Source organism: Sorex araneus, chromosome X, assembly GCF_027595985.1.
Source record: "Sorex araneus isolate mSorAra2 chromosome X, mSorAra2.pri, whole genome shotgun sequence".
Taxonomy (NCBI): Eukaryota; Metazoa; Chordata; class Mammalia; order Eulipotyphla; family Soricidae; genus Sorex; species Sorex araneus.
This window is the reverse complement of record NC_073313.1, coordinates 9,704,308-9,776,396: the sequence shown is the minus strand read 5'-3', so window position 1 is coordinate 9,776,396 and position 72,089 is coordinate 9,704,308. Positions and strand designations below refer to the sequence as shown.

General features: G+C 48.3%; 1 protein-coding gene across 1 annotated transcript; it reads right to left on the bottom strand.

Moving 5' to 3' along the window:
- Positions 1-39,894: 39,894 nt before the first annotated feature.
- On the bottom strand, positions 39,895-55,397 carry LOC129400092 (claudin-34-like). Its single transcript, XM_055123079.1, has 2 exons — positions 55,288-55,397; positions 39,895-40,822 (listed from the first exon to the last, which is right to left on the bottom strand). Exons 1-2 carry the CDS (start codon positions 55,359-55,361, stop codon positions 40,210-40,212), a joined length of 687 nt encoding a protein of 228 aa, XP_054979054.1. The 5' UTR covers positions 55,362-55,397; the 3' UTR covers positions 39,895-40,209.
- Positions 55,398-72,089: the final 16,692 nt, after the last annotated feature.

The following is a 72,089-nucleotide window of genomic DNA, read 5'->3' as shown; positions in this document are numbered from 1 at the left end:
GCACTGTTGGTGCTGGGTGCAAATGTGCATCCTGGCCCAAGCTGTGCCTGTGCCTCTGCACAAGGGCCCAATCTCCCTGGCCCCCCTATCCTTACATATTCAGAGTGGGGTGAACGGAGCGATGGCTGTACTCAATCGTGCTCAGGGGTTACTCCTGGTTCTGGGCTACGGATCATTCCTGCCAGCTTGGGGGACATTATGGGGTGCTGGGAAATCAAACCTGAGTTGCAAAGTGAGTACTATCACACGGCACTGTCTCTAGCCCCTAGGGGAAACACTTGGGGTGGGGGCCTACATGCTTTGCTTCTCAGCACCTAGCTCAGAGGGACATGTCCCAACAATGCTCAGGGGGACCCTGAGGTTGTGTCGGGGCTGAAACGTGACTCCTCACAGAAAGCAAACTCTCCCACACCCCGCAAGATCTCTTCTGCGTGCCTGCTTTTAAAATCTGTCATGCTGGTGGCGGGGGCGGGGGTGGGAGGGCAGGACGTGCTTTGCGTGCAGGAAGTCCAATTGGAATTCAAGCACTGAATGCTCCCTCCCCCCAAAGCTCCACCAGGAGTGGCCTCGACACTGAGCGGGTGCATTGGCCCAGGGGTCCCCTAGCGATGATGCCAAACCACAAAACAAAATGTCAGCTTAGGGGCCAGAGCGACAGCACAGCAGGGAAGGCACGCAGGCTGTGCACACAGCCAGCCTGGGCTCAGTCCCTGGCAGCCCCCTCGAGTCCCCGCAGCCCATGAGGACTGATCCCGAGCACGGAGCTGTGAGCAAGCGCTGAGCACTGCCAGGCAGAGCCCCCATCCCAAACAAAATGTTGTCAGTCAGCGATGTGCCCCCTGTCCTCACCCTACACCCACTCAGCTTTTGTGTGTGGTGGTCATGGTAACCAGTCGCCCACACACAGGGAGCTGCGGGGACCGGCTCTCGGGGCACCGGGACATACCCTGCTCTGCAGATGTCACCAGCGGACGCTGGGATGCTCACGTATCTCCGGCTACACCGTGGCCCCCGCCCCAGGAGTGAGGGAGCAGGGACGGGGGAGCTCACGCACAGACGGGCAGAGCCAGGGCACAGAGATCCTGTGCACACTGGGAGTCTAGAAGCCACACAGCTGCCCACCCTGCCCCAGGCCTTTGTGGGGGTGGTGGGTGAATGCCCCACAGCTCAGGCTTCTCCCGGTTACCCTCTCTACTATCGCTTCAGTGCCACGATTTTTATTGAAAGAGATAGAGACAAATAACCAAGCCACACAGTCAACAACACCCAGAGACCCAAACTTCAACAACCCAACCTACAAAGGTGCTTATCAAGAGGGCAGGCGGGATGGGGTTGGGGGGCGCAGACATGGGCCTTGCACGGATTTGATCCCCAGCTTCTCACAGGGTCCCCTAATTACCGCCAGGAGTAATTCCTGAGTCCAGAGCCAGCAGTAACCCCTGAGCTTCACTGGGTATGAACAGCACACCCCCAAAACAAAACAAAACAAAAAACAGATACAAAACTAAAAAAAGAGAATCAAAACCAGGGAGAGAGGGAGCGCAGACGGGATTTCAGCATTTGCCTTACATGCAACCAATCCAAATCTATCCCTGGAGCCACAGAGGGTCCCTGATCACAGTCCCTGATCACCACTGGGTGTGGCCCCAAAGGCCCCGCTCCCCCACCACAAAAGACAAACAAAACTGAAATCATACACCAAAGACAAGCTTCGTTAACCCAAAACACTATTTATTTAGTTAAAAGTTCAAGCGGGATGAGAAGCTGAGGGCGAAGGTGGACGTGAGAGAATGCCCCTTCCATGCTGGGTGCAGGAGAAGGGCCCCGGGACTCATGGCAGACGGCCATCTCGCTGTCCGAGGCATTCCAGAGTTGAGTTACAGTCTGTGTGGACGGAGGGGTTGACGGGCGAATGGGGCGGGGGGAAGCCGTGAGCTGGACACACGCCCCCCCAGAACACCTCGCATGAATCATTAGCACCAGATTCCTCCCTAGGCAAGCACAGCGCTTCTACACAAAGGGACAGACACAGACTCACGGAATCTGTGGCCCGAGGGCCACACAGCGAGAAGGAAACAGCCCGACAGTGGGGTCAGGCGGGGAGCACAGACCATCCCAGAACACCGTGGGTGAAAGTTCTCGAGAGACAGGAGAGTGACAGGGATGGACACAGCTTCTAATCTTCACATTTCAGAGATTGGGGCCAGGCATGAGAAGTGTGCCACTGTCCCACAGGGCAGGATCATCACAGATCAACATGTTTCAGCAACGTCACAATCACAAACAAGACCTGCCCACGAGGTGGTGGCCGCCTTTTGCTGGGGGGAGGGGAGGGGGCCGGAGAAAGGGACCGGCCAGGGGCAGATGCGAGACTTGACCACGGGGCCCGTGCCCACGGCAGGTGGCAGTTGATGTGTTGTCCTGGGGGCAGGAGGGCGGCTCTGGGCTTCTTGAGTGTGACATGACTGGTCTCAGGAACCAGTCACAGCCTCCGGTCTTGGTTGGTGGTGGTGAGGGAGGGCTGCCGGGAAGGGTGCTTATTGCCTAGTGAGTCCACAGACTGCACCAATGGCCTTTAAGACACTAGTGTGTGGCCGGCCTTGGCCTGGGGTCCCTGCCAGAGAGGGGGCCAGTGCCGAGCTGTGTGGGTGAGGGCGAGGGAAGGTTCAGACTGACAGATCCTGCAATCAATCACGCCTCAACGCTTCCCTCGTGGCCTTGAGCCTAGAGGCCAGCGGCCACCACAGGGGCCTCTGCACCCAGAGGACACTGGCCCCTGGGGCTGTGCGGGAGCCCAGCGGCTGGACCCCCTTTTCGATGCCTTCTGCTACACAGAGGTGCCCAGGGACGAAGGGTGCAAGCGCTTTCCCCCCGCCGGGCAAGCAGACGGTCTTGCTGCATCGTGGGCGCAGCAGAACCCCTGCGGGTGACGCAGTGGTCTGCCTGCTGGAGAAACCCACGAGAACCATGTAAGTGGGGCCTTGGTGTCACAGGGCCATGCTGTACAGTGGGCATGTCTTCCCCGGCCCCTCTCGCCAACCACTGCCAAAGCCCCCTGCGGGGGACCCCGCAGTGACGTGCAGAGCAGAGGATTCTGACCAGCCCGTCCCACCGGCAGAGGGAGGGTCTGGGGGTGAAGGGAGGGAAAGGAAAAGGCACCCCAGGAAACGCCCGGCTGGGCTCCGGAAACAGGCGCTCAAGGACGGGGTTCCTGGGCGTCAGAGTCCGTGGGGGAGAGGCTGCTGGCCCCGTGGGCAGCTGGATTTGGGGCCTGCGACAGCCCGTGCCACCTTCTGTCCCCTCAGGGAGCACGAGGGGCACCGCGAGCCTTCGGGAGGAGGGGGACACAGAACAAACTCAGCCCCACACGCACAGGGACTTATTGCTCTTTGGTGGTTGTCTGCCTCCCAGCCACGCCGTCTCTGGGCGGGGCTCCCTCGGGGCTGAGGGGACGGGGACGGACTCAGGGGTGCAGAGGTCGGGGTTCGGGCGTGCATGGCAGGCAGGGGGCAGGCGCAGCTTCCTGCCCGTCACTTGCCTCGCTCGGGCGGCAGGCTGTCCAGCAGGCACTTGAGCTGCTCCTCGCCCAGGTGGATCTTGTCGTCCAGCTCCTGCTGTTCGATGAGCAGCGCCGACCGCATCTTCACAAAGTGCTCGTAGTCGGCCAGGCCGTCGGCGCCCAGGTAGCCGTCCAGGATGTGGAAGACGGTGCGCTCCCGGCGGTCCAGGTTCTCCTTCAGCTCCTTGGCGTCCCGGTGCTGCTGCGTGAGGACCCGCTGCTTCTCCCGCAGGGAGTGCTGTGTGAGCCCAAGGGAGGCCGCTGAGCGCCCAGGGCCTCGCGTGTGACCCGCTGCCACAGGCCAGGACCCGCGCGGAGGGGCGGGCGGGGGCTGATTCCCGGGTCTGCGTTGCCGCCTGTCCTCCATGGCCGGGGGCGCAAAGCGACACCTACCAAAGTCTAAACTTTTCTTTGGGGCCACGCCCGGCAGTGCTCAGGGCCGAGTCCTGGCTGGTGCTGGGGGATCACTGCTGGAGGGGCTCGGGGGACCACCAAGGACGCCGGGGATGGAACCCGGGTTGGGCTCATGTCAGGTAAGTGCCCCATCTGCTGTGCGATCACTCAGTCCCCAGTACCTACAGCTCTGAACAGAAACCCCAAGACCCGCTGCCCTCCTGGGGTAGGTGTGTTTGCAAGGTCCCGTCTGAGGAACGGGAACTCCCTAAATCATCAGTTACTCATACTGAAGCTTGGAAGATAAAGTTTTAATTCTTTTCTTTTAATTGTGGGTATTTGGGCCATACTTGGTGATGCTCAGGGGTTTCTCCTGGTGGGACTGGGGTATGTGTGTCGGGGGTGTGTCTGGAAGATGCCAAAGATCAAACCCAGGTGGCCGCATGCAAGCTAAGGACCCTACCTGCTGTGCTCTGGTCCCCAGGATGTCCAGTTTTGGATAGAAACCCAAGAGCTGCTGTTTCCTCCCCAGCCCCCTGCTCCCTGAGTCCCCCAAGGCCCCTCTGTGCAGGGAGGGGGCCGGGTGGGCGCAGAGCAGACATGCAGGGAGAAGACGGTGACCTCACCGAGATCAGCATCAGAAATTCAGGTCTCAACTGTGCGGCAGAAACCTGCGTTGGGCCGCAGAGTGAGCGCAGGGGCAGGGGCGCCTGCTGGCACACAGCTGCCCTGAATTTCGTGCCAGCACCGCTCAGGTGAGCCCCACCACGAGTGAGCCCTAGCACAGAGCCACGAGTAAGCCCTGAACACTGAGCCAGGAGCAGGCCCTGCGCACAGACCCAGGGGTCTGCTCTGAGCACAGAACCAGGAGTTAGCAGGAGTTAGCTCTGAGCACAGACCCAGGAGCAATCCCTGAATGTAGTCCCAGGAGGGATTTCAGAGCACAGAGCTTGAAGGATTCCTGCTTGTAGAGCCAGGAAGCTTTCCTGAGCACAAAGCCAGGAGTCAGCCCCGAGGACAGCATTAACAGGGACCCCAGAGCACAAAGTCTGAAATGAGACCTGAGCAGAGCCAAGAGGGACCCCTGAGCATAGACCAAACAGGGACTGCTGAGCCCAGATCTAGGAGTCAGCCTGAGCACAGAGCCAAGAATGAGCCCTGAGCACGGAAGGAACAAGGACCCCCTGAGCACTGCTGGTGTGATCCAATCCTTCCCCCTAACTCAAGTCTTGTTCCTGCTTATGTGAGTTTTCTAAGTGCTTTCAGAAAGACACATTTGTTACAGATGAGGGCCAGGAATGCCTGGTGTGTGTGTGTATGTGCCTGTGTGTGTGGGTGCTCACATATGTGTGTGCGTGAATGTGCATGCGTGTGAGTGCATTGTGTGCATGTATGTGTGTACATGTGTGTATGTATATGTGCATGCATCTTCATGTGTGAGTGTGTGCATGTGTGTATGCATGTGCGTGTCCGTGTACATGTATGCCTTGTGTACATGCGTGGGTGCGTGTGTGAGTGTGTGCGTGCATGTGTGCGCATGTGTGTCGTGTGTGTGCATTTGCTGTGGGACACCGAGAGCAGGAGGTTGACCACCTTGTCCAGGTCGCCGACGAACATGCAGAACTTGTCGAACTCGTTGGGCTTGCACACGTCCTTGGCCAGCGCCTCCACGGCCTCACCCAGCGCGGTGTTGGCCTGCATGTCCTCCAGCAGGCTCTCCCGCGCCTCCCGCAGCACCTGCAGCTTGCGGCCCAGGCTGTCGATCAGCTCCTGCTGTGGGCAGGCCGGGGACAGGGCCACATGGTCAGCGGTGATGCCCCACTGCGGCCCCGAGAGGCCAGGAGCGCTCCGGGTTCCATCCCCGACACAGCACAGGGGACCCCGAGCACTGTGCCAAAGCAGGGCCCACCCCCAAGGGCCAGAAAGCTCCTGAGGGGCAGCGTGCATAAGGCGCCGCTTCCGTGGGGGTGGGGCCTGGGGACTGGCATGGAAAGGGTTTGAAATGCACGGAGGCGATGAGATACAAGGAGTTATAAGTCTGCGGTTGGAAGCCCACCTCAAGGGCTGGGGGAGAGGGCAGCTGGGCTACACAAGGGACCACTATGACAATGATGGTTGGAAATGATCACTCTGGATGAGAACTGAGTGCTGAAAGGAGGGAGAGAGTCAAATATGATAACCCCTCAGTACCTGTATTGCAAACCGTAATGCCTACAAGAAGGGAGGGAGGGAGGGACAGGAAGAGAGGGAGAGAGGGAGGGAGGGAGAGAGGGGGGATGAAGAGGGGAGAGAGGGAGATCAAGAGAGGAAGGGAGAGAGGGAGAGAGAGCAGGAGGGAGGGAGAGGGAGAGAGGGAGAGCGAGAAAGGAGGGAGAGAGGGACAGAGAGCAGGAGGGAGGGAGAGAGGGAGGGAGAAAGAGAGGGAGAGAGAAGGAAGGAGGGGGGAGGGGTGGGGAAGAAAAGTGCGTGCCCTAGAGGCAGGCTGGTGGCAGCGGGGAAACTGGGGACACTGGTGGTGGAAAAATACACTGGCGGAGGGACGGGTGCTGGACATCAGTACCAGTCTGGTTACTGGGGTCACGGAGGCAGCAGCGAGCGCTCGTGAATAGGCTCTGTGTGGGGGAGCCCTGGTTCGAGCCCTGGGTTCAACCTCCGGTAGGCACAATCTCCAAAGCAATGGCCTGGTAACGCCGACTCTGGGGACTGGATAGGACAGTGGAGAAGGCGTTTGCCTTGCATGCAGCCGGCCAGGGTTCAAGTCGCGGCATCCCATATGGTCCCCAGAGCACCTCTAGGAGAGACTCCAGACTGTAGAGCCAGGAGGTAGCCCTGAGCATTGCCAGGTGTGGCGCAAAACCAAAACCAAAGGGAAAAAGGATACCCCAAAACCCAGAGTATTCCCAAGCCCCGCCAAAATTGGCCCCAAAACCAAATAAAATGAAACAAAATTTATAATTCTTTATGAGCAAATGTTTGACTTGGAGACGTATTTTATACACAGGGTTGCAGAAAAATTTCTCTGGTGACGAGACGTGAGTGAGAGTACGGCAGGTACAGCGCCTGCCTTGCCCATGGCTAAACAGGGTTCAAGCCCCAGCATCCCGTAGGGTCCCGGTGAGCGCTGCCAGGAGTGAGTCTAAGTGCAGGGCCAGGAGGAACCGCTGGGCACAGCTGGGTGCGCAGCCCTGCACTAAAGAATTTCTTCCATTCTGGGGAAAAGGAGTCAACAGTAGAAAAGAATCGAGAAGGTCCAGCTTCACGGGCCGGAGAGCTGGTGCTGGGGGTAGGGGGTTTTCCTTCCATGCAGCTGACCCGGGTTCTATTCCGGCAACCTCAAGTCCCGCCAGGTGAGATTCCTCAGCACAGAGCCAGGTGTGGTCCAAAACCAAATGCAAGATACGCAAAGAAGCTCTTGCTTGGAAAGAGCAAATACAGACACGGGCCATGAAGACACTGTTTGGTCTGGCCCCGCTGGGAAGCCAAGCGCCTCTGAATTCCAGAAAGAAAGACCCCACGGTGGGTTCCTGGCAACACATTTGGCCTTGGAGACAAACGCACCTTCAGGTCTACATGGACACTTTGATAAAAACCCATGGAGGGGACACAGTGAACGGAAAACCTTCACGTCTTCTGGTGTTTGGGAAATGCGACTCAAGACCTTGAAGCTGTCGGGATGACTCTTGTCCAAGAAAACCAAGAATCAGGGGAGATGATGGGGAGGAGGGGGAGGAGGAAGAGGAGAGGGGAGGATTAGGAGGAGGAAGAAGAGGAAAGAGGAGAAGAAGAGGAGAGGATAGCAGGTAGAGGGGGAGGAGTGGGGAAGAGGGAGAAGAGGAAAGTGGAGAGGAAGAGGAGGGGGGATCAGGTAGTGGGGGAAGAGGGGGAGGAGGGAGAAGAGGAGGAAAGGGAGAAGGAACCCAGGTTGGTGCAGCTGCTATAAAAAGGCCTTTGAGGGGCTGAAGCGATAGCACAGCGGTTAGGGCGTTTGCCTTGCACACGGCCGACCCGGGTTCGATTTTCAGCATCCCATAAGGTCCTCTGAGTACCCACAGGAGTAATTCCTGAGTGCATGAGCCAGAAGAAAGTCCTGTGCATTGCCGAGTGTGACCCAAAAAGCAAAAAAAAAAAAAAAAAAAAGTCTTTGAAACTTTTGTCTTTGGGCCTCACTCAGCAGTGCCCTGGGCTTCCTCCTGGCTCTGTGCTCAGGGTCACTCATGGCAGGGATCAAGGTAGGACATGGGGTGTGGGGTTTGTAGCTACGTCAGCCATGTGCCAGGCAAAGTGCCTGACCTGCTGTGCTATTGCTTCGCTGCACCCCCCCACATACAATTTTTTTCTCTTTCTTTTTAAAATTTATTTATTTATTTATTGCTTTTTGGGTCACACCCAGCGATGCTCAGGGGTCAGTCCTGGCTCTGCACTCAGGAATTACCCCTGGCGGTGCTCAGGAGACCATACGGGATGCTGGGAATGGAACCTGGGTCGGCCGCGTGCAAGGCAAACGCCCAACCCGCTGTGCTATCACTCCAGCCCCTCTTTTTCTTTTTTAAAAACCCACTTAATGATGAGTCTTTGTCGCTGAGCCACTCTGGTGAAAAACGAAGAGAAAATTCAGAGGAACAGGAAGAAGCGTGGAGGCCAATGAGCCACAAACGCACTGGGATCTTCAGCCACTCGGGCGGGTTGAAACTTTCACAGCACATTGAATTAAAAAACATTCACAGCACTAGGAAGTGGATTTTCACAAAGATGCTCGCCTTGCACGCGGTGGCACCCCCGCCTGGAGGGAACCCTGAGCGCAGTGCCAGGTGTCAGCCCTGAGCACCCCTAGGTGAAGTCTGATCCCTCATTTCACTGCACTAGGACTGGAGAGATGCGACAGTGAATGGGACAGAGAGATGGACGCTTGCTTTGCACACAGGTCCAGTCCAGCCCGACTGCCACCACCACATCAGGGCCCCCAGCATCGCCCAGAGAATGATGATGGGACCTTCTGGTGACTCTCGACTTTGTGTGTGTAGCGAACTACTTGCTTTTCTCTTGCCCCCTAACCTTTCCATACTTTACTCTAGAGCAGTGTTCTTTGCTTAAACACAGAATGACCGTTCATGCTGTGCTCCTAGTATTTGGCCGTCCATTGACTGAAATATATTGACTCCAAGGCATCCGTCATGATTACTTGATTCAGGCTTCAGCTGCTGTAGTTCCCAACACCTCACATAGGGGTGTCCCACCACAGGTTCTTGATGGACCCTGGGCAAGTGACAAACCTATCCCAGCATCGAAATTGGACAGTGTAGGAAGCATAAGAGCATGGTCTTGATGCAAGCTGTTATGACTTACGAGAGAGGACCTCATGGGGAAGGACAAGCTAAACCGGCCTTAAAGTCTGGGATTTACGGGAAATGCCTTGCTTGCCTTCTGAGCCCAGAGGACTAATTTTTAGGATGTATATTTCTGACTGTGTATTTTTTAAATAACAGCAAGTATTAAGGAGAAGAAAAGCAACATAATGCCTGTTGCTTGGCCCTAGATGAAATCTCACCACATAGCCCCTGGGAGAGAGAGCATCTCCTTGAGTTAATCCCCCCAGAGAACTGCCTCCATCGAAACGCTTTCCCTCTGTAAATGGCCAATCACACCTAAGGGCAGCCCTGTACCTCCAAGCCCCTCAGATGGTCAGTAAGTGTGCTAGCAGCTCTGCATGAAGTGGCCACTCCGTGAGGCCCTGTCTATGTGTTCTCTGCTGGGGAGGTGGCTCTAGGCCATGACATGCATCACTCACAGCCCAAAGTCATTCCTGGCGTCCCTGGGTTGGCACAAGCCCCCAACCATCAGGCACCTACAGGTAAGGGCTGTGTTTGATGGACCCCCCACTCTAGTAATTGAGCTGGAGAACAGTACTCGGGGTACTGGGGACTTAAGAATTCTAGTCGTACTCCTGCTCAGCAGAGAGTGAGATAGCAAATTTCCAGGTTTTGGGGGTTACTGGAGACTTAATAATCCCAGCCGTACCTCCCCACTAAGATGGGACAGAAACAGCCATCCTGGCCGCTTTAGGTGTATCTCAAGCCAGACCGAAGGTACCGAGCCATTTATGGTTTTTTTTAGTGGGGGGGTGTCACACCCAGCGATGCACAGGAGTACTCCTGGATCTGCACTCAGGAATTACCCCTGCCGGTGCTCTGGGTACCATGTGGGATGCTGGGAATCAAACCTGGGTTGGCGTCGCGCAAGGCAAACGCCCTACCCCTGTGCTATCGCTTCAGCCCCGCCATTTATGGGTTTGACTCAGCATCTCTCCTGCAGAACGGGAGACTGCATTTCCCGAGACCAACTCTGGGCCAGCTTGAAAGTTTTTTACCAAATAAACTAATGGTTTCTGGACCAAGGGACTCTAGAGAACGAGATTTGGAAAGAGGTTAAGGATAATTGTCTATAAGGCATGTGAGAAGGGGATCCAGACCCCCTTGGAATTCTGGGTTCCATGGGAGATTGCTTGTTCCATTCTCCAGTTTGGGGAAGGTACAGCAGAGGAGGAGGAGAGCACGAGGCATGAGATAGGAGATTTTTCTCAGGAGAAGGAGTTTAGCAAACAGACCTCTGAGAGGATTAAAGATGAGGCAAAGATGAGGCAAAGCCCCCTCTGCCCAGAGCCTCAGGGCAGGTAAGAGCTTTCCCAGTGACAATGTGCCTCATTAGATAGGATAGAGAAGGGATCACTGAGAAAATGATGCTGGAGGAACCAGTCGGGATAGGAGATGCGTGCCGAAAGTAGATAACGGACCAAACATGATGAACTCTCAGTGTCTGTGTTGCAAGCCATAATGCCCCAAAGTAGAGAGTATGGGGAATATTGTTTGCCTTAGAGGCAGAGGGAGGGTGAGAAAGGGGGGGGTATACCTGGGATATTGGTGGTGGGGAATGTGCACTGGTGGAGGGATGGGTGTTTGATCATTGTGAGATTGTAACCCAAACAGGAAAGCTTGTAACTATCTCACGGTAATTCAATAATTTTTTAAAAAGTGCCTCAGGACAGGGATTCTTCTGATGACGCGGCTCAACAGTCCCTCCTAAAGTCAGACCAGAGAGACCTCCAGCTCCGTAGGATTCAATTTGCAATACAACAAATGAAAGTGATGTAGATGCTGATCCAGCTGCTTCCTCCTCAGCCTCTTGAGTCCAAAAGCAAGAAAGCAGTTTCCAAGCTGCCCGGAAGAAGCTCTGGATCAAGGCTTACAGCTGAGCCTCGATTAGACCTTTATTAGACCTCAAGTGGTCAGTTCCACCCAGACCATATGAGGTCCATCTCACTTCCCCCGCCGGCCCCCTGCCTGTCCAGTGAGGGAAGCTCAGTCCCCATTTTTTTAAGGTTTAAGAATAGATTCACTCAGACATTTTAAAGAGGCCACTCTCTGCCTTGTCTGGGCTGACTGTACTGTAAAGAATATTTCATAGGCTGGACTAAAGGAGCTTTTGGAGTGCGAATTAATGCCCTAGATCACTCTGGGATATGGTCTATCGTGCTGAATCCCCTTCGGAACCTGGCTTGCTCGCATGGTTGTCCTTCGTCTAGTATTCTGCCTATTCTATTCAGGATGACACGAGTGAACATCTTGTAGATGACAGACAGCAGGCAGATTGGGTGATAGTTGCCGATGTCGGGGATGTCTCCCTTCTTGTACAACAGAACTGTCCTACTGGTTTTCCACTGGGACGGAACCTTGCATTCAGACAGGTAGCATGTGAAGAGTCGGGCCAGTGTATTGATGAATACTGGCGGCAGATTCTTCAGGTGTTCGGGTCTGACCTTGTCTGGACCAGGTGCTGTACGCGTCTTTACCAAAAAAATTTCAGAAGGGAGAACATTGGGAACAACATATCCATTCTGCAGAATTTGGTACGTGGGCAGCTGGACATGGCTGTCAAAGAGATCCAAGTAGAAGTCATGAATAATCCTCTCCATTGCCTTTCTGTAAGATGTCATAGATCCATCAAGACGTCGGAGGGCAGTCATCTTGGTCTTGTAGTTGGCAAAGGACAGGTGAGCATTGCGAATACTTTTCCCAGCTTCTGCTGCACTGGCCAACACTGCTGCTCTTCTCTCTTTGAGGTCTTCCTTTATCACATCTCTGCACAGCTTTGTGAGCTCGGACGTTAGCTTGTGGTTGCCTGAGGCTCGCGCCAAACCACGTTGACGAATGAGCCTGAGAGTTTCTGAAGACAGGCGTCTGTTTGTGGCTTTCTCACTCTCGGCATTCTTCGAACAGTCATGGAGGTGCTGAGCCAGTTGATCGTATTCCTCGTCGATGTTGTCAAGGAAGGCATCTTCCCACGTTGCTGCAATAGTGCCAAAGAGCTCCCAGTTGGTGGTCATTCTGGGAGTTGCCTTCTTAGACTTAAATTTTGCAGACTTTCCTCGCCGCTCTGTGAAGTAGAATTTTGCTCATCTTTCTTTTTTTTTAAATTTACTTATTTTATTGAATCACCATGTGGAAAGTTACACAGTTCTCAGGCTTATGTCTCAGTTTTACAATACTCTAACACCCATCCCTTCACCGGTGTCCATATTCCACCACCAAAGACCCCAGTATACCTCCCAACCCCCACCTCCCCACCCCCCCTACCCACCTTCGTAATTGATATATTTCACTTCATTTTCTATTTACCTTATTTACATTCCATATTTCAACACAAAATTCACTATTGTTGGAGTTTCCCCCCAAGAAAGACAGCCCTACTGCCAAGGAAGCATTTGATAATTAGTTTTCCATTGCTGAGAATGGAGAGATATGAAGTCCTGCTGTTTCAAGTACATAGAATTTTTTTCCTTCTTCCTGCACCACCAAGTTCATGCCTGCTTAATAAATAGTCCTCATACTATGGCTAATGCCACACCGCCCAATGAGAAAAAAAGGATATTTCCCATCCTTGGCCTGCATGGGGCTATGGCTTAGTTCACAGTCTAGAGACATGGCTGCAAGCAGTTTCTGGAACCAAAAGTAGTCTAGTTGGCCTCTGGATCCTGGTCGATCAGCAGCAACTCGGCCGCACAAAAGTGTGGCCATCCGTGTCGAATCTCGGTGGAGCATGCGCTGGTATCGGCCCGAGACTGCCCAAGCGTCCCTCTGCTCCAAGTACATAATTTTTCCCCCTCCCATTCCTGCTCCTCTAAGTTCGTGACTGCTTAATAGATCTCATAATATGGTGGACGCCACACCGCGTTTCTCCCAGAAAAGGGAAAAGAACAGAGAAATGATATTTCCTCTCCTAGGCCGGCATGGGGCTATGGCTTAGTTCATAGTCTTGAGAAATGGCTGCTACTTTGATTACCTTCAATATTTCAACAAAAAACTCAGTATTATTGTTTGGAGTTCCCCCCACGGTCAGACCTGCTAAAAAGGAACCATTTCACATTGCTGACAATTAAGAGATATTAGGTCGTACGTCTGCACAGGTTTGGATTTTTGTATGAAGTCCAGGGAAAATTCTGCCAGTAATTGCATCACTGCAAGCTTTTACTTCCCTTTTGTGGTGCTCATATGATGGAGAGGCCTGGAGAGAGAAACCCTGCCCCGCTGGCGCTACATGGGCCAGTGGCTCCGATCACAGTCTGGAGGCATTTCTGCGAGCTGCTTGTGTCCAAATTAGTTCAGTTTCCTCTGGGATCGTGCTTGTGCAGCAGCGGAAAAGACCGTACCTGCGTGGCACTGTGCTTAAATATAAGCAAAGGGCGGGTCCAGAACTCCCCCCCCCCCGGGATCTCTGGGGCGTCCCGCAGGTACCTGCATTCTGTGTTCTAAAAACCGGCAGTCGCCATGCTGTGCCCTATAAGAAAGGGTTGAGAGAGAAAGACCCTGCCCCGCTGGTGCCGCATGGGCCAGTGGCTCCGATCACAGTCTGGAGGCATTTTTACGAGCTACTCGTGTCCAAAGTAGTCCAGTTGCCTCCAGGATCGTGCTCGTGCAGCAGCAGAAAAGGACCTTGCTCATCTTTCTTAACGCTGCCATATTGGGGGCTCTTTCGGTGACAGATGAATGAGGCCAATTGTTGTACTGTTGTTGCCATATGGAATACACCACAGGTATCTTGCTAGGCTCTGCCGTGTGGACAAGATACTCTCGGTAGTTTGCCGGGCTCTCCGAGAGGGACAAAGGCTTTTAGGCCGGCCTCCAATCGCCCTTAAAGTTGTTACCATGGTTCACACCAAATTTAAACCTATCAAATATGGTGCGGGAATAATGGGTATTAAGTGTCTTATGGTGTGTCTGGAGAGCAGCCTGGAGCGTGGCGGTGGCTGGGTAGTGGATGACCAAACTCACTGAAGTTTCACGAGAGTTCTTCCTGCACTAACATATGCCTCCCAGACCTGGGCCCTATGCAAACAGGATGAGAACGCGATTAGGGTATCCCAAAGAGGAATCAAAAGAGCTATGCTAGGAGTATCATGTCTCACTCAAGTGAGAGAAGGAATACGGAGTTCTGACCTCCATCAACGGTCAAGAATCAGGGATGCTGTCTCGTTTGCCAAGGCATCAAAAATCAGATGTGCCGGTCATGTAATGCGATTCAGAGACGACCGACTGCTGGACTAGAGCTGTTACCGACTGGATTCCATGGGATGTCAGAAGACCTCGTGACCACCCACCAACTAGATGGTCAGATTTCTTCGTCAAATCCCTAAATGAACGATTTGAGGCTCTTTCTTTGCCTGGAGCAAGCAGATATCATTGGGGTGCACGTGACAGGGACAAATGGAGACATTACTGGTGCCCACTCGAGTAAATCGAAGATCAACGGGATGACAAGTGTCAAGTGATCACTCTGGGCAGAAATGTTCAGGAAGCAAATTAACTCGTAGATGTTAATAAGTGAAGGAAAGTGTCCAGGCCCCAATCAGGCAAGCTACCTCGCCCCGTCCTGTGTACTCACGTCTGTGACCTGGTGAGGTGGGCTTGGGAGAAGATCAGTATAGATACTCAATTTCAGTATTTTGTTGATTTGGTTTTGTGCCCATGTTGTGCTAAGTTTACTCAGCTTATGTTTTTCATTATATGGATGATATAATGAAATCATGTATGTTGCATATATGTTGCATATAACACGCTTGCATGTTCTAATGACAGAGAGCTTCAGAGATAGTATGAAAACCTCGAAACGCTCAAGGTTTCTTGAGCTAGGAGACATTAATAGGGTCTACCCTTCTCTCAGCACTGCCCAGTGAGATCTTAGTACCCTGTACCTCAGCCCTCAGGAGGTCTGGCCCTGCATGGCCCAAGGCAGGTAACACCTGAGGCTCACGAGTTTTATTTTTTTTCTAGACTGGCTCCAGAAATCCCATCTTTTCCCAAAATTCCCAAAAATCCCAAAACTTATGCTTTTGCTACAGTAACTGAAAAACAGAAAAGTGGGTATGCTCCCACTTGACTCCCTGTCTTTGACATTGTTTCCTTTAAATTTTAAAAACCAATCTCAAGGAGAGTGTTAGTGATTTTCACTGGGTCCGCGGTCCCTCCGCTCAGCCTCAGTGACCTAACCTGGACAGTGAATTCTAATCAAGTTGCTGCCTGGCAGATAAAACTTGCTAAATTGGTTTATTTATTCTTCCATGTTAGGCTCTTGCAACTTGGGAAATGAAAAGGCAGGAATATGCCCCCCCACCACCCCAACACATCAGGAAATAATTCTCCTATTTGGATTAAGATTGACAAGTAAGAGGAAAAGATTATGCCAATATCTTAAAAGGTCTACTAGGAAACTCTGGGTTGTGATATGCCTCATCTGGAGTGGTATTTATCTGCCGGGTTCAACCCCCAGACGCCCAGAGACTCTACAACCCTTCAAACTCTACAACCCTCCAAACTGTCCAACGGTACCGGTCCAGCCCAGTACCATTGCCAAACTGACCTTGGTTGGGAGTCACAAGGAAATCAGAGGAGGAGCCAGCGTCACAGGACCCCAGATAAAGGCCTCTAGTTCACTTGAACCTATTATGAGGACACAGTAGGAGTGTTCCTTATACACACGTTGTTTTTTTTTTTTGCTTTTTGGGTCACACCCAGCGATGTTCAGGGGTCACTCCTGGCTCTACACTCAGGAATTACCCCTGGCCGTGCTCAGGGGACCATATGGGATGCTGGGAATCGAACCCGGGTCGGCCGCCCGCGTGCAAGGCAAACGCCCTACCCGCTGTGCTATCGCTCCAGCCCCATTTTTTTGTATACCCACTTTTAATATTCGGTTCAGTATCTGCATTTGCAAACTACAGTGCCCAAAAGGTAGGCGGGGGAGGTAGGGAAGGAGGGAGGGATTGAAGAGAGGGAGGGAGGGAGGGAGGAAGGGAGGGAGGGAGGGAGGAGAGAGAGTCTGCCATAGAAGCAGGCTCGGGGGTGGGAGGGAAACTGGGGACACTGGTGATGGGAAATGTACACTGGCGGAAGGATGGGTATTGCAACACCGTAGGACTGAAACCGGATCATGAACAGCTTTGTAAGGGTCTATCTCACAGTGATTCCATAAAAATAAAACATTTAAAATTTTTTCCTAAAAACCCCATTCCTTATATCCCTCCCTTACAGATTGTTCGGATAACGCCAGATCCCCATGTTTGGACTAACAGTTCCTTTCTTTTACCCACTCCATTTGCCTGAGATCCGGAATGAGGAAGGAACACCTTTTCATTTCTCTCCGGATACTCCCTCGATCTTGTGGGTATAGGAGATTCCCACCACCCCCCACCGCCCCCGTCTCTCTCTCTGCCCCACGCATGCATTCGCACCAAGCCCCTATGTTCAAAGCATCTGATCACTTACAAAAAGTGTTTCTCTCACACAGAAGCTAGGACACGTATATGGCTGCCAGTGTATCCGACCAGACAATGGCTGCATTCTGTGGCTGAAGGACTCCTCACAGCACTCATAAGGCTCCTTCTCCAGTGCTCCCTGCAATTCGTTGGTCTCCCGGGACTCACTGCTGTGACCACTACCACTGCTGCTGCAGGCACAGCTCTGCAAACCCCAATCTAGATTCATGATTTCGCCAAAATGTGGCCAAATGACTCACCACAGTGGACAGTGCAGGACAGTTGGTCACTTTCCAACAAGCACTGTTCTGGGTGCTGAGGTGGGTTGAAGTTTTGGAACAAGAGAGACTATTTTGGATTGGAACTGTTTTCTTTCTATTTTATTTTATTTGCATTTTGCAAATAGAAAAGGGGGAGATGTTGGATGTTAATCCTAAATGCTTTAGGCTTCACTAGTGAATTGCCCATTTTCCTCCTCCCAGAGAAGTTCACAGTGCTCTTACGAGCACCCCTAACGCCTCTGAGTCTATCTTTAACCTTTCCTTTGTGCTTTGCCTCTCACTGTCACAATCTCAGGTCACAGTTGGTTATAAAGTGAAAACTTCTGGTGATTCTGGACGTGGTATCTGTGGTGAATTACTTGCTTTTCTATTTCCCCCATAGCCTTTTCATATTTTACTCTAGAGCAATGTTCTTTGCTTAAACACACAAAGACCATTAATGCTATGCTCCTAGTATTTGGCAGTTGATAGACTCTGAAATATATCTATTTCTGAGCATCAGTAATAATTACTTGACTGAGGCTTTGGCTGCTGTAGTTCCTAACACCCCACAAAGGGGGAGGGGCCCCCACTATGGGCCTTGGATGGACCCTGGGCAAGCAGCGAAGCTACCCCAGCATTGAAATGGGTTAGTTAGAAAGCACAAAAGCAGCATCTTGATGCAAGCTGTTATGACTTAAGAGAGAGGACCCCCCAGGGAAGGAAAAGCTAAACCGGCCTGAGGACTTAAAGTCTGGGATTTAGGGCAAATGCCTTGCTTGCCCTCAGAGTCCAGAGAACTTAGTTTTGAGATCTATATTTCTTCCTTTGTTTATCGAAATAACTGCAAGTATTAATAAGAAGTAAACTTGTTTAATGCGTACTAGTAGCAAGGGGAAGAGAAAAGCAATAGAATGCCTGTTGCTTGCCCTTGGACGAAATCTCTCCATATAGCCCCCGGGAGAAAGAGCGTCTCCTTGAGTTAATCCCCCCAAGAGAATTGCCTTCATCCAAACGCTTTACCTCAGTAAATGATCAATCACACCTAAGGACAGTCCTGTACCTCCAAGGCCCTCAGATGGTCAGGAAGTGTGCTAACAGCTCTGCATTAAGTGGGCATCTGTCCGAGAGTCCCCCTCTGTTCCTCTGCTGGGGAGGCCTGGGGAGGGCTCTCTTGACCATCCAACATGTAACAACTTGAGCTCACACCCAGGACCCCCCAAACCTGCAGAAAGTGATCGCTGTGTGCTGAGCCAGGAGTAAACCCTGAGCACTGCAGAGTGTGGCCCCAAAACAAAAATATAACAAAATGAAAAGATGAAAAGACACATTCTCGATTTTCCGGAGTGCCTCTACCCACTACCATCCTGCCAGCCTACTAGGAGCGCAGCAAATGAATGAGAAGTGGCCCACAAGTCAAGGAAGCTCAATTAAAAGCAGTGACACCGAGGCCCCACTAGCGAGGAACAGCGTATTAAACCCTCAGACAAGGCTTTACTGACCCCATGGTGAGACAGGACAACTATCACACATTTTCTCCCACTGAAGTAATTTTTGATCATCTCGTTAGCAATTTGGTGGTAACAAACAATAGAAATTAAATTCCCTAGGCCTGATGCGTGGGCTGGCGTGGGGGACGGCTGGGAAAACGGAGACAATGGTGGAGTGTGTCGCGCGCCGCTTCGTCCAGCGAAGAAACACGCAACTCGGAGATCCTTTTGGCTGCGATTTATTCAGGAACTTTCTCATGCGTTAGAGAAAAAATCAGGAACGGGGACGTGGAGTAAGGAGGAAAAGGGGACGCATGAGGGAGAACCCACTAGCTAGGTGACCTCCCCCCTTATATACCTCTCGCTGCCTGCTTATGCCCACGTGTCCGCATCTGATAGGTTAGTCACAGCTTATGGGCGTGGCAAGACATCCTGTTTCCTTATTAGGAGTTGTTTTCGAAGCACACAGGTGTTGATTACAAAGAGCGCTACAAAGCATGGTCCCATGGTGGCTCTCCACAGTTCCTCCTTTTTTGTTTTAGAACAGCAAGTCTGCGTAGCGACCTCGGCCCCCTTGGCCTTACCCGTCATTGGGAGCCCTCTCGCTTGTAGGTCCCTGTCTTAGGTTGGTCCAAGGGTCAGGTGGGTATAATGCACCCTTTCAAACTCCTCAACTACAGGAGGTCCCCTGCAGTTAAGGGCTCTCAGCTGCACAATACCTTTGCTACATCCAGCTAGACCTGATTGTTCTAAGCGAGATTATTGATTCAAAGTTGCAAGCCAAAGCTTGGGGGATTGCTGTGCCTCCAGGGCTGGGATATCTGCAAATATCACGCCCTTGTAAATAGTTGTACTTGCTGCATATTATATAGACACCAGGCAAAAACCCAAAGCAGCGAGAAGCAATAAGGATAGAAGTACTCCCACCTCCACCCACTCTTTGATAAAATAGAGGGGACTTCTACTCAGGTCTTATTAAGGTGGGAACGGAAGGGATTAGAGCAGGCCAAGTTGTAGCAATGGCCCAAAAAGCTGCTTCTTCAGCTCGTATCATCACAGAAACCAGGCTGAGCAGGAGCACCAGTTTCCACCTCTTGGTCTACTGGAGGTGCGGTCTTTCGTGTCAGGCGTTCAGGAATCCACACTGGTTCTGCCCTGTCCTGTGGAAAAACACAAACAGAACCCCTGGCCCAGGTTAACACGGGGTCTGGGCCGTGCCATTCACCAGAAAGGATATCTTTCCATTTAACATATCCTTGGCACACAGGAATCTTTGAAGAATGCCTGTCTGCAGAGGAGGTGCCCTTATCATCAATGATCAAAAAATTTAGAGTAAAAAGTGCAATAGAGATTCTTTCTCGAGGGGGCCGTCCCAGGCCAACTCCCCCTTTTTGTTTTATTAGGCATGCTTTAAGGGTGGAATGAGCACGCTCAACGATGCCCTGTCCTTGTGGGTTATATGGGAGGCCATGAGATAAAGAGACTCCCATCTGGGCACAAAATGCGGTGAATTTAGCAGAGGTGTATGCCGGACCATTATCTGTTTTCAGTTGGGCTGGAATGCCCCAGGCTGCCCATGCTTCAAGGCAATGAGAGATAACATTTGCGGACCGCTCCCCAGAAAGGGGAGTGGCATGAATGATACCGGAGCACGTGTCCACAGATACATGGAGATATTTGAGCCTGCCAAATTCCGAGAAATGTGTAACATCCATTTGCCAAATGCGTAAAGGCACAAGACCACGAGGGTTTATGCCCATGGAGGGGGCAGGAAGAAAAGGGACACAGTGTGGACAATGTAAAACAATTGCCCGAGCTTCGGCTCGAGGGATTTGAAATCTATGTTGAAGGGTCCAAGAAGAAACATGGAAACGGTCATGAAAATTTTTTGCTAATTGTAAAGGAGACTGAATAACAAAACAAGATGGTCTAGTGAGTGCATCACCATAAGCATTGCCTTCTGCTAAGGGACCCGGAAGGCCTGTATGAGAGCGGATATGTGTGACAAAAAATGGTTTTTCACAGGTCCAAAGAATTTGCTGTAAAGCAGATAACAAAGAGGCTATCGAGCTGGAGGCCTTTATTGGTCCTGCCACCTCAAGTGAGCAAAGAGCATTTACAACATATCGTGAATCAGAGATCAAATTGAAAGCAAAGGGGCAATGCTCAAACACTGTCAAGACAATGCGGAGTTCCACAACTTGAGGAGACGTAGTTGGAAATTGCATACGAATAGGATCTTGACCCTCTATCATATAAGCCCCCCAGCCTGTACTTGAACCATCAGTATAAATGTTTGGAACATCCCGAAGGGGTACATAAGAGGTGACTTTGGGGAAAATTACCAGATGGGTTTTAAAGAAGGTCATTAGTGGATGTTTGGGATAATGATTATCAATAACATTGGGAAAAGAAAATCGGAGAATCGCCCAATCATCATGTAAGTTACACAAAGAAACTATTTGAGTGGAATTATAGGGGGTAATAAGAGTATCTGGAAGTTTTCCAAAGTATTGCAAGCAGTCCTGAATACCAATCATAGCCAAACGGGCTACAGCTGCAGGGTATAATTCCACGGCTTTTGCCGGAGAGACCCTAGGATGAATCCACAGAAGGGGTCCCTCCTGCCATAGGACTGAAGTAGGTTGCCCATATGGTGGAAGCACACAAAGTAAAATAGGAAACTCAGGCTGCACGCGTGTATTGCCAGCAGCAGTAAGAGCTTGCTCAATTTTGCAAAGGGCTTCTCTAGCTTCGGGTGTGATAGTCCATGAGGAAGAAAGAGAAGGATCACCTTGAAGCATATTGAATAAAGGTTTTAATTCATAGTTAGGTAATTTGAGGTATCCCCTTATCCAATTAATGTCTCCCAACAAACGTTGGAAATCATTAAGTGTGTGTAAGTGGTCAAGCCGAAGCGTAATTTTTTGGGGATGTACTGCTTTGGGGGTTATCTTAGCGCCTAGATATTGGACAACTGTTCCTTTCTGAATTTTTTCAGGGGCAATAATTAAATTGGCACTTTGTAAGAGCGAGGTTAATTTGAGTAGGGCATTATTAAGAGCGTTTTCGGATTTTGCTGCCAGCAGGATATCATCCATATAATGCACACATTGTACTTTCGGGAAACACTTTCGCAAAGGAGCTATGATGGAACCTACGTATAGCTGGCAAAGAGTGGGACTATTTGTCATCCCTTGTGGGAGGACTACCCACTCATATCGCTTATCTGGTTGCTCATGGTTCTTAGAGGGTAATGTAAACGCAAAACGGGGAATATCCTGTGGATGTAACGGGATAGAGAAAAAGCAATCTTGTATGTCAATGGCAATTACATGCCAATCTTTTGGTAAAGTGGCTAATAAAGGCAGGCCACGTTGTACAGGCCCCATCACACGCATTTGAGCATTAACAGCTCGAAGATCATGCAACAAACGCCATTTACCGGATTTCTTTCTAACTACGAAAATAGGAGTATTCCAAGGGGATACAGAAGGACGTAAGTGTCCAGCTGACAATTGTTGATTAACTAAGGCTTCAGCTGCATCCAACTTTTCAGAGGACAAAGGCCACTGTGGAACCCACACCGGGTCCTCTGTTAACCATGTTAGGGGGATGATTTCCACAGCGGCCCCTATAATAAATTTTGGTCAGCAGAAACAGCAGTAGGGCGCGAAGAAGTGCAAAGCCTAACTCCCATCTTAGCCAGAACATCTCGTCCCCAAAGGGAAAAGGGCAAATTAAGTATAAAGGGCTGGAAGCCATCCTGGTGTCCCTCGTCATCCTTCCAGGTGAGGTGACGTGCGCTTACTTCTGGGGTACTGAGGTACCCCAGGCCCTGCAACTGCTGAGCAGAAGCCTGTGTGGGCCAGGCAGAAGGCCAATCCTTAGTGGCTATTATGCTACGGTCTGCTCCAGTGTCAAGGAGTCCCATGATCCTTTTTCCTTCTACTATTAATTGCATCATGGGTCTGGTATGCATACCTAATGCAAGAAAAGCTCCCTCAATTTGTTCCTGATTTAAAGCCCTTTTACCATTGCATGTCTGTCCACCCACGGCGGGAAGGAGAATAATTTGGGCAACAGGGTCCCCTGGGCTGATAGCAGTAATCCCACGGGGGGACTCAATCAGGGCTCTAACACTTTCAGAATGGTTGGGATCAATTATACCAGGATATACACACAAGCCTTTCAAAACTGCTTCAGGGGAGCCTATTAGCAATCCTATAACTTCATTCGGTAAAGGGGCTAGTTTCCCTAACTCTAAAATCTGTACTCCCATTCTCGGAGTGAGGACCATGGGATTGACGGCTTGTAGGGTCACAGCGGGGGAGGCCTTAGAGGCTCCCCCGAGTCCCTGGGATGTTGCAGAGATGGCCATTCCTCGGAAACTTGCGCCGCCCCATATATTTGAGGGCCCTGGGGACGTGGGCCCCGTAAGCCGTTTTTTGAATCCCTTCTTATATTGCTTTGAGATATCCTATGGCCGTGGACATCTCTCACTGACCTACACTCACTTGCCCAATGTCTTCCCTTTTTACACTTAGGGCAAAGTCTGGGTCTAGATCCTACAACTTGGTTATTGACAGGACACTGTCTCCTCAGGTGCCCTGTCCTTCCACACGTATAGCAGGTTATAGCGAGTCCCGTAACTTTCTTGGTAATATCCATGACAGCCGCAGCTAAGCCTGTGGCGGTTAGGGGACCCCCTATTTCTCGGCATATTTTCATCCAATACTCCAGTCCCAGACTCTTACAGGGGGCGATAGCCTTGCGACACTCAGCAGTGCATTGTTCAAATACCAACTGCTTTATGAGAGGCATCGCAGTGTCCGAATCTCCAAAGATTTTTCCGGCAGCCTCGACTACACGGGCAACAAAGTCGGAAAACGGTTCCAGGGGCCCTTGAACTATTTTAGTAAGGTTGCCTCGGACTTCCCCTCTGTTGGGTAGAGCTTTCCACGCTTTCAATCCTATTTGGTTCACCTGCGTATAAACTTCTGGGGGGTACCCGGTCTGCTGATTGGCGAATCTGCCAAGTCCTAATAACATGTCCCTATCCCAGACTGCTCGTGCCCCTCCTTGGGCTAGATTGGTTGCTGCTTGCTCATTTGCAAATTCCATTAAGAAGGTGCGCCAGTCCAAGTATTGTCCAGGCGTCAACACCGCTCTAGCCACCTGTTGCCAATCATTTGGGGTCATACAGTATCTGAATAAGCCTTCTATTTGAGTTATAGTAAATGCAGCGTTGGCTCCATAAGTCTTTACTGATTCTGCCAAGGTCTTAATTATTTTAAAATCTAGGGGCTCATGATATCGCTGTTGATTATTATCTTCAAAAACTGGGTAAGTTAACTGTAGCTCTCGCCTAACTTCTGCCCAGAGCCCGGGTTTTGCAAAAGAAAGTCCGCCTCCCGTTTTGTTAAAGTAAGGGGGCGGATCATCCTTAGAGCCCTTTAGCGGTAAGTATCGGTCACTATCATATGTCGCAGCTTCCTCTTCAATAGGGGGGTCAGAATCCCTGTTAGCCCGTCCCTGCTGAAATTGACGTAGCGAGGGATAAAGAGACGGACGGGTCATGGATGGTTCTTGGGGCCTTCCTTTCTTTTTTGGGGCGCGTCCCTCCATCAGCGGGGTTCCCCTAGAGGCCTCGCTTTCCACGTCCGAACCCTCCTCTGGCTCAGAGGCTACAATGCCATGACGGCTGCCTCTGTCCTTCTTTGTGTCTTCTAACACTACTTGTCCTGATCGTACGGCCTTATCGCAGTTCTGATCCTTAAAGTAATCATAGAAAGCAAAAATGAAAAGACAAAGGGAAAGACAAACAAACATCCAACCAACAAACGAAACATACACATCCATGGATACCATTGTCCTGACTCACCACAGGAACTTGATCGTCATGACTTCTTGTGAACCTTAGTCCTGACTTACCACAGGAACCTCATCGTCGCGACTTCTCGTCCTGACTTACCACAGGAACCGGATCGTCACGATTTCTCGTGAACCTTAGTCCTGAATAAATCGCAGCAAGTTCTGAATCCACCGGGGGGGTACTGGAGGTCGGGTTCCCCGTACGGGCCACCAGCTGTCGCGCGCCGCTTCGTCCAGCGAAGAAACACGCAACTCGGAGATCCTTTTGGCTGCGATTTATTCAGGAACTTTCTCATGCGTTAGAGAAAAAATCAGGAACGGGGACGTGGAGTAAGGAGGAAAAGGGGACGCATGAGGGAGAACCCACTAGCTAGGTGACCTCCCCCCTTATATACCTCTCGCTGCCTGCTTATGCCCACGTGTCCGCATCTGATAGGTTAGTCACAGCTTATGGGCGTGGCAAGACATCCTGTTTCCTTATTAGGAGTTGTTTTCGAAGCACACAGGTGTTGATTACAAAGAGCGCTACAAAGCATGGTCCCATGGTGGCTCTCCACAGAGTGGAGGACAGGTTAGGGTTGGGATACTGAATGCCCGTAGCAAGTCATAATGGGCGAGTTTTAAACGATGGCATCTGTGTAAACTGCAAAACAGATGCCTTTAATTAAAAAAAAACACACAACAACACTTTAAAGAAGTTTTAAAAATATACGTTGTCCAGTCACTGGCTCCCGTGCTGGCCGCTTCCTCTGACCCGCGGAAGCATTTGTGTCCGCGTGAGTCTGGGCGAGCTCGCATCTGCGGCGGGGGGTCTTGAGGCATGTCAGGCCTCTGGGGAGGGCGCCCGTCCCTGCAGTGTTGCACTACTTGTTCCACGGCTCAAACACGTGGGGCAGGCCTGAGAGATCAACAGAGCCACGAGTCCCCGCGTCATGGACATGTGTGCATGAAGGACAGAAAAGCATTTGGGGACCCCCTCCAGCGGTTCTCACTAGGGTAGAGGGCCCTGGTGGGCCATTCTCGACATCTGAGCAGGCAGAGCTGGGGGCGGGAAACAGGGCCTTGCACAGAAGGGCTAGTGGCAGGTGTGGGTCCCCAATCCTGGCCCACGCCACTGCACATTGCCACTCGAACGGCGAAGGAGCTGCAGGCACTTTGTTCATCCAAAGCAGAGAGGAAGAGAAGAGTGGCTCCTCTAGCAGCCCGGGAGACGCATGTTGCTGGCTTGTCTCTGTCTCTTTGCTGTCTTTCTTTCTCTCTCTCCCCCATCTCTCTCGGTTGCACTCTCCTTTTGATTCATTTTCAAAGAGTGCTTCGCTCTGCAAGGCCGTGGTCTTCCTTGAGCACGTTCTTTTTTATTTATTTTTAATTTTTAATTATTTAAAATTTAATTTATGGAATCACCATGTGGAAAGTTACAAAGTTCTCAGGCTTATGTCTCCGTTATACAATACTCAAACTCCCATCCCTTCACCAGTGCCCATATTCCACCACCAAAGACCCCAGTATACCTCCTGACCCCCACCCCCCTTCCCCATCCCTGCCTGCTTAATTTATAAATTTCACTTCATTTTCTCTTTACTTTGATTACATTCCATATTTCAACACAAAATTCACTATTGTTGGAGTTTTCCCCCCAGAAAGACAGCCCTTCTGCCAAGGAAGCATTTGATAATTAGTTTTCCATTGCTGAGAATGGAGAGATATGAAGTCCCGCTGTTCCAAGTACATAGAATTTTTTTCCCTCCTTCCCGCACCACCAAGTTCATGCCTGCTTGATAGTCCTCATATTATGGCTGACACCACGCAGCCCAATGAGAAAATAGGATATTTCCCGTCCTTTGCAGGCGTGGGGCTATGGCTTAGTTCACAGTCTAGAGACATGGCTGCAAGCAGTTTCTGGAACCAAAAGTAGTCTAGTTGGCCTCCGGATTATGGTTGATCAGCAGCAACGCGGCCGCAAAATAGAGTGGTCACCCGGGTTGAATCTCAGTGGAGCATGCGCTAGTATCGGCCCAAGATTGTCCAAGCGTCCAGATATTCCAAGTACATAATGTTTTCCCCTCCCATTTCCGCACCTCTAAGTTCGTGACTGCTTAATAGACCTCATAATATGGTGGACGCCACACCACGTTTCTCCAGAAAAGGGAAAAGAACCGAGAAAGGAGGATATTTCCTCTCCTTGGGCGACGTGAGGCTATGGCTTAGTTCACAGTCTAGAGAAATGGTTGCTACCTTGATTACCTTCAGTATTTCAAAAAAAACTCAGTATTATTGTTTGGAGTTTCCCCCCACAGTCAGACCTGCTAAAAAGGAACCATTTCACATTGCTGACAATTCAGAGATATTAGGTCGTGCGGCCGCGCAGGTTTGGATTTTTGTATGAAGTCCAGGGAAAATTCTGCCAGTAATTGCATCACTGCAAGCTTTTACTTCCCTTTTGTGGTGCTCATATGATGGAGAAGCCTGGAGAGAAAAACCCTGCCCCACTGGAGGCGCATGGGCCAGTGGCTCCGAGCACAGTCTGGAGGCATTTTTGGGGAGCTGTTCGTTTCCAAAGTAGTTCAGTTGCCTCAGGGGTCGAGCTTGTGGAGCCACAGAAAGGACCGTACCTGCGTGGCACTGTGCTTAAATATCGGCAAAGGGCGGGTCCGGAACTCCCGTCCCCTGGGATATCCAGGGCGTCCCGCGGGTACCTGCATTCTATGTTCTAAAAACCGGTTATCGCCTCGCTGCGCTCAATAAGGAAGAGTTGAGAGAGAATAAACCCTGCCCCGCCGGCGGCGCATGGGCCAGTGGCTCCCATCACCGTCTGGGGGCATTTTGGGGGAGCTGTTCGTGTCCAAAGTAGCTCAGTTGCCTCCAGGGTCGAGCTCATGGAGACGCAGAATAGGCGAACACGTTCTTTTTTGAGCCACAGCTAACTATGCTCACAGTTGACTCTTGGCTCTGCGCACAAGAATTACTCCTGGTGGGGGCTGGGGGAGCCTAGGGGATGCTGAGGATGGAACCCAGGCTGCTGCGTGCAAGGTGTTCATCACCCACTGCATTCTCTCCTCAGCACACTTCTCCTCTGTGAACCCTCTCACACCCCAGTAACTCAATAAAAATCAGCTTGCTTCACACACACACAATCACACACACACAAGTTAACAGTTCTTAACCACTTCAACTAAACAAAGGGTAGGGCACTGGAGCCATAGTCCAGTGGGTAAGGCTTTTGCTCTGCATGCAGCCAACCTGGGTTTGATCTGTGGCATCCCATATGGTTCCCCGCTCCCCCCATCTCCCACCCCAGGCACTGCCAGGAGTGAATCCTGGGCTCAAAGCCAGGAGCAACCCCTGAGCATTGTCAGGTGGCCCCTCACAAAACAAAGAAACAAACCAAATACAGTAAACTAAGGGTTCGAGGAATTTAAAAAAGAAGTTCTATCATCCCAAAGGCTCTGAACTCAAATTGCTTTAGCCATCCATCTGGATGCTTACAGAATAGCAAAGAAGCATTTGAAAAGTCTCAATGTTACCTGGAAAACAAAGATATGCACAAAACATGTCTCAAGAAAAGTCAGCTGCATACTCTTCACAATAGCCAGAATCTGAAAACAACCTCAGCACCAAAGAACGGAGGAGTGGATAAAGAAACTATGTATGTTGCATCTACACTGTGGAATACTATGCAGTGAGGAAAAATAGCCATAAAAATTTGCTTATAGATAGATGAACATGGAGAATCACATGCTGAGTCAAATGAGGAGAAAGACATACTATGTTTGCACTCATGGATATAAAAAATACATAATCTGAAACCAAAACCAAGGACAGCAGAAACAAGGGCCAGGAGGATTGGTGCACGGTTGGAAGTCAGTCTCAAGTACTGGGAGAGAGGGCAGTTGGGATAGAGAAGGGACCAGTATGACAATAAGTGGATAAGAACTGCATGCTGTAAGCGGGTAAAGGAACAAACATTAATTGTACCTGTATTGCCAATCATAGTATTAAACTTACTGAAAAAGTGATATACATGGCTAAGGCTTACTAAAATTAAAAGATGCTGATTCAAAATTTTTTAAAAGTCAGTGTGGGGGGTCAGCATCAGCTCGAGAATGGATGGGGGTGAGGGCTAGGGGGGCAAATAGGGACGCTTCTGAGTCCAGCAGAGGCGAGGACATGGGGAGGGGCACCGGAGGCCAAGACAAGAGGCTTGGGGGGGCGCTCAGGTGAGCAGAGTCGTCCAGGTGAACACTCAGGGGGGAGCTCAGGTGAGTGGGGCCGTCCAGGTGAGCACTCGGGTGAGCACTCAGGGCAGAGCTCAGCTGAGCGGATTTGGCAAGGTAAGCACTGTCGTCCAGGTGAGCACCCAGGAGGGAACTCAGGTGAGCACTCAGGGGGGCGCTCAGGTGAGCGGGGTCGTCCAGGTGAGCGGGGGCGCTCAGGGAGGCCACAGCAGCTGTGTGACTATGCAGGCTCGCGATGGGGCGGCAGGAGCCGCTGGGAGGGCGTCTTAAACATACAATAAACATACAAAGAAAAGGGTAAAAAACCGAAAAAAAAAAACCCATAAACCAAGTAGGTGCTGGGCTGGGCAGAAGGTAGAGCATAGCTAAGATAAAGAAATCAGTTTTCTACTGTCTGAGCCCCCGCAGACACATTCTGTTGGAGCTCAGGGGACCATATCCAGGGCGTGGATCCGGTCTCCATGTGAAAGCGAGCACTGACCAAATGGAGCACCTACGACGTTATTTCTATATGAGAACTTACCACAGCCTTCAAAACGGTGGGTAAATTATAAGGAGGTGGAAGGAGGGGGGGGTCAATGCATGCAGATCACATGGGAAGCACAGGAAAAGAAGCTACCAGAACCACAGTAAGACTAACTTCGTCCCTTTCCCGAACATCAATACAAATCAGACAATCAGACACTGAAAGGAAAGGACTTCATCTTCGTTCAGAGCAAATCACCCAAAGACGAGTGACATGTGAGCAAGCAGGGAGACTAACCTCCAGGCACCACCGGCATTCCTGCAGAGAAATTCCTGCAGAGTTCCTTTCCCAAAACAACTAAGAATCCAGCCAGTGGTGTGAATGGGTGAGTTCCACATAGAATGGGAACATGCATCCTATGTGTATGTCTGTTTGACTTGGGGGTCCACACTCGCAGGTGCTCAATCTTCCTCCTCATTCTGCACTCAGGGCTCACTCCCGGTTGGACTGAGAACCCTGTGCAGTGCTGGAAGTACCTTCCCCGGTGTAAATTCTTTCCAGGTCCAACACGTTTCTTTTTCCCCCAGTCCCTGGCCTTCCCTTCCTTGTTGCCGTGCCGGGGGCTGGCTCACACACGTGTGCTGGGAGCTGCACACTTGCTGTGGGGCCAGGGATGACAGCAGCAGAGGCAGCAGGAGTGCAGCTGTGCCAGCTATCGGAAGAGTGGCTGCATCATGCGGGATTCCAATACCACATGCTTCAGGCTTGCCCAGGAAAAGCCTCAACGCTTCAGACAGGAGAGATTTACCACAGGGCCTTGGGCGTTGGAAGAATGAGCTAAGCGGGCTGCAGACAGGAGCCGGGGCAGGGAAGGAAAGGAAAACCTGCTTCTCCAGAGATCTGGCGGTTGTGGAGTGGCCCCAATAGCAGCCTTTGCTCCGGGCTGCTTCCTCTCACCCCCAGTGTCGCAGGATGCCCGTGCCATCACCTCTCACACTCTGCACAACTGTGCGGCCTCCGAACTATGAAGACTGTGTTCTCTTCCGGTCCTCTCAATTCTTTGCATCCTCTTTCTTCACATGTGACCCTGACCATTTCACACAGACACTCATTTAACCTGAAACTGAATGGAGCACAGAGACTGCCGAAGGGCAGGGCTGAGTGTATGCTTCACATGCTGGGGGCAGGGTTCGATGCCAGACCTACACGGTCTCGAACTGGGAGTCATCTCTGAGCACAGAGCTGGGAGTAGTGCATGGCACTGCCAGATATAGCCCCCCTCACACACACACACCCGCTGTCCATCTTCTGTAGCTTAAAGCTAATCACTGATGAAGTCATCAAAAACACCCTTTTTCTCCAGGGGCTAAAGATACAGTAAAGCATGGAAGGCACTTGCTGTGCACGCTGCCCACCGAGGTTTGATCCCTGGCATCTCGTATGGTCTCCTGAGCCCACCAGGAATGATTCCTGAGAGCAGAGCCAGGAGATACCCCTGAGTATTGCCAGATATGGCCCCCAAATAAACAAAGCATTGCTTTTACTCTCTGGGCTGGGGTTGTAGTTCATTGTTGGCGTGTGTGGTTCATACGTATATACCCTTGCATCAAAAATAAATGAAGAGAAAAGTCTTCACCCAGCGTCTGTGACTTGGGGAAGTCACTTGTCTTGGTTTTGGTCCCCAGCGCTCTACATAGTCCCCTGAGCCCCTGGGGAGTGATCCCTAAGCACAGAGCCTGGAATAAGCCACGAACTCAGTCAGGTGGGACCCCAAAACCCAATAAAAGAAACATTTGACCCTAATTCTTCTTTCACCTTACATGTTATATGTGAACTTCATAATATACTGTAGCACTGTGGTCCCGTTGCTCATCGATTTGCTCGAGGGGGCACCAGTAACATCTCCATTGTGAGACTTTTGTGACTGTTTTGAGAATATAAATTAGCCACGGGGGGCTTGCCAGGCTCTGCCATGCGGGGGGGATACTCTCGGTAGCTTGTCAGGCTCTCTGAGAGGGACGGATCAATAGCACAGCTGGTAGGGCGTTTGCCTTGCAGGAGGCCTACCTTGGTTCTATTCCCAGCATCCCTTATGGTCCCGTGAACACTGCGAGTAGTAATTCCTGAGTTCAGAGCCAGGAGTATCTGTGTATCTCGGGGTGTGACCCAAACAGCAAAAAGCAAAAAAAAAAAAAACCAACCCAACAAACCATAGTTTGTGCACACCTTCATTTGTATATACAGTCTGATTGGCTGTTCCAATCAGATGCACTCAGAGGACATACCAATCAGGAAACAGAAACAATTAAGGGGCAGGTGGAAGAACAGAAGCAGCAAGTATTTTACTGTGGCATGAATGAAGAGAAAATCGGTAAGCAGTGAGTAGTGGACAGAAAACAGTGGTGAGAGGAAATGGAACAGCCATTTGGGTTGCTGTCAGAAAGTGGAACTTACTCATTCTGTAAGTATTGCAGACTGCAGGCATATAACCACATGAGCTGTTCAAGAAAGAGACAGTTAAATAGATTCTATAACAAAAGAGCTCTCTGCTGGTGGGCACGTGTTGGTGTACAACATCTCACAGTCTCAGGCCTAGTTAGGCTGGGATGTTCAAATTGTTTTTCTGTTACTGTTACTTTAACTGAGGATGCTTCTGGTTGTGTAACTGACTTTGATACTGTTTCTGTTGACTAAGTTAATTTGCATATTCTGCCTACGTGGCTGAGTATTATTGGTTAGAACATTAAGCTAGTTGATAAAAGGGGCTGAACAGGCTGCTCTGGGCACAACACCAGAGACAGTTTGTGATCCTCCATAAAGTATTTCTTTCGTGCACATGTCTCAATGCCTCAAAATGTCTAACCACACCTTCCTGCAACATATGGCACTCAACACGGGGCTCGAAGATAAAGGCCTGGTACCTAGAAATAGAAAAGGGAGAGATAAATAAAGAAATATATATCGAAAGAAAGGAAGGAAGGAAGAAGAAAAGAGAAATGAAAGAAATAAAATATAGATAGAAAGAAAGACATGAAGAAGAAAAAGAGAGGGAAAGGAATCAGAAATATAGATAAGAAGAAAGAAAGGAAGAACAAAAAAGTGAAGGAAAGAGAATAAAGAAATATAGATATAAAGAAAGGAAGGAAAAAGAAGAAAAAGAGAAAGGGAATATAGAAATGTAGGTAGAAAGAAAGGAAAAAGAAGAAAAAGAGAAAGAAAAGGAATAAAGAAATATTTATAGAAAGAAAGGAAAAAGATGAAAAAGCAGAAAGAGAGAATAATGAAATGTAGATAGAAAGAAAGGAAGGAAGAAGAAAAAGAGATAGAAAAGGAATAAACAAATATAGATAGAAAGAAAGGAGGAAAAAGAAAAAGAGAAAGAAAGGGAGAAAGAAAATAAGAAGAAAGAAAGAGAAGACAGAGAGAAAGAAAGAAAGAAAGAAAGAAAGAAAGAAAGAAAGAAGAAAGAAAGAGAAAGAAATATGGAAAGGAAGAAAGAAAGGGAAAAAAGAAAAAGAAAGAAAGCGAATAAAGAAATATAGATAGAAAAGAAGAAGAAAAGAGAGAATGAAAGGGAATAACGTTCAACTGCTTTTGCATCCGTGCATACTAAGAAAAAATACAGGCATATAAAGAAAAGGTGACTTTGGAAGCACTAATTCAGAAATATTTTGGGCAAAAAGGATTACTGATGATAAGCCTAATTTAGTTATGAGCTTTGAGGTTGGGACAAAACTGGAGGGTATGTTAGATTCAGGTGTTGATGTTACTGTTGTCGCCTTTCACCATTGGTCTATGGTTTGGCAAAAGCGGTGTGTGTGGGTGCTGGAGCGATAGCACAGTGGTAAGGCGTTTGCCTTGCACGCAGCCGACCCAGGTTCGAATTCCAGCATCCCATATGGTCCTCCGAGCACCACCAGGGGTAATTCCTGAGTGCAGAGCCAGGAGTAACCCCTGTGCATCGCCGTGTGTGACCCAAAAAGCAAAAAAAAAAAAAAAGCGGTGTGTGGACGTTACTTTTTCTGGTATGGGAGTGGTCACTGATGTTCAACAGAGTGTGCAACCTCTTCATTGTAGTGATCCTGATGGAGACACGGCGGTCCTCCAGCCATCTATTGCTCCAATAGCTATCACCCTATGGGGACGAGATTTGTTGCAAAAACTTGGTGTGAAATATATGAAAGAAAAAGAGGTGTCTCAGCAATCGCCTTTTTAATTTGGGCCAATGCTCGAAGAACAGCTCTCCCAATAGTCTGGAAAAAGGTTCAGCCTGTTTGTGTTGAGCAGTAGCCCTGAACAAAAGAAAAACTTAAGGCTTGAAATGAATGAGTTACAGAACAGTTGGAATTGGGACATATTGTTTTCAGTCCCTGCAATTCACCAGTAATTGTTATCAAGAAAAACAGTACTTGTTATCAAGAAAAACTGATAATGCACTTGCCTATACCTCTTCAAAAATGCGTGATTTTTCCTGCTTATGGTATCAATCATATTAAGGGAATTCCATATAACAGTACAGGACAAGCCATTATTGAATGAGAAAATCGTTCGCTTAAAGATATGTTACTTAGACAAAAAGGGGGAATATACACAGATACTTCTAGACAGCAAATTCCAGAGCACTGTTCACCTTGAAATTTTTTGAATTGCTCTGATGAAATGATATCAGCGGAAAAACGTTGGGAAATTCAGGATAGCTCAGAAGAAATAAGTTCTAATAGAATTTAAAATGATTTAGATAAAATTAGTCAGAGATGTAAAGTCCTTTACAGGGTCCCAGTCTCTGAGAGTTGGATTCTAGGCCAGTTGGAAAGGTGGGGACGAGGTTTTGCTTTCAGTTCAGCAAACAGAAACCATTTTTGGTGTCCTACAAAAAGACTGAAGCTTCTCAGTGAATAAGGGATAGCAAATTAAAAAACCTCGGTATGGATTCCTTCCTTAAAAATTTTTGCCGTCTCAGAGAAGGGAACACCAAGTAAAATGTGGTCAGAGGTCATGTGGGGGAAGGGTGAGGCGTGCGGAATGTAGACTAGAGACTGAACACAATGGCCACTCAACACCTTTATTGCAAACCACAACACCTAATCAGAGAGAGAGAACAAAAGGGAATACCCTGCCATAGTGGCAGTATGGGGTGGGGGGAGACGGGACTGGGGAGGGTGGGAGGGATGCTGGGTTTACTGGTGGTGGAGAATGGGCACTGGTGAAGGGATGGGTTCTCGAACTTTGTATGGGGGAAACATGAGCACAAAAATGTGTAAATCTGTAGCTGTACCCTCACGATGATTCACTAATTAAAAATAAAAAAATAACTAAAAAATAAATTAAAATAAATAAAAATTTTTGCCGGCTTTGTAAAAACAGAAGCGCTTCTTTTTTGACCTAATTTTAACAAGGAGGACACAGGCTAATTAGACTGAGAAACGGGGGATAATCCCCAATTGGCCAACAGGGAATTTTTATCCTGGGGACTGCCCTTTCTTTCTCTGTCCATCAGTTTTTCTTCCCTGGTTCTTGGAGGGTCAGATCAATTGATCAGGTATGCAAGAATGCACATGCATGTGATTTTTGTTGTATTTATGTCTGTCTATGTTGAGTGCTTTAAATGTTGAAGTCAGATTGAAATTAGAAGTGGAAATCCTTGTAACTGGGCAAAGAGTCCCATCAAAAAGGTTAGTAATAAGTTCTCCAAAAATATTGAAAAGTTTTGCTGTTTTTGGAGCTTATTAAGAACTGTCTCTTTCTTTCTGACACATTTCACTCAACATGATGCTTTCCATGTTGATCCACTTATATGAAAATTTCATGACTTCATGTTTTCTAACAGCTGCATAGTATTCCAGTGTGTAGATGTACCAAAGCATCATGTTGAATGAAATGAGTCAGAAAGAAAGAGACAGACATAGAAAGATTGCACTCATATGTGGAATACAATGTAGCAGAGAGGTACGATCTAGCAATGATGCAACTTCTGGCAGAAATGTCTTTGGACTTAGTTACTAAAATACAGAAATCCAAAACCTCGTGGCTGCTATTGTAGCCACACGACCTCATATCTCTTCATTCTCAACAATGGAAAACAAATTATCAAATGCTTCCTTTCAAGCACGTCTGACTTTGGGGGGAGGGAACTCCAAACAATAATAGTGAACTTTTTGTTGAAATGTCGAATGTAATCAAAGTAAAGAGAAAGTAAAGTGAAATTTATCAGCTACACTGGCGGGTGGGGGGCTGGGGAGGTGGGGAGTGGGGGGGAGGTTTACTGTGGTTCTTGGTGGTGGAATATGGGCACTGGTGAAGGGATGAGTGTTTGAGCATTGTGTAACTGAGATTTAAGCCTGATAGCTTTGTAACTTTCCACATGGTGATTCAGTAAAAAATAAAAATTTTAAAAAAGTAATTGTAAAATTAGAGCGTGAAACCAAGATGAAAATTGTTAAAGATTGGTGTAAAAGATTCATGATTTGCAACATCTAAGATATAAAAACTATTGAAATTAATGAAAAAGATGTTATCCTCATGCTTTGTAAAAATGGTACAAGTTTTTGTTATGCTAGTACATTTTTCTCTCTAAATATTTATATTATAATTTTAATTTGTATCTGCACTATATTGAGTTGATAAAAAGAGAATTGAAATAATTGTATATAAAACTGGTTCAAAAGTTACTGTTTTAGTTCAAAACATAAGTTTTAATAGATAACAGGTTTATTATATAAGACTGGATAATATTCCATGCATATTTTATTGGAACATCTATGAAAGTTGAGGAGAAAGTTTCTATTTTTCTTATGAATGCCAATGATTCTTCTTGGCCATAAGAGAAGAATCTAATAACGGGAGTGTTTCGGCAGTTCCTGATAGTGGAAAAACATGGACTGTGGAGTTCATCCAGAAATGGCATGAAAGTGTTCCTTTTGTTTAGAGACTAATTGGTTTTCGCTGACAAATATCTCTGGACCAGGACTGGAACTGGATATTACTTAGTATGTGTGAACTCTGTATATGAAAACTCTATTGTAAAATGAGAAAGAATTTCTGTAGAATAAGGTTAGATTTTCTTAAAACAGCATTGAGGTATTGCTGGAAAGATTTGTGAAAATGTTTGTGTTGTTTGTTACTGGTCATTTTAAACAAAAAAGGGGGAAAGTTGGTGTACAACATCTCACAATCTCAGGCCTAGCTAGGCTTGCATGTTCAAATTGTTTTTCTGTTACTGTTACTTTAACTGAGGATGCTTCCGGTGATGTAACTGACTTTGATACTGTTTCCCATGACTAAGTTAATTTGCATATTCTGCCTACGTGGCGGAATATCATTGGTCAGAACATCAAGCTAGTTAATAAGAGGGGCTGAACAGGCTGCTCTGGGCACAACACACCACCAGAGAGTTTGTGATCCTCCATACAGTACTTCTTTCACGTGCATATCTCAATGCCTCAGGCTGTCTAACCAAACCTTACTGCAACAGGCATGATAATCATACACACTGTTCACAAGAACCCAGAGCCGGTGGGTACCCACTGCAGCAATCCGACCACCAAAAATACCCCTCTACCATTGTACCCACTCCCAGCTCTGTCACACCACCCCCTCACTTCCGGTAACCACTGAGTCTTGTAGCTAAGATTGTCGGCTTTTTTGGCCAGTTCAATTTCCTTTGGTCATAGTCTACGCCTACACATGAGTGACACCATCTGGCAACTGTCTTCCACTTCCTGGCTTATTTCATTGAATCGCCTGACTTTATTCATCCATGTTGTCCCAAAATACACAGCCTCAGTTCAGAATTACAGTTATATTCTCTAGGGTATGTGGAGCCCATTTTCTTTATTCAGTCATCTGTGGATGGGAATTTTCATAGCAATTAGGTTCTGGTCATTATGAATATAATTCATAACCACAGCGGTACAGCATAAGTGTGAATCTTTAAGTTTATCCAATTTCAGATTCACTCATCTCTTATATAAAGGATTCACGTCTTAATTCTGGAAAGCAATTGAAGCTTGGGCTAGAGAGTACAGTTGGTAGGGCTTTCGCCTAGGATGAGACTGACCTGAATTTGATCCCTTGCACCCCATGAAGTACCCTAAGCCCCACCAAGACTTAATCCTGAGCACAGAGCCAGAAGAATTGGCAGATATTCCCCTGCCACATCGCCCCCAAATTTAATCTAACTAACTTCAAGTATGGCTGTGGCTAGAATCCAGAGGTCTTCGGCCGCAGGGAGCTCTGCTCAGGGTGGGGAGGGAAGCTGGAGCCCATCCCCTCGAAGGGGCTCCGGGGAAGACAGTCAGGCGCTCGGGCAAGACACTCTCTGTGTCACTCTCTTCTGGAAGCTTGCTTTTAAGTCTCTAGGTGTTGGCCTTGGTGGGATTCCTCTCCACATGTTCGGATGAGCCTCACACATGAAGGTACCAGCAGAGGAACCCAGATGTGTGGCACCCGGGATTGAGACCTCCAAGCCTGCTCGGAATGGGACTGGGGTTTGGACAATCTTTGCATGCACTCCAGGCCCAGTGCCCTCAGGGATCCCGTGCACCCCAGGGAGAGACCCCAAAAGCCAGAGTCAGGTGCGGCCCCCAAACAAACCAAGAAACATGCTGGAAACCAGATGCTGTGTTTCTTGGACCTCTGCAGTTTACTTCCTAACAAACTTCATCAGGGCCGGAGGGAGAGTACAGTGGGTAGGGCGTTTGCCTTGTAATACATGGCCGACTCTCATTCAATCTCTGTGGTCCCCTGAGCCCTGCCAGGTGTGATCCCCGAGTGCATAACCAGGAGGAAGCCTGAGCACTGCCGGGTGTGGACCAGAAACAAACAAAACCAAACACCCAACAAAATTCTCTTCTGAAAATCCTTTCCGGATGTCATTGTGTGTCCCGAGTCAGCAGCTGTCCCTAATTTGGAGGTTCTCAGTAGCAGACAGTTTTGTCCCCAGAGGACATTTGGAACGGTGTGGAGACGTTAGGGTTCAGCTAGAGGGAGAGTGCAGTGTCAAGGCTAGTGTGCTCTGGAGGCTTCTAAGCATCCAGCAGTACTGGACAGCCCTCCCCACCCCAGCCAAGACCCCACTCCCACAGGCCAGCAGTGCTGTGAGAAGCCCCCTCCCTCATCACCATCCCATGACTACGGGCCTCCAGGCTCTCAAGGGGACAGTTTCCTGGAACACAGGCTCATGCAAGGACCCGCCTAATCACAAGAACCCAGAGCTGGCCTGGGTTCTGGTCCTGGATCGGTGCCAGTGTGTGGCACTTTCCACAACCTTCCCCTTCCTTGGCTGTGTTGAGGGTGCAGTCAATGGTGCCTGGGGGTCTCCTGGAGGCTTGCTTAGGGGTCCCTCCCGCTGTTCTCATTTGTTTATTTGGGCCCACTCAGCAGTCTCGGGGCTAACTCCTGACTCTGTGCTCAGGGAACCCACCTGACAGGGGCATGTGGGCCAGGGACAGAACCTGGGTCAAGTGTGTGCAACGCCAAGAGCCCTATGTGAATTTTTTCTCCAGTTGATGTTCTCAAACTGGCTTTGTTCTGAGATCTGTTTCTGCAAGAAAATTCTTCTCTTTCAGATACTAACCTGCTTCTAGTCATCTCTCTCGCCCTCTTCCTTCTCGGGTTCCTTTTCTTTCTCTTGCCCTCTGCCCCTTCTCTCTTCTTCTCTCATTCTGCATCCCTTCCTATTTTCTCTCCCTCCACTTGCAGTGCATAGGCGTCCTATTCACTGTGCTCAAGGGATTATGTGCCCCTTTGGGGACTCTGAGCCCATTGCCCGAATGTGCTCCCAGAGATTAAACTGGACCCCACAAGCAAACTTTATGCCTCTGCCCTTCTTCACTCGCCCTAAAAGGAAAATTACTCAGTCCTGAATAGATTTTATCAAAAATGCTTTGATTTCTAACAAGTCTTACCATCAACCATCACTGACACCTGGTAATGAAATGCCCTTAGGGATCATTGCTCACAATTACTCCATAAAGTTTCAACTGTTCAAATCAATCATCAGGGCGCTGGAGCAATAGCACAGCAGGTAGGACATTTGCCTTGCACGCGGTTGACCCGCATTTGATTCCCATAGGGTTCCCTGAGTGCCGACGGTGATTTCCTGAGTGCAGAGCCAGGAGTACCCCGTGTGCTTTGCCAGGTGTGAACCAAAAACAAAACAAAACAAAAATCAATCTTCAATCCTCATTTTAAAGAAAATTGTTTTCTTCATTTTATGAAGGGACATGATAATCCAGAGTTTAAACCCTTCTGAGAAACATACAATCACACTGGACAACATGGGGTAGGGATATCATGCAGTGGTAGAAGCTTGCATGCGTGAGGCTCTGGGTTTGAACCCCAGGCACTGTAGAAACAAGATTTTTACAATGAGTTGAAATGTGAAAAATGGATTTAAAGCAGGGGAAGAAAAAGGTACTGAAGCTAGTACAGCAGGTTTGTGACAACTGCTGAGCCTTCCAGCAATGGATGTGGGGAGAGTTTTTCATGCTCTTCTCCCTTTGCAGATTTGGGGAAGCTTCATATGCTGGGGAAATGTTCTTAGCATGACCTATGAAACAAGGTCTGTTTTTTTCTATTGGATGGGTTGGTTAGTAGAATTGCTAAGGCATTGAGAGGAAGCTTTGCCCCCTCCCAGAAATTAATTTCCATACTTTCAGTGTACAGTTTTTATGATTTACTCAACAGTAATTACTCAATGAATTATTTTGGGAGCAGAATATTAGGGGTCACATCTGGCAGTGCTCAGGGCTACTCCTGGCACACACACTTGGGGATCGCTCCTAGTGGGGCTTGAAGGACAGAATCCAGGTCGGCCACAGGTACGACAAACACCTTAATTCTTGGACTATCTCTGCAAACCCCATCCACCAATAATTAAAACTCCAGATCCAGTAAGACCCACAGACCGCTGGACTAATTTTTTTTTAATGAACTTTCTTGGTCCCACCCACCAGAGAAGTACCACGGGAGGAAACGGCCAGCTGCTCCCTACTCAGCACTCCCAGGGGTGGTCTCATGCTCTGGCCAGTGTGGTAGATCATCGTGGTCACCCTCCCCAGAAGGTCCAGGCACCTTACAGTGCCACCAGTCATTTCACAGTTCTCTGGGGAAAGGCTGCAAGTGATTCCCTCAGGGGAGTTTCTGGAAAAGGGAAAATAAACCACTCAGGAACATAATGGTGGCTCCCAGGGATGCTACCAAAGGCGCAGTGCCGAGTTCCTGTGAGTCGGGCCTGGAGGGCATTGAAAACGACGGTGGGAAGTCAATGCCCTGCTCGTTGCTTACGGCTTGGTACGTGTAGATGACAGTCAGGACAACACAGATGCTCGCAACGGTGCACAGAAACCCGGACATCAGAAAATAATCCTTCGTCTTGGACGTCTTCGCCATGAACACATTCCGGAGAGCCATGATGAGGGCGACCTTTCCCAGGTACCCCAGAATAACGCCGAGGAGCAGGAGGTACTGGACTCTCTGAAGTGAAGGAGGGAGGTAACTGTCGAAGAACGGATAGCTGTGGCAGAAAGATGCGACGCGGGTGCGCGGCACTTGGTAGATGCAGACTTTCCATATGCCCACGAGGGCCAGGCCTTGGGGACTGCTCATGTGCCATATCCGCCACTCGGCGAAGCCCATGGCTGCGGTGCACATGATCAAGCCAACAGTGAGCAGAGCAAAGCTTGCCACATGCAGGTTGCTGTGGTGGACCCGCGTGTTCCACAGTCCGGGAGTCTTCCACGGCCTGCAAGAGAGAGAGAGAGAGAGAGTTCCACACCAAGTAAAGGTGTTTGGAGGAGCCGCTTGGGACGGGAGATGCGTGCCGAAAGTAGACTATAGATCAAACACAATGGCCACTCAATGCCTCTATTGCAAACCACAACACCCCAAAGGAAAGAGAGTAAAAGGGAATGCCCTGCCTCAGAGGCGGGGTTGGGTGGGGGGAGGTCGGGGTGGGGGTGGTAGGAGGGATGCTGGGACCATTGGTGGTGGAGAATGGGCACTGGTGGAGGGGTGGCTACTCGATCATTGTATGACTAAAACACAAACATGAAAGTTGTAACTATGTAAGTACCTCATGATGATTCACTATCAAAAAAATATTTTTTTTTGTTCAAAGTAAATGTTTTATTCTCCGTACTCTTAAATAAAGTTGTTTGGACATCGATTAACTTTCATTTATATATTGCTTAACTTGTACTTAAATTCCTTTTTTACATAGAATGAACATATGTATTGGCAAGTTGTCATTCTTTCTTTTAAGTTGGGTCAGTTTCCAATATTACTCTTTCTTTCATTGCTTTTAAATGGCCCGGAGTCCCTCAAAGATTTTTTTTTAACATTATGTTGGCTTTTATTATGTGCCAGTGTTACTTCCTCTATGACTATTCATCCTTATTGTTATGAATGATTAATTTATGCATAGTAACAAATACTGGATTTTACCATATTTAATTATATGTCTAATTCCACTGCATTTCATTTATTTTTATTTAATTGATGCACCTTTATCTTTGTTGAACAATTTGATCTTTCAATGATTTTTTTTTCTGTGTTGTTTTTTTTTTTTTTTTTAATTTTTTTTTTTTTTATCACCGTGAGGGTACAGTTACAGATTTATACACTTTTGTGCTTATACTTCCCTCATACAAAGTTCGGGAACCCATCCCTTCACCAGTGCCCATTCTCCACCACCCGTAAACCCAGCGTCCCTCCCACCCTCCCCAATCCCATCTCCCCCCCACCCCACCCTGCCACTGTGGCAAGGCATTCCCTTCTGTTCTCTCTCTCTAATTAGCTGTTGTGGTTTGCAATAAAGGTGTTGAGTGGCCGCTGTGCTCAGTCTCTAGCCCTCATTCAGCCCGCAACTCCCTTCCCCCACATGGCCTTCGACTACAATGTAGTTGGTGATCGCTTCTCTGAGTTGACCTTTCCCCGGAACGTGAGGCCAGCCTCGAAGCCATGGAGTCAACCTCCTGGTACTTATTTCTACAGTTCTTGGGTGATAGTCTCCCACTCTGTTATTCTATATACCATAGATGAGTGCAATCTTTCTATGTCTGTCTCTCTCTTCCTGACTCATTTCACTCAGCATGAAACTTTTCATGCCCATCCACTTAACTACAAAATTCTTGACCTCCTTTTTTCTAACAGCTGCATAGTATTCCATTGTATAGATGTACCAAAGTTTGCTCAACCAGTCATCCGTTCTGGGGCATTCGGGTTTTTTCCAGATTCTGGCTATTGTAAACAGTGCTGCGATGAACATACATGTGCAGATGTTGTTTCGATTGTACTTTTTTGCCTCTCTGGGATATATTCCCAGCAGTGGTATTGCTGGGTCAAATGGGAATTCAATATCTAATTTTTTGAGAATCGTCCAAATTGTTTTCCAGAAGGGCTGAACCAGTCGGCATTCCCACCAGCAGTGAAGAAGGGTCCCTTTCTCCCCACATCCTCTCCAACAGCGGTTGCTTTTGTTCTTTTGGATGTGTGCTAGTCTCTGTGGTGTGAGGTGGTATCTCATGGTTGTTTTGATCTGCATCTCTCTGATGATTAGTGATGCAGAGCACTTTTTCATGTGCCTTTTGGCCATTCGTATTTCTTCCTTGGTAAAGTTTCTGTTCATTTCTTCGCCCCATTTTTTGATGGGGTTGGATGTTTTCTTCTTGTAGAGTTTAACCAGTGCTTTATATACCATTGATATCAACCCCTTATCTGATGGGTATTGTGTAAATATCCTTTCCCATTCTGTGGATAGTCTTTGTATTCTGGTCACTGTATATCTTGCGGTGCAGAAGCTTTTTAGTTTAATGTAGTCCCATTTGTTGATCTCTGTTTTTACTAGATTGCTTAGTTCCGTGCCACCTTTGAAGATACCTTTATCTTCAATATCGTGGAGGGTTTCGCCGACCTTGTCTTCAATGTACCTTATGGTTTGTGGTCTAATGTTGAGGTCTTTAATCCATTTTGATCTGACTTTTGTGCATGGTGTCAGGTCAAGGTCTAAACCCATTTTTTTGCATGTGGTTGTCCAGTTGTGCCAGCACCATTTGTTAAAGAGGCTTCAAAAAAATATTTTTTAAAAAAATTTCTTCTGTGCAAACTTTTTAAATTTTTTAGTAGCAGATCAGTGTCTGAGTTTTTAAATTAACTTTTTGATTAAGGCATTGTTTCTTGCAATTGCATGGTATTCCATTGTCTATATACCGCTCCTTCAGAATCCACTTATCTGCTGTTGGACACTGGCTGATTCTATATCCTAACTCTTGTGTAATTGCTGCCATCAATGGTGTTGTGCATATAAGAGAGAGAGAGAGAGAGAGAGAGAGACAGAGACAGAGAGACAGAGACAGAGAGAGAGAGTTCAGGCACAGGGTTGGGGCGAGGCCAGATTGGGTGTGGAACATCCAAGTCATGGGCCTGCAGAGACCGCTGGACCCTCACCCTCTGTCTCGGGCATCTCACCCCAACAACATGCCAAGAGCCAGGGACAACACTTGCCCCCAACCTCCACCCGCACCGACCCTCCACACAGTGGGCTGCACTTCAGGGCACTGGGCCAAAGGCACCATATCAGTGTCCTCACGAGGCCAAATGCTGAAAAGCAACTTCGCGGCCTCTGTGTAATACTAAAACTGTTGGCATGGACACCACGTCCACTGTCCTGAGACACAGAGCTCCTTCCCCTTCATTCCAATCTTCTTCCTTCTTTCTCCTTTCATTCTTTCCTTCCTTCCTCCCTCCTCTCCTCCCTCGTTCCTTCCTTCTTTCCTTCCTTTCTCCCTTCCTTTTACCCTTCCTTCCTTCCTTCCTTCCTTCCTTCCTTCCTTCCTTCCTTCCTTCCTTCCTTCCTTCCTTCCGTCCTTCCTTCCTTCCTTCCTTCCTCACTTTCTCCCTTCCTTCATCCTTCCTTTCTTCCTTCCTTTCTCTCTTCCTTCCATCCTTCCTTCCTTCCTCTTCCCCTTCCTCCATTTCTCCATTCCTTCCATCCTTCCTTCCTTCCTCCCTTCCTCCCTCCCTTCTTCCTCCCTCTCTTCCTTCCTTTCTTCCTTCCTCCTTTTCTCCCTTCCTTCATCCCTCCCTCCCTCCCTTCCTTCCTCCCTCCCTCCCTCCCTCCCTCCCTTCCTTCCTTCCTTCCTTCCTTCCTTCCTTCCTTCCTTCCTTCCTTCCTTCCTTCCTTCCTTCCTTCTTCCCCTTTCTTTCTTCTCTCTTCGTACTTCATCTTTCTTTCTTCCCTTTCTCGCTACCCCTTCCTTCCTTTTTGTTTCCTTTCTTCCTTGTTCCTTGCTTTCTCTTTCTTCCAACCTCCTTTTTTCTTCCTCCCTTTCTTCCTTCCTACCCCTTCCTTCTTCCTGTCCCTTCCTCCCTGCCTTCTTCCTTTGTTCTTTCTTCCTCCCCCTTCCTTCTCTTTGCCTTCCTCCTTCCCCCTCCTTCTTTCGTTCTGCCTTCCTCCTTCTTTATTCCTTCCTTCCTCCTTCCCCTTCCATCTTTCCTTTTCCTTCCTTCCTAGCCACATCCAGCAATGCAAAGGGATCACTTCTGGTGGAGCTCAGGGGCCCCTATAGGGTGCCAGAGATTCAATCTGGGTTGGCTGAGTGAGGACAACAGGAGCTGCCTATGCTAGACTGCCACTCTGACCCCGAGGTATTTTTCATGACCTTACAGGAAGCGCTGCTGTTCTTACTGTGGCCAGCCACATACACATACCCAGTACAACCTGAGTGCTGGGTCTCAGGCCAAGCAAAAGACCATGCAGCCACGATGAGAGAGGAAAGGGTGAGAAAGGAGTGAGAAAGAGAGAGAGAGATAACTCTCTGAGCTAGAACCCAGGCTCTGCAGCCTGCAGACTCAGTATAAGAAATAAACGTACCACCCATGCCCCACCTTTCCAGAAGCCCCAGCAGTCAGGCCGTCCTCTAACGTGCCACCATGCTGACCCACTCATCAGCCCCACTCTTCAGCGTTACTAAATCTCCAGGGAGATGTATGCCAAGCAGCTGAATTCACGGGCATACCAGTTCTGTCTCCTGCCCCATTTCCCACCCACCGCCCACTGAAAACTTGTGGGTACTCTCAGGACTGGGGCTGGCCGAGTCCTGTCCCTGTCTGGACACTTTCGCATGACCCGCTAGCCACACTTGCACCCCACAGCTGCCACCACGCCAAAGGACCTCACTCCATGGCTCCACTAAGGATCTCTGCAGACTCATCCCAGTTCTACATATTTTGAAATGTCTGGACACTTTCAAATTGCACAGGACTGAAATTCCAGTAGGAGCTCACCACAGTAGATAGGAAGGTAACCTGGATGTCAAGAAAACTCAACAAATGAAACCAATAACACAAAAGGCTCAAATGCTGATGAAAAGCGTAGTAAATCCTCAGATAAAGACCCTGAGCTAAGATAGAAAAATTTTACCCACTGTGCTATTGCTCCAGCCCCCGAACATAGAGGGCTCTTACCCTCTTCCCATCCCACTGCCCTGGCACTCTGACCTCTCCGTACATCACGTGGACAGAGGAAGTCCCCTCCACCCAGATCTCCTACCCAGCACGTGCCCCTACTGTCCCATAATGCTGATGCTGGCCTCTTCAGTCATCCAGGTGTGTCAAGGGTTCCTACCCTCTTCCTGCCCAGTGTCCCCTGCCTCATGACCACTCCCTGGATCCTCTGGACCAAGGAAGACCCCTGGTTAGTCAACCCAAATCTGCTCAGACTCAGACTACAATTTCCCCCTTCCAACCAACTTGAAAAACAACTGGAAGACAGTTTTACCCTTTGAACTTCACCAACTCCAAGGGTTGTCTGTTTTGACATTTGGCCTCAAATGCGTCCATAATAACCCTCTATACAAATGAGATTACTTATTCACTCTCATGACCACTGAAATAGCATCTTAAGGGCACAGAAACTTTTTAAAAAATTTTTAAAATGTTTACAGGAATCACTGTGAGGTACATTTAGAGACGTACAAACTTTCGTGCTTATGTTTCAGTCATACAATGATCGAGTGCCCATCCTTCCAACAGTGCCCATTTTCTACCACCAATGATCCTAGCATCCCTCCCACAAACCCAACACCTTCCCCCACCCCACCCCGCCTCTGTGGCAGGGCATTCCCTTTTGCTCTCTCTCCTCTTTGGTGTGTTGTGGTTTGCAATATAGGAATTGCAAAAACAACTTGATTCCTTCCACACACACATTCACAAAAGTGGCAATACAGTCCTATCTATCATTAATCTCTCTCGATATCCATGGAATAAACTTCCCTATAATGAGTCATAGAGTAGTTGGATGGATCAGAAAAGAAAATGCATTCACTTGTTTCCTACAGGAAACACCTAAAAACACAGGATAAATACAGATTTAGAGTGAAAGGATGAAAAACAATCATAAAAGTCCATTGGAAGTGGGGGACAGAAAAAGCTGGTTCAACCATACTTCTATCAGACCTAATTCCATTCAATATAAAGGAAGTACTCAGAGACAGTGGTGGACGCTACTTATTGTTAAGGGGACAAAAGACCAAAATAATACTGTCATCAACATTTATGTACCAAATGAAGGCCCAGGAAGGCTCACAAACCTAAAGAAACACATTGACAGAAACACAGGAGTGGTGGGAGACTTCAGCACTCCACTTTCACCCTACACAGATCATCTAGTTGGAATATTAGTAAAGAGACCAGAGATTTAGATAAGGGGCTAAAAGAACTGTTGGACATATACAGGGCTCTTAATCCCCGAAACAGAATACACATTCTTCTCTTGTGTCCATAGATCATCCTCCAGGATAGATTCCCTGTTAGTGCAAAACTCAGACATACATAAATTTACAAATATAGAAATTCTTTGTGGGTGAGATGCTTCGATTTTTATTCTTGGATTGAATATGAAGGCAAAAGCATAAGGAAAGCAAATATGATTTTTGATAATTGGGTTTTAAAAAGGTAGACATTATTACTCTCTCAATTAAAATCCAATCACCTTAAACTAACTCAGCACAAAGGAATCCTACTCAAAACATAATATCTAATGACATGAAATTGTTACTTTCTTACCCCACCAGGACACGGTTATAAACAGGAAATTTTTTTCAATGGAAGGTTAATTATTATTTTATTTATTTATTTAATATTTATTTTATTGAATCACCGTGAAAAAAGTTACAAAGCTTTCAGGTTTAAGTCTCAGTCATATAATGATCAAACCACCATCCCTTCACCATTGCACATGTTCCACCACCAAGAACCCCGATACACCCCTCTTCCTACATCCCCCGACCTGAGTGGCTAATGATATTCACTTTACTCTCCCTATACTTTGAGTACATTCAGTATTTCAACAGAGGACTCACTATTATTTTTTAGAATTTTCCCTCAAAATCAAACCTGCTGGAAAGGCATAGTTTGATGATTTTGTTTTTCGTTGCTGAGAGTGAAGAGTATATGAGCTTGCACGGCTGCAAGAGCAGCCACACGGGTTTGGATTTCTGATATTTTAGTAATTAAGTCCAGAGAGATTTCTGCCAGAATTCACCAAAAGGGAAGGCCGAGAGAGAAAAACCTTACCCCTCCCCGGGTGACCCGGGTTGTAGCTCAGTTCACAGTCTAGATGCATTTCTGCAAGAAACCGCTGGGTGCCAAAAGTGATTAGTAGCCCTCGAGGATCATAGTCTTTAAGGAGCCTACGAATATAGAAATTTTACAGAGTACTTTCTCAGACCATAATGCCATGTAGTAGAAATAAACCACAGAAGATGGGGAAAACTTCCAACACTTGGAAGCTGAACAAAACACTGCTAAACAATCATTCAATCAAACAAGAAATCAAGGAAGAATACAAACTTTTCCTGACATTGTCATTATATTTTGACAATGAAGACACAAGCTACCAGAATCTATGGGTTACAGCAAAAGCTGCAATACAAAATACATAGCAATGCAGGCTTATGTTAAGAAAGAAAAAAAACCCAAATCAACAACCTAAATACAAACCTCAAAAGATCTTTCTCTTTTTTTTGGTAAAAAAACGGACTTTTGAAAATTCAAAATATAATGACAGTTCTCTATGAACAACTTTAGAGCTGGAGAATCTTAAGAAATGGATAGATTTTTAGAGTCACATATTCTCCCAAAGTTGAATGAAGAGGAAGTAGAAAGCCTAAACAGGCCAATCCCAAGTAAAGAAATTAAAGCAGTAATTAAGAATCTCCCCAAAAACAAAAGTCCTGGTCCAGACAGTTTCACTGGTGACTTCACTGCCTAGACTTTCTAAGGTCTTCAAAACATCCTTCCTAACACCTACTATCTTGCTAACATAACACAAACACCCAAAGGAAACAGACACTTCCAGAAAAGACAATTTCAAACCAATCTCCCTGGTGAACATCCATGCAAAAATCTTGAAAATATAGCCAAGCAAATCCAACAATATATTGTAAAATATTATCCACCCTGATCAAGTGTGATTCATACCTGGGATGCAAGGGTGGTTCATCATATGCAAATCAGTGGACACAATACACCACATCAATAAAAGAAAGAGCCTGATCAAATCAACTGATGGAGAGAAAGCTTTTGATGATATCCAACATTCATTCATGATGCAAACAAACAAACAAACAAACAAACAGCTCGACAAAATAAGGGTGGAAGATACTGGCCATTACTAGTACCTTCCCCCAGATAGTAATGGCCAGTACCTTTTGCGGTTATGACACAGTTTGTTCCATGACCGGGCTCTTAACTTATTATACTTCTCATGGTGCTTAGCTTGTCCCTTTTTGATACCACAATGACATATGGCTTCCCCTGGGGACATCCAATCCCGCTGGGATTAAGAAAGACTAAACTGGCCTACTATACTGTAGTCTGGGGAATGTAGCCAGACGTCCCCAGGAAGAGCCACTTTTGAAGCTTAATATATCTCTTACTGTGTTCATACAAAATGACTAGAAATATTCTAAGAAGTCAATGTAATGATTTTTTATTTGAATGAATGACTAGCTAAGGAAAGGAGAAAGCAATATGCCCTTAGATAGAATCCTTGAGCGGATCTCCTGGGAATCTAGAGTATGAACTCCCGGGTGAGATTTTGTTCTTGAGTTAATCTCCTAGAAGAACTTCCCCTGAAGGAGGGGCTTTACATCTGTTTATTGTTACGATGATGTCCAACCCAACTTCTGTGTACTCCCACCCTTCACTGTTTCTACACAGCTATGTTGGAGCACTGTAGTCCCGTTTTTCACCAATTTGCTCTAGCAGGCACCAGTAACGTCTCCTTTGTGAGACTTGTGGTTACCAGTTTTGGCATATGGAATATGCCACGGGTAGCTTGCCAGGCTCCGCCGTGCGGACAGTATACTCTTGGTAGCTTGCTGGGCTCTCCGAGAGGGGCAGAAGAATCAAACCCGGGTCGGTCTCATGCAAGGCAAATGCCCTACCAGCTGTGCTATCGCTCCAGTCCGCTATGCTATGTCATAGCTAAGTCGTGCTATGCATAGTCACAGCTATGCTAAGAGAGAAAAATAAAGGATCGCTGATTACCAAACAAACAAACAAAAAATAGTAGGAACAATCTATGCTGGTGGGGATGTGGTGGGAAAAGAGCTCTCCTCCACAGCTGGTGGGACTGTTGTCTGGTCCAACCCCTGTAAAAACAGTGTGAAGGGTTCTCAGTAAACTTAGAATTAAGCTGACATATGACCAGCAATACGGCTTTGGGACATCTACCCCAGGGCATAGAAACACTCTCTCAAAAGGACATATGGGGGCTGGAGCAATAGCACAGCGGGTAGGCGTTTGCCTTGCACATGGCCAACCTGGGTTTGAATCCCAGCATCCTATATGGTTCCTAAGCACCGCCAGCAGTCATTCCTGAGTGCAGAGCCAGGAGTAACCCCTGTGCAACAACGGGTATGACCCAAAAAGAAAAAAAAAGAGGACATATGCACACCAGTACATTATCTAAGATATGGAATCAGTCTAGGTGTCCAGTAACAGATGAATGAATCTAAAGATGTGCTCTATAGACGCCATGGAATACTACGCAGCTGCAAGGAACAATGAACTCAGGCAATTTGCTGCAACCTGGTTGGAACTGGAAGATCTCATGTTGAGTGACGTCAGCCAGAAGAAGCCAGACACAGGTGACCTCACTTCTCTGTGGTATAAAGAACCACTGGGTGACAGAATGCAATGCAGTCAAGGGTGGGGGGATGCCTACGTCACCCTGATTCCAGAGCACAAGGAGGAAAAGGGCAGGGAAGGAAAGAAATCCAGAGGGGGAAGGAATAAACGAGAAAGTTAGTCCTGGGGAACAGGGCTGAGGGCTTCGGTGATCCTGGTGACAGGGGTGAGGGGTACAGCCACACGGCCAAACCTCAGACTCAGCAACACTGAACACAAGAGATCTAAGCTGCAACCACTGAACTTTGTCACGGGCCTGTCAAGGTGGCGGGCAGGGTGGGGAGGCAGGGGCGGATGGAGCACTGGTGGAGGGAAGTTTGAGACTGCTGGTGGGATTGGTGTTGGAATAGGGATTGGTGTTGCTTAGGAAGGGGAGCTGGGGACATTGGTGGTGAGAAATGTACCCTGGCGAAGGGACGGTGTTGGAACTTTATAGGGCAGAAACCTGACCATGAACTTTGTTTTCATTGGATCCCCCTGAGATATAGTTACCAAACTTTCATGATTGAGTTCAGTCATACAAAGATCGAACACCATCTCTCTACCAGTGTACTTTTTCCACCACCAACATTCTCAGTACCCCTCCCGCCAGCCCCATCCCACCCCCCACCGCACCCCCTGCCTCTATGACAATTTCTTTCTTACTATCTCTCTACCTTGAGGAATTGTTGATTTTGTGGCCTGCCACTTGACTATACAAACCAATTGTGTCTAGGAGCTGCTTTTTTGTAGTCTTTAGGATTTTCTAAGTAGAATATCATGTCATCTGCAAAGAGTGATAGCTTCACCTGTTTCCTATCTGGGTGCCCTTGATATCTTTTCTTTGCCAAACTGCTATGGCAAGAACTTCCAGTGCTAGACTGAACAGGAGTGTCGAGAGTGGGCATCCTTGTCTTGTCCCTTAGAGGAAGGCTTTTATTTTCTTCCCATGGAGAATAATACTGTGACTCAAGAGGAAAGCTTTTGACTATACTGGCTAATGGAGCCCTAGATGGCTTTAACGAAACTGAGAAATCTCCTTCAATTCCCATTTTATTGATAGTTTTTATCATGAACAAGTGCTGGATCTTGTCAAATGCTCTCTCTCTGCATCTATTGATATGATCATATGGCTTTTATCTTTTCTTTTATTGATACTTTGTTTTATGCTGATTGACTTGTGAGTGTTAAACCATCCTTGAATCCCCAGGATGAACACTACTTGGTCATGGACTATGATATTTTCGATGAGTCATTGGATTCTGTGTGCTAGGCTTTTGTTAAGGTACTTTGCACCTGTCATAAACAACTTTGTGTATTTCACGCTGATTCAATTTAAGAAAAAAATAAAAATTTAACGTCAAGCAAAAAATATTATATGAGTAAAAGCCAAGTATCAGTAAGTGTGTAAATCAAGGTTCTTTCTATTTAAATTCTTTAAAAAATTCGGTCATAGTACGGTTGGCCTTGCCTGTGACCAGTCCAGGTTCAATCCCCAGCACCATAGGGTCCCCCAAGCCCCACCAGGAGGGATCCCTGGGCACTGCGCCAGGAGTAAGCCCTGGGCACTGCAGGGTGTGGCCCCCAAACAAACGGACGAAAACCCCAAATGTTACAAACCCGTACAATAATCTTGCAGCGGTCATTAGGACACTTTCCAGCCTCCCAGTGTCCCTCCAAACACCTGGGTTCAATGTTCACGTGAAGGACCACACGTGCAGAGCAGAATTCTCTGGGACACAATAGAAGCCCTCAGGGTAGGCTATTTTCTGGGTTCAGGGATGGGAGGATGCTCCTCGCTCCTGAAGGTGTAGTTTGCCCACGGCCCACAAGGTGGCAACATCAGGCCGCTCCTGGGTTCTGGGCAGGCTGGGGAAATGGGTCCTGGCAGTCCCAGAAAACAGGTGCAAGACAGGAGTCTGGCCCCACTGGGCTTCACCCCCTCCCTCCCCTTCGCTGCTCGCCACCTTCCAGTGTGCTGAGAGCACGAGCAGGCTGTTGGGCGCAGGCAGTCGTGCCGAGAAGCCCTCAGCTGGGTGGGGTTCGGGGCACACTGGCACACCCACTAAGGTCAAGAAACTGGCCACTCAGCCCAGAGCAATTGGGGGATGCGACGGGGGACACGGGTGATACCAACTCCACCCCTGTGTGACCCCTCGCTGCCCGCGATGGGGGCTTGGGTGTCTTCTCTCTCACCCCACCTGCCCGACATGACCGTGGCAGTGGGTAGGGACCACATAACAGCCATCCAACCTGCACCCCCCGTGCCGGGGGGAGAGAGTGTCAGCTGTGAGCTGTGCTGGGCAACAGTGCCCAAACACACACACACACACACACACACACGGACGCACACAGAATACATATACGGATACACACACTCAAACACCCAGACACAGACACACAAACACAAAGGCAAATACACGAATGCACACACACACGCACACAGACACAAACACACACGGGGACACACACACAGACACAGACACACAGATACACACACGGATGGCACACATAAATGTACAGACACTGATGCACGCACACAAACACAGACACACACTAACACACACAAATGCACACAGACACAGATACACAGATGCACACACACAAACTCACACAGACACAGACACACACACAGACACACACACGGACGCACACATAAATATGGATGCACACACACGAATGCACACACACAAACACATAGATACAAAGGGACACATACAGATGCACACACACATACTCACACACACAAGGACACACAGACACACAGATACACACAGATGGACATAAATGCACAGAGACACAAACACAGTCGCACACACAGACACAAACGAACGCACACAGCATAAATACATGGATGCACACACACAAACACCCAGACACAGACACACACACAGGCAAATACACGGACGCAGACACACACGCACGCAGACACAAACAAATGCACACACAGACACAGACACACGGATGCACGGACAAAAAAGATGCACACACAAGCATGCACACACACTAACACACAGATACAAAGGCACACGCACAGATGCACACACACGGAAACAGACACACACTGATACACACACAGGGACACACACACAAAGATACACAGATAAACACATGATGCACACACATAAATGCACACAGAGACACGCACACACACAGAAACACACGAATGCACACACACATGCACACAGACACACACACGGTGACAAACACACAGACACACAGATACACACACGGATACACACACAAACACACACAGACACAGATACACAGACACACACAGACACAGATGCGCACACACAAATTCACACAGACACAGACACACACATGGACACACACGGATGCACACATAGTTATGGATGCACACACACGAATGCACACACAAATGCAAACATACAAAGGGACACACAGATCCACACACATGTAAATAGACAACCACACACGGATGCACACACACACAGACGCACACACACACAAGGACACACAGACACAGACACACAGATACACACACATAAATGCACAGAGACACAGACACAGATGCACACACAAGCATGCACACACACTAATGCACAGATACAAAGGCACAAGCACAGACGCACACATAAGCAAACAGACACACACACGAATACACACACGGACACACACAAAAAGACACATAGATACACATGGATGCACACACATACATGCACACAGACACAGAGAGAGACAAGCACAGACACAGAAACACATGAATGCACACACACAGACACTAACACACATGGTGAAACACACAGACACAGACATACAGATACACACACGGATGCACACACATAAATACACAGACACTGACACACACACAGAGACACAGACACACATGAACGCACACACACAAATGCACACAGAAACAGTTACACAGACACACACAGACACAGATGCACACACACAAACTCACACAGACACAGACACACCATCGATACACACACAGACGCACACATATATACGGATGCATACACACACGAATGCATACACACAAACGCACAGATACAAAGGGACACAGACAGATGCGTACACATATAAACAGACAAACACACGCATGGATGCACACACACGGACGCACACACACAAGGAGACACAGACACAGACACACAGATACACAAACAGATGCACACACATAAATGCACAGAGACACAGACACAGATGCACACACACAAGCATGCACACACACTAATGCACAGATACAAAGGCACAAGCACAGACCGACACACAAGCAAATAGACACACGCACGCATACACACACGGACACACATACAAAGACACACAGATACACACACGGATGCACACATAAAGACACACAGATACACACAAGGATGCACACACATAAATGACACAGACACAGACAGAGACACGCACACACACAGAAACACATGAAGGCACACACAGAAATGCACACAAACACAGAAACATAGAGATACAGATGCACACACACATGCACACAGACACACATGCACGCAAAACACCTGAAACCATCTCCCCTCCCGGGGCACTGCGCAGGGCAGCTACCGCACCAGCACTCACGCCAGCACCAGCGGCTTCTCCCCAGGTGGGGCCATGAACAAGGGCCTTGGGGCTGTGGCAAGAATGGGATTTTCTGGGCCCTCCTGTTCCGGGGGCAATGGTGGGGGGCCTCAAAGGACAGGCAGTCCGGATGAAGTGGGCCAGGCTGGGCTCTTCCTGACGGTGTGTTGGGGGAAGTGAAGTCACACACAGACAGCAGACATGGAGGAGTGCTGTGTGTGGGAGGGCTGCAGTGGGCAAGAGAAGGGGGGCATAAATGGGACGGGGGACGCGGGTTGGCTGGGCACCGAGGTCAGCAGCTGCTAGTTCCAGTCAGCTCGGCGGGGAAACGGTCAACTCTGTCTTGGGGGCTGGAGGTGAGGGTCCCGCCCCCAGTCCCTGTCTGCCAGCTGCCCCTTGCCCAGGCCTCATGAGCACCCCGGGATCTGGGGACCCCCGGGGAGGAAGCTGAGAGCCTGGTTCGCTGGGCAGCCGCGCCCCACTCACCTCTTCCTCAGGGCCGTCTCCATGGTGCTCAGCGCCCTGCGCCGGGCCGAGTCCGACCTCTTCCTGGACTTCATGCCGAGTCTGGCCTGAGTATAACGCTCTGCTCTGCCCATTTTGCCGCCTTCGCCTGCGAGGACTGCAGGATTCCGTTGCTAGGCGGGGCGCCTCAGAACCCTGCCGACCTGTCACAGGCTCCCCGGGGCGGGGGAAGGGGGGGCATGCAGGAGTTCCAGGCATCAGCTGGATTCTGAGGGGAAGCGTACACAGGCTGAAGCAACCCCGGGTGCCGTCCAGACTCACACAAACCCACTCTCTGGGAGCAGCCCCCGCTACCCACCCTCCCCCAGGGCCGCCTGAGCATGCCCGCCTCTGGCACACGGAGACAGCAGCAGGACCGCCCAGGGCCAGCGCACCTCGCCATGTCCTAGCTCTGCACCGGGGCAAACAGGAGCAACACCGGGGCTGAGCCGCGCTGCTCTGCTGCCCTTCCCCAGCCCGTTTCCTTCTTGACCGGGTGTTCGGGGCCACACCCGCTGACGCTCTGGTTGGGTCAGGAACCACTCCTGGCCATGCCTGGAGAACCATATTGGATGCCAGGGATGGAACCCAGCTGGGCCGTGGGCAAGGCCAGCGCCCTCCCCGTTGCGTGCTCTCTCTGTTCCCTCCACCACCAGCCTGAACCTGCCTCTCAGCCGCCCCGCGCTGCTCCTGGGCACAGTCCCGGGCCCTGCCTTGGAGAAACCCACCAAGGCCAGACACAGACAAGGCCCCCGGCCTGCAGATACCACATGAGCACCTTGGACACACACTGGGACTGTGCAGGGGCCCGGGGCCATCTCAGCATCACGCACCCCCTTTAGTTCCTCGTCCCGTGATGACGTCAGGCAGACGATGCTGCCCCAGCGCGGGCTCTGCCTCCTCGGGAGAATCGCAGTCGAGGCTCCGAGGACAGTGCTCGGTGACGCACTGTCGGCCTGGCAGGCTGGACTCTTGTTAGATGCCCAGGGCCACCACCGTCGCCGCCCCCAAGTGACACCAGCGTGGGGCTCGCTGCTCAGGGCTGGCCCCCACGCCCACCTCACCATGCCTGTGTGTCAGCCACCAGCTGTCCCAGGGAGCGCCAGCAGAGAGGCCGGGGGCACTGCAGTCAGCTTCGTGGGCCCAGTGCCGGGACTCCCGTTTCATCCACTTGCTGCCCTGGAATTCCACCCGGGGCCATCCACTGCTTGTCCCACCCAGTCCATCTCTCACGTGCAGGTGCCTCTCTGCACCCCAGCACAGCTTGTCAGGGGCACTGTTGGCGCTGGGTGCAAATGTGCATCCTGGCCCAAGCTGTGCCTGTGCCTCTGCACAAGGGCCCAATCTCCCTGGCTGTTAAAATCTGTCATGCTGCGGCCGGAGGGGTGGGGAGGGCAGGACGTGCTTTGTGTGCAGGTAGTCCAGTTGGAATTCCAGCAGTGATTGGTCCCTCCCCCCAAAGCTCCACCAGGAGTGGCCTCCGACACTGAGCGGGCGCATTGGCCCAGGGGTCCCCTAGCGATGACGCCAAACCACAAAACAAAATGTCAGCTTAGGGGCCAGAGCGACAGCACAGCAGGGAAGGCACGCAGGCTGTGCACACAGCCAGCCTGGGCTCAGTCCCTGGCAGACCCCTCGAGTCCCCCCAGCCCATGAGGACTGATCCCGAGCACGGAGCTGTGAGCAAGCGCTGAGCAATGCCAGGCAGAGCCCCCACCCCAAACAAAATGTTCTCAGTCAGGGATGCGCCCCCTGTCCCCCGCACACCCACTCAGCTTCGGTGTGTGGTGGTCATGGTAACCAGTCGCCCACACACCTGGCTGTGGAGCTCACACAGGGAGCTGCGGGGACCGGCTGTCGGGGCACCGGGACATACCCTGCTCTGCAGATGTCACCAGCGGATGCCCAGCTGCTCTCACATCTCCGGCTGCAGGGGAGCTCACGCAGACGGGCAGAGCCAGGGCACAGAGATCCTGTACACACTGGGAGTCTAGAAGCCACACAGCTGCCCACCGTGTCCCAGGCCTTTGTGGGGGTGGCGGGTGAATGCCCCACAGCTCAGGGCTTCTCCCGGTTACCCTCTTTACTATCGCTTCAGTGCCACGATTTTTATTGAAAAAGATAGAGACAAATTACCAAGTCACACAGTCAACAAAACTCAGAGACCCAAACTTCAACAGCCCAAGCTACAAGGTGCTTATCAAGAGGGCATGTGGGATGGGGAGTGGGGGGGGGCGAAGGCATGGTCCTTGCACGGATCTGATCCCCAGCTTCCCAAGGGGTCCCATAATTACCGCCAGGAGTAATTCCTGAGTCCAGAGCCTGCAGTAACCCCTCAGCATCACTGGGTATGAACAACACACCCCGAAAACAAAACAAACCAGATACAAAACTGAAAAAAGAAAATCAAAGCCTGGGAGAGAGGGAGCGGAGACGAGAGTTCGGCATTTGCCTTACATGAAACCAATCCAAGTCCATCCCTGGAGCCACAGAGGGTCCCTGATCACAGTCCCTGATCACCACTGGGTGTGGCCTCTAAGGCCCCGCACCCCCACCACAAAAGACAAACAAAACTGAAATCATACACCAAAGACCGGCTTCGTTCACCCAAAACACTATTTATTTAGTTAAAAGTTCAAGCGGGATGAGAAGCTGAGGGCGAAGGTGGACGGGAGACTCTGCCCCTTCCATGCTGGGTGCAGGAGAAGGGCCCCGGGACTCACAGCAGATGGCCATCTCGCTGTCCGAGGCATTCCGGAGTTGAGTTACAGTCTGTATGGACGGAGGGGTTGACGGGCGGATGGGGCAGGGGGAAGATGTGAGCTGGACACACGCCCCCCCAGAACACCTCGCATGAATCATTAGCACCAGATTCCTCCCTAGGCAAGCACAGCGCTTCTAGACAAGGGACGACATAGACTCACGGAATCTGTGGACCCCGCAGGCCACACAGCGAGAAGGAAACAGCCCGACACTGGGGTTAGGCAGGGAGCACAGGGAAGGTGTGCATTTGTAAGACCATCCCAGAACACCGTGGGTGAAAGTTCTTAAGAGACAGAGGACAGTAACAGGGATGGACACAGATTCTAATCTTCACATTTCACAGAGATCGGGGCCAGGCATGAGAAGTGTGCCACTGTCCCACAGGGCAGGATCATCACAGATCAACATGTTTCTCGGACGTCACAATCAGGAGCGCAGCTCTGGGGCTTCTTGAGTGTGACATGACTGGTCTCAGGAACCGGTCACAGCCTCCGGTCTTGGTTGGTGGTGGTGAGTGAGGGCTGCCGGGAAGGGTGCTTATTGCCTAGTGAGTCCACAGAGTGCACCAATGGCCTTTAAGACACCTGTGAGTGGCCAGCCTTGGCCCGGGGTCCCTGCCAGAGAGGGGGCCTGTGCCCAGCTGTGTGGGTGAGGGCGAGGGAAGGTTCAGACTGACAGATCCCGCAATCAATCACGCCTCAACGCTTCCCTCGTGGCCTTGAGCCTAGAGGCCAGCGGCCACCACAGGGGCCTCTGCACCCAGAGGACACTGGCCCCTGGGGCTGTGCAGGAGCCCGGCAGCTGGACACCCTTTCCCGAGCCTTCTGCTACACAGAGGTGCCCAGGGACGAAGGGTGCAAGCGTTTTCCCCCCGCCGGGCAAGCAGACGGTCTTGCTGCGTCATGGGCGCAGCAGAACCCCTGTGGGTGATGCAGTGGTCTGCCTGCTGGAGAAACCCACGAGAACCATGTCAAGTGGGGCCTTGGTGTCACAGGGCCATGCTGTACAGTGGGCATGTCTTCCCCGGCCCCTCTCGCCAACCACTGCCAAAGCCCCCTGCGGGGGACCCCGCAGTGACGTGCAGAGCAGAGGATTCTGACCAGCCCATCCCACCGGCAGAGGGAGGGTCTGGGGGTGAAGGGAGGGAAAGGAAAAGGCACCCCAGGAAACGCCCGGCTGGGCTCCGGAAACAGGGGCTCAAGGACGGGGTTCCTGGGCGTCAGAGTCCGTCGGGGAGAGGCTGCTGACCCCGTGGGCAGCTGGATTTGGGGCCTGCGACAGCCCGTGCCACCTTCTGTCCCCTCAGGGAGCACGAGGGGCACCACGAGCCTTCGGGAGGAGGGGGACACGGAATAAACTCAGCCCCACACGCACAGGGACTTATTGCTCTTTGGTGGTTGTCTGCCTCCCAGCCACGCCGTCTCTGGGCGGGGCTCCCTCGGGGCTGAGGGGACGGGGACGGACTCAGGGGTGCAGAGGTCCGGGTTCGGGCGTGCATGGCGGGCGAGGGGCAGGCGCGGCTTCCTGCCCGTCACTTGCCTCGCTCGGGCGGCAGGCTGTCCAGCAGGCACTTGAGCTGCTCCTCGCCCAGGTGGATCTTGTCGTCCAGCTCCCGCTGTTCGATGAGCAGCGCCGACCGCATCTTCACAAAGTGCTCGCAGTCGGCCAGGCCGTCGGCGCCCAGGTAGCCGGCCAGGATGTGGAAGACGGTGCGCTCCCGGCGGTCCAGGTTCTCCTTCAGCTCCTTGGCGTCCCGGTGCTGCTGCGTGAGGACCCGCTGCTTCTCCCGCAGGGAGTGCTGTGTGAGCCCAAGGGAGGCCGCTGAGCGCCCAGGGCCTCGCGCTTGACCCGCTGCCACAGGCCAGGACCCGCGCGGAGGGGCGGGCGGGGGCTGATTCCCGGGTCTGCGTTGCCGCCTGTCCTCCATGGCCGGGGGCGCAAAGCGACACCTACCAAAGTCTAAACTTTTCTTTGGGGGCCACGCCCGGCAGTGCTCAGGGCTGAGTCCTGGCTGGTTCTGGGGGATCACTGCTGGAGGGGCTCGGGGGACCACCAAGGACGCCGGGGATGGAATCCGGGTTGGGCTCATGTCAGCCAGTGGTTTCAAGTGAGTGAGTTCCACATAGAATGGGAACATGCATCCTATGTGTATGTCTGTTTGACTTGGGGGTCCACACTCGCAGGTGCTCAATCTTCCTCCTCATTCTGCACTCAGGGCTCACTCCCGGTTGGACTGAGAACCCTGTGCAGTGCTGGAAGTACCTTCCCCGGTGTAAATTCTTTCCAGGTCCAACACGTTTCCTTTCCCCCCAGTCCCTGGCCTTCCCTTCCTTGTTGCCGTGCCGGGGGCTGGCTCACACACGTGTGCTGGGAGCTGCACACTTGCTGTGGGGCCAGGGATGACAGCAGCAGAGGCAGCAGGAGTGCAGCTGTGCCAGCTATCGGAAGAGTGGCTGCATCATGCGTGATTCCAATACCACATGCTTCAGGCTTGCCCAGGAAAGGCCTCAACACTTCAGACAGGAGAGATTTACCACAGGGCCTTGGGCGTTGGAAGAATGAGCTAAGCGGGCTGCAGACAGGAGCCGGGGCAGGGAAGGAAAGGAAAACCTGCTTCTCCAGAGATCTGGCGGTTGTGGAGTCGCCCCAATAGCAGCCTTTGCTCCGGGCTGCTTCCTCTCACCCCCAGTGTTGCAGGATGCCCGTGCCATCACCTCTCACACTCTGCACAACTGTGCGGCCTCCAAACTATGAAGACTGTGTTCTCTTCCGGTCCTCTCATTTCTTTGCATCCTCTTTCTTCACATGTGACCCTGACCATTTCACTCAGACACTCATTTAACCTGAAACTGAATGGAGCACAGAGACTGCCGAAGGGCAGCGCTGAGTGTATGCTTCAGGTGCTGGGGGCAGGGTTCAATGCCCAGATCTGCACTGTCCCGGACTGGGAGTTTTCTCTGAGCACAGAGCTGAGAGTAGTGCAAGGCACTGCCAGATATAGTCCCCCTCACACACCCGCTGTCCATCTTCTGTAGCTTAAAGCTAATCACTGATGAAGACATCAAAAACACCCTTTTTTTCCAGGGTCCAAATATACAGTAAAGCATGGAAGGCACTTGCTGTGCACGCTGCCCCCTGAGGTATGATCCCTGGCATCCCGTATGGTCTCCTGAGCCCACCAGGAATGATTCCTGAGTGCAGAGCCAGGAGTCACCCCTGAGTATTGCCAGATATGGCCCCCAAATAAACAAAGCATTGCTTTTACTCTCTGCGCTGGGGCTGTAGCTCGGTGTTGGCGTGTGTGGTTCATATGTATATACCCTTGCCTTTGTCCATGGCACCAAAAATAAATGAAATGAAAATTCTTCCCCCAGGACCTGAGAGGTTGGGAAGGCAGTTGTCTTGGTTTTGGTTCCCAGCGCTCTACCTAGTCCCCTGAGCCCCTGGGGAGTGATCCCTAAGTACAGAGCCAGGAATAAGCCACGAACACAGCCAGGTGTGACCCCAAACCCCCATAAAACAAACACTTGACCCTAATTCTTCTTTCACCTTACATGGTATATGTGAACTTCATAATATACTGTAGCACTGTGCTCCCATGCTCATTGGGTTGCTCGAGCGGGCACCAGTAATGTCTCCATTGTGAAACTTGTTGTGACTCTTTTGGGCACATATATAAGCCATGGAGAGCTTGCCAGGCTCTGTCATGGGGGTGGGATACTCTCGGTAGCTTGCCTGGCTCTCTGAGAGTGACGGAGGAATCAATCCGTGTCGGCCTCTTGCAAGGCATATACCCGACCCACTGTGCTAGCACTCCAGTCCCTTCATAATATAGACATTTAAAAATTAGAACCAGTTTGACTTACCCCCATGCTGACAAGTTTCTGCTTACCTCATATCTGGGTCCAATTCCTTGATTCGGGCCCAATTAATTTCTTGCCAAAGTGTCTCCTTTCATTCTTTTTTCTGAGAATGTCCTCATTTGTCCCTCCATCTTGACTGAGTGATGAGTCAGTAGTAGGTATGGAATTATCAGTGACTCATCACTTTAATCTCTTTCAAGGTATTTTAATAATGCTGGAGTTCATTGGTTGAACTGTAGAACTTTTGTTTGCGAGAAAGGAGGAGGGAGGGACCAGAAAGTGGACAGAGGAGCCAGAATGCAGATGAAGCATCTTATACACACTAGTTCGCATTATAAAGTTGGATTGGCCAGCCTGCAAAACTTATTTGTTTAAGAGCATGGGATCATCTTACAAAACATGTAAGGGGGAGTGGGGGAGTGGGTGGTGATGTTATTGGTCATTCCTTAGTGACCCCACACCTTCATTTGTATGTGCAGCCTGATTGGCTGTTCCAATCAGATGTACTCAGAGGACATACCAATCAGGTAACAGAAACAATGAAGGGGCAGGTGGAAGAAGAGAAGCAGCAAGTAGTTTGCTGTGGCATGAATGAAGAGAACATCGGTAAGCAGTGAGTAGTGGACAGAAAACACAGTGGTGAGAGGAAATGGAACAGCCATTTGGGTTGTGTCCAGAAAGTGGAACTTACTCATTCTGTAAGTATTGCAGCCTGCAGGCATATAACCACATGAGCTGTTCAAGAAAGAGCCAGTTACATAGCTTCTGTAACAAAGGAGCTCTCTGCTGGTGGGCATGTGTTGGTGTACAACATCTCACAGTCTCAGGCCTAGTTAGGCTTGGATGTTCAAATTGTTTTTCTGTTACTGCTACTTTAACTGATGATGCTTCCGGTGATGTAACTGACATTGATACTGTTTCTGTTGACTAAGTTAATTTGCATATTCGGCCTACGTGGCTGACTATTATTGGTTAGAACATAAAGCTAGTTAATAAAGGGGGCTGAACAGGCTGCTCTGGGGACAATACCAGAGACAGTTTGTGATCCTCCATAAAGTATTTCTTTCGTGTGCATATCTCCATGCCTCAAACTGTCTAACCGCACCTTCCTGCAACACATGGCACTCAACACGGGGCTGGAAGATAAAGGTCCTGTACAGAAGAGATAAAGAAAGGGAGAGATAAGAAGAAACCAGGTGTTTTGTTAAGCAGCGTAGCAGGCCAGAGACTGCTCCGGACCTGAACCCAGCCCAGCAACACCGGGGAGCCAGACGGAGGAGGCACAGCCGGTATGACTTCTCCAGATGGAGCCCCGGCTACAATGAGCAAAGACTAACACGGCTCCAGTATGCGGGACTGGGACAACTACGAACCGCGTGGCCACTAACTGGCAGCGCAACCTTTTCTAAAAAGTGAAAACATACAATCTATTGATGCCATCCAACATGTGTGACTGGTAGAGGAAAACCTCCAAATAATGATAGTGAGATTCATGTTGAAAATTGAACGTAATCAAAGTAAGGAAAGAGTAAAGTGGAAAATGTCTGCCACACAGGCAGAGGGGTGTGGGAGGGGGTATGTGGGGTTTGGTGGTGGATCAAATATGAAAACTTTGTAACTGTATCTCACAGTGATTCAAAAAAAATAAAATTAAAAAAGAAAGAAAGAGATAAATAAAGAAATATATATCAAAAGAAAGGACAGAAGGAAGAAGAAAAAGAGAAAGAAAAAAATGAAGATGTATAAATAGAAAGAAAAAGGAAGAAGAATAAAAGAAAGGGAATCAAGAAATACAGATAGGAAGGAAGAAGAAAAAGAAAAAGAAAAAATAAAGATGTATAGATAGAAAAAAGGAAGAAGAACAAAAGAAATGGAATCAAGAAATACAGATAGAAAGGAAGAAGAAGTGAAGGAAAGCAAATGATGATATATAGATAGAAAGAAAGGAAGGAAGAAGAAGAAAAAGAGAAAGGGAATAAAGAAATGTAGAAAGAAGGAAAGAAAGGAAAGAGAAGAAAAAGAGAAAGAAAGGGAATAAGAAATATATATTGAAAGAAAGGAAAGAAGAAGAAGAAAAAAGGAACAAGGGGAATTAAAATATAGATAGAAAGAAAGGAAGGAAGATGAAAAAGATAAAGGGAATAAAGACATGTAGATAGAAAGAAATAAAGGAAAAATAAGAAAAAGAGAAAGAAAGGGAATAAAGAAATATAGATAGAAAGGAAGGAAGGATGAAGAAAAAGAAATAAAAGGAATACAGAAACATAGATAGGAAGAAAGGAGGAAAACGAAAAAGAGAAAGAAAGGGAAAAAGAAATTAAGATCGAGAAGAAAAAAAGGAACAAAGGAAGAAAGGAAGAAAGAAAGAAAGAAAGAAAGAAAGAAAGAAAGAAAGAAAGAAAGAAAGAAAGAAAGAAAGAAAGAAAGAAAGGAAGGAAGAAAAGAATGAAAGAAAGAGAGAAAGAAAGAAAGAAAAAGAAATATAGAAAGGAAGAAAGGGAGAAGAAGAAAAAAAGGGAATAAAGAAATATAGATAGAGAAAAAGAAAAAAGAAGAAAAAGAGAAAGAAAGGGAATCAAAATATAGATATAAATAAAGAAAGGAAGGTGAAAGGGAATATCGAAACATAGATAGAAAGGAAGAAAAGAAGATAAAAAAGAAAGAAACGGAATAAAGAAATACAGATAGAAAGAAAGGAAGGAAAGAAGAAGAAAATAGAACGAATAAGAATTAAGAAATATAGATAGAAAGGAAGGAAGGAAGAAGAAAAAGAGAAAAAAGAATAAAGAAGTATCGATAGAAAGAAAGGAGGAAAAAGTAAAAGAGAAATAAAGGGAGAAAGAAATTAAGATAGAAAGAAAGAAAGAATGAAAGAAAGAAAGGAAAAAAGAAATATAGAAAGGAAGAAAGGGAAAAGAAGAAAAAGCGAAAGAAGCCCCCTGCCGAAGAACGCAGCGATCTCCCCCACGCCCGCGCTTTGGGGTCTGGAGACCCCAGGCCCCTCTCGCGCCTCTCACTGTCCCTGTGGGGGTGGCCCTCACTTTCCCTCCCCACCAGGGTGTTAGGGGCGTGGCCACACGTCAGGGGCGTGGCCTCAAAAGGAGCATGGCCTCCTTCTGGAGCGGCGGCGGCTTACCCGCAGAAGATGTTTTTCCCACTCATTGCATTGTGCTTTAGCCATAGCTGATAGAATCTATTCCTCTGAAGAATACCCTGGTCATCTTAGTCACTATACGTTAACAGTCAACTGACCTAGCCTATCCTAATTTTACAAAAACTGTCAGTGAACACATCAAGCTGCACATAAAGTCCTTTGTAAAAAGATCATAGCCCCACGCTTTCTCTTGAGAGTCCTCTTTAGCTAAGGAGAGCGCCTAACAGTAAAACCCAAAACAACATGAAGAAACAGCGAAAATCCCCACCACCAGCAGATTTGGAAGGGAGGGTCTCAGCAAACCCAGCAATGACTCCCCAGAAATACAGTCTCTCTCTGATAAAGAATTCAGAGAGGAAATCGTGAAGATGGTTGAAGAACTTAAAGCAACTATGGAGCGAACATCCAATGAATTAAGGGAGGATATGGATGCAGCATTGGAACGATCCATCAAGATAATCTAGGAAGAGATGAGAGCAGAAATTTCAAAGCTACGAACAGAAGTGACTCAATTAAAGAATCGGTAGATGAAATAAAAAAACTCAGTAGGAGCACTTAAGAGTAGAATGACTACTGCCAAAGAAAGAATCAGTGATCTTGAAGACGAGCTGCAGAAAGCATATAGGCAACAATAAATAATGGCAAAAGACCTCAAAATGGCTCTAGAGCAAATTAGAGTCCTAGGGGATGACCTCAAGAGAAACAACATAAGAATCATTGGAGTACCAGAACCACAGGGGACCAATCCTAACGAAAAAAACACAATTAAAGACATCATTGCTAAGAAATTCCCAGAGCTAGAAAATATGGACATCCAGATCCAAGGAGTCCGAAGGGTACCACCTAAAAGGGACCCAAATAAAAAATCCCCAAGGCATATCATAGTCAGAATGATGGATGCTATGGATAGAGACACAATACTTCAAGCAGCAAGATCAAAAAAGGAGATAATATACAAAGGAGCACCCCTTAGATTCACAGCAGACCTATCAGAAGAAACCTTCCAAGCCCGAAGACAATGGTGGAATATAGTGAAAAAACTCAATGAAATGAATGCCTCACCCAGAATACTTTACACGGCTAAACTCTCAATTAAACTTGAAGGAACCATACACTATTTCACAGAGAAACAACAGCTCAGGAACTTCATAGACTCAAGACAAATTTTAAAAGAAGGACTCAAAGGGTTACTATAAGACAAGGGAAAAAACCTACAAGAACAACAAACCCTACAGAAAATGGCACAAAATCCCATGACAAAAATTTCTCTTAATGTTAACGGTCTAAATGCACCAATCAAGAGGCACAGAGTGGCAAAATGGATTCGGAAACTAAACCCAACTTTCTGCTGTCTACAAGAAACATATCTGAAGAGTCAAAACAAACACAGACTCAAAATCAAAGGATGGAAAACAATCCTGCATGCAAACAGCTCCCTCAAAAAAGCGAGGGTGGCCATACTGGTATCTGACAACATAGATTTCAGGCTGAAAAAGATTAGAAGGGACAGCGAAGGTCATTTCCTATTCATCAGGGGATATGCACAGCAGGAAGAAATCACACTATTAAACGTATACGCACCTAATAAACGACCAGCTAAATACTTAAAAGAACTCCTAACAGAATTTAAGGAAGACATAACTAGCACCACGATAGTAGTAGGAGACTTCAACACTGCTTTATCACCTCTAGATAGATCGACAAGAACAACACTCAGCAAGGAAACAATGGCTCTGAAGGAAGAAATGGAAGAGACAGGGCTAATAGACCTATACAGGGATATACACCCCCCAAAAAAAGAATACACATTCTTTTCCAGCGCACATGGATCATTTTCCAAAATAGACCATGTTCTGGGTCACAAATTATACCTTAATAGAATCGGGAAAATAGAAATTGTATCAACTATCTTCTCAGACCATGATGCACTGAAGATGGAAGTTAATCACGCACAGACGCAGAGAAGCAAATCAAACACTTGGAAATTAAACAACTCACTATTGAACAATGAGTGGGTCACAAAAGAAATCAAGGAAGAAATCAAGCGATACCTCGAAACAAATGAGAATGAAGACACAAGCTACCAGAACCTAGGGACGCAGCTAAAGCTGTGTTAAGGGGAAAATTTATAGCTCTGCAAGCATTCCTCAGAAAGGAAGAAAGGGCCTATATAGATAGCTTGACTTCGCAGCTCAAGATCTTAGAAGAGGACCAGCAAAAGGAACCCAAACTGGATCGAAGGAAAGTAATAGTAAAACTTAGAGCAGAAATTAATGATATGGAAACCCGAAAAACAATCCGAAAGATTAATGAAACAAAGAGCTGGTTCTTCGAGAAAATAAATAAGATTGATACACCGCTAGCAAGACTCACAAAGAAAGAAAGACAGAAAACCCTAATAAACCAAATCAGAAATGAAAAGGGGGACATCACAACAGAAACCAAGGAGATTCAAAAGATCATCAGAGACTACTTTGAAAGTCTGTATGCCACGAAACAAGAGAACCTAAAAGAAATGGATGAATTCCTTGATTCCTACAATCTCCCAAGACTGAACCAAGAAGACTTGAAATACCTGAATATGCCCATAAATATCAAGGAAATCAAAACTGTAACCAAAAGTCTCCCCAAAAACAAAAGCCCAGGTCCAGAGGACTCACTGGCAAATTCTTCCAAACATTTAAAGAAGACTTGTTGCCAGTTCTCCTCAAGATTTTCCAGGAAATTGAAGAGACAGGAACCCTTCCGGACAGTTTCTACGAGGGACATATCTCCCTAATACCAAAAGCAAACAAAGACACCACTAACAAAGAAAACTATAGACCAGTATCCTTGATGAACACCGATACAAAGATCCTCAACAAAATACTAGCAAATAGAATCCAACAACTCATCAAAAAGATCATACACCATGACCAAGTGGGATTCATCCCGGGGATGCAAGGATGATTTAACATTCGGAAATCAATCAACATAATCCAGCATATCAACAAAAGTGAAGATAAAAACCATATGATCATATTAATAGATGCAGAGAAAGCATTTGACAAGATCCAACACCCAGTCATGATAAAAACTCTCACCAAAATAGGTTTTGGAGGACCTTTCCTCAAGATAGTCAAAGCCATCTGCCACGAACCTATGGCAAGCATTATCCACAATGGAGAAAAACTAAGGGCCTTTCCTCTAAGATCGGGGACAAGACAAGGATGCCCACTCTCACCACTTCTCTTTAATATAGTACTGGAAGTATTAGCAATAGCCGTCAGGCAAGAAAAAGATATTAAGGGGATTCAGATCGGAAAGGAAGAAATCAAGCTCTCACTATTCGCAGACGATATGATACTATACCTAGAGAAGCCTAAAAGCTCTAGTAAGAAACTCTTAGAAACAATTGACCTGTACAGTAAAGTCGCAGGCTATAAAATCAATACCCAAAAATCCATGGCCTTCCTATATGCAAACAATGAGACAGAGGAAAGGGACATGAAAAAAGCAATCCCGTTCACAATCGTGCCCCAGAAAATCAAGTACCTTGGAATCAGCTTAACCAAGGAAGTAAAAGATCTCTACAAAGAAAACTATAAAACCCTCCATGAAATAAAAGAGGACATGAGGAAATGGAAACATATCCCCTGCTCATGGATAGGGAGAATAAACATTGTCAACATGGCAATACTCCCCAAAGCATTATACAGATTTAACGCGATCCCTATAGGGATACCCATGTCATTCTTCAAAGAAACGGATCAAGAAATCCTGAAATTTATATGGAACAATAAACGCCCACGGAGAGCTAAAACAATTCTTGGGAAAAAGATGATGGGAGGCATCACCCTCCCCAACCTTAAACTCTACTACAAAGCGGTAACAATTAAAACAGCATGGTACTAGAACAAAGGCAGGGCCGCAGACCAATGGAACAGGGTGGAATATCCCCACACACAACCTCAAATGTATGATCATCTAATCTTTGATAAGGGAGCAAGAGATGTGAAGTGGAGCAAGGAAAGCCTCTTTAACAAATGGTGCTGGCACAACTGGACAACCACATGCAAAAAAATGGGCTTAGACCTTGACCTGACACCATGCACAAAAGTCAGATAAAAATGGATTAAAGACCTCAACATCAGACCACAAACCATGAGGTACATTGAAGACAAGGTCAGCAAAACCCTCCACGATATTGAAGATAAAGGTATCTTCAAAGGTGACACGGAACTAAGCAATCTAGTAAAAACAGAGATCAACAAATGGGACTACATTAAACTAAAAAGCTTCTGCACAGCAAAAGATACACTGACCAGAATACAAAGACTATCTAAAGAATGGGAAAGGATATTTACACAATACCATCAGATAAGGGGTTGATATCAATGGTATATAAAGCACTGGTTGAACTCTACAAGAAGAAAACATCCAACCCCATCAAAAAATGGGGCGAAGAAATGAACAGAAACTTTACCAAGGAAGAGATACAAATGGCCAAAAGGCACATGAAAAAGTGCTCTACATCACTAATCATCAGAGAGATGCAGATCAAAACAACCACGAGATACCACCTCACACCACAGAGGCTAGCACACATGCAAAAGAACAAAAGCAACCGCTGTTGGAGAGGATGTGGGGAGAAAGGGACCCTTCTACACTGCTGGTGGGAATGCCGACTAGTTCAGCCCTTTTGGAAAACAATATGGACGATTCTCAAAAAATTAGAGGTTGAGCTCCCATTTGACCCAGCAATACCACTGCTGGGAATATATCCCAGAAAAGCCAAAAAGTATAGTCGAAATGACATCTGCACTTATATGTTCATCGCAGCACTGTTTACAATAGCCAGAATCTGGAAAAAACCCGAGTGCCCTAGAATAGATGACTGGTTGAAGAAACTTTGGTACATCTATACAATGGAATACTATGCAGGTGTTAGAAAAAAATGAGGTCATGAAGTTTGCATATATGTGGATCAGCACGGAAAGTATCATGCTAAGTGAAATGAGTCAGAAAGAGAGAGACAGACATAGAAAGATTGCACTCATCTGTGGAATATAGAATAATAGACTCTAAGACTAACACCCAAGATTAGTAGAAATAACTACCAGGAGGTTGTCTCCTTGTCTCCATAGCTTGGAGGCTGGTCTCTCATTCTGGGCAACTCAGAGAAGGGAACACAAAGTAAAATGTGGCCGGAGGTCATGCGGGGGAAGGGTGAGGCGTGCGGAATGTAGACTAGAGACTGAACACAATGGCCACTCAACACCTTTATTGCAAACCACAACACCTAATCAGAGAGAGAGAACAAAAGGGAATACCCTGCCATAGTGGCAGTGTGGGGTGGGGGGAGACGGGACTGGGGAGGGTGGGAGGGATGCTGGGTTTACTGGTGGTGGGGAATGGGCACTGGTGAAGGGATGGGTTCTCGAACTTTGTATGGGGGAAACATGAGCACAAAAATGTATAAATCTGTAACTGCACCCTCACATTGATTCACTAATTAAAAATAAATCATTTATTTAAAAAAGCGAAAGAAAGGGAATAAAAATTATAGATAGAAAGATAGAAAAGAATAAGAAAAGAGAGAAAGAAAGGGAATAATGTTCAACTGCTTTTGCATCCGTGCATACTAGGAAAAAATACAGGCATGAAAAGAAAAGGTGGCTTTGGAAGCACTAATTCAGAAATATTTGGGGCAAAAAGGATTACTGATGATAAGCCTAATTTAGTTATGACATTTGAGGATGGGACAAAAATGGAGGGTATGTTAGATTCAGGTGTTGATGCTACTGTGGTCGCCTTTCACCATTGGTCTATGGTTTGGCAAAAGCGGTGTGTGGACGTTACTTTTTCTGGTATGGGAGTGGTCACTGATGTTCAACAGAGTGTGCAACCTCTTCATTGTAGTGATCCTGATGGAAACTCGGCAGTCCTCCAGCCATCTATTGCTCCAATAGCTATCACCCTATGGGGACGAGGTTTGTTGCAAAAACTTGGTGTGAAATATATGAAAGAAAAAGAGGTGTCTCAGCAATCGCCTTTTTAATTTGGGCCAATGCTTGAAGAACAGCTCTCCCAACAGTCTGGAAAAAGGTTCAGCCTGTTTGTGTTGAACAGTGGCCCTGAACAAAAGAAAAACTTAAGGCTTGAAATGAATGAGCTACAGAACAGTTTGAATCGGGACATATTGTTTCAGCTCTTGTCCCTGGAATTCACCAGTACTTGTTATCAAGAAAAACTGATAATGCACTTGCTTATACATCTTCAAAAATGCGTGATTTTTCCTGCTTATGGTGTCAGTCATATTAAGGGAATTCCGTATAGCAGTACAGGACAAGCCATTATTGAATGAGCAAATCGTTCGCTTAAAGATATGTTACTTAGACAAAAAAGGGGAATATACACAGATTCTTCTAGACAGCAAATATCCAGAGCACTGTTCACCTTGAAATTTTTGAATTGCTCTGATGAAATGATATCAGCGGAAAAACGTTGGGAAATTCAGGATAGCTCAGAAGAAATAAGTTCTAATAGAATTAAAAATGATTTCGATAAAATTAATCAGAGACCTAAAGTCCTTTACAGGATCCCAGTCTCTGGGAGTTGGATGCTAGGCCAGTTGGAAAGGTGGAGACGAGGTTTTGCTTTTAGTTCAGCAAACCGAAACCATTTTTGGTGTCCTACAAAAAGACTGAAGCTTCTCAGTGAATAAGGGAGAGCAAATGAAAAAACCTCGATATGGATTCCTTCTTTAAAAATTTTTGCCTGCTTTGTAAAAACAGAAGCGCTTCTTTGTTGATCCATTTTTAACAAGCAGGAGTCAGGCTAGTTAGACTGAGAAATGGGGGATAATCCCAATCAGCCGACAGGGAATTGTTACCCTGGGGACTGCCCTTTCTTTCTCTGTCCATCAGTTTTTCTTCGCTGGTTCTTGGAGGGTCAGATCAATTGATCAGGTATGCATGTATGCACATGCATGTACCAGTGTATGTTTTCCACCACCAACATTC

Excerpts from the sequence above, each read along its gene's own strand:
- LOC129400092 (XM_055123079.1), bottom strand. The coding sequence starts at position 55,361 with ATGAAGTCCAGGAAGAGGTCGGACTCGGCCCGGCGCAGGGCGCTGAGC. Across the intron at positions 40,823-55,287 it reads GAGACGGCCCTGAGGAAGAG|GCCGTGGAAGACTCCCGGAC; the intron begins GTGAGTGGGGCG and ends TCTCTCTTGCAG.